The sequence below is a fragment of the Peromyscus maniculatus genome, chromosome X (assembly GCF_049852395.1).
Source record: "Peromyscus maniculatus bairdii isolate BWxNUB_F1_BW_parent chromosome X, HU_Pman_BW_mat_3.1, whole genome shotgun sequence".
Classification (NCBI taxonomy): Eukaryota; Metazoa; Chordata; class Mammalia; order Rodentia; family Cricetidae; genus Peromyscus; species Peromyscus maniculatus.
Genome location: NC_134875.1, coordinates 142139924 through 142205083, shown reverse-complemented (window position 1 = coordinate 142205083; position 65160 = coordinate 142139924). Strand labels below are relative to the sequence as shown.

General features: G+C 40.8%; 3 pseudogenes across 2 annotated transcripts; 1 reads left to right on the top strand and 2 right to left on the bottom strand.

The window, feature by feature from the left end:
* Positions 1 to 12303: 12303 nt before the first annotated feature.
* Positions 12304 to 38243, bottom strand: LOC102913912 (claudin-34 pseudogene; annotated as a pseudogene). Of its 2 annotated transcripts, none has more exons than XR_013047934.1 (2): positions 38093 to 38243; positions 12304 to 13408 (listed from the first exon to the last, which is right to left on the bottom strand). The product of XR_013047934.1 is annotated as a claudin-34 pseudogene, transcript variant X1 (transcript). The 2 variants fall into 2 exon arrangements; XR_013047935.1 differs by lacking the exon at positions 38093 to 38243 and adding an exon at positions 23950 to 23960.
* On the bottom strand, positions 35227 to 35702 carry LOC102914834 (claudin-34-like; annotated as a pseudogene).
* An 8480-nt stretch (positions 38244 to 46723) lies between the features above and the next one.
* On the top strand, positions 46724 to 47068 carry LOC102915153 (transcription elongation factor A protein-like 8; annotated as a pseudogene).
* The last annotated feature ends 18092 nt before the right edge of the window (positions 47069 to 65160 follow it).

Here is a 65160-nt window from a genome sequence, read left to right as displayed (position 1 = left end):
GAGGCATCAGCATTTTGGAGATTTCAGTACCGTGGAATGACTACCAAGGAGAGCAGCAGCAGAGGAGTGAAGCCAGCCTGAGCCTAGGAGACAAGCTGTGTGTGCTTCAGATGGCAGAGCTGGAGAAGTGCCATTGTCAAGGTTCTTTAGAGTTCAGAGGATCATGAGCACAGTCCCAGACTTCAAGTATTGAACACTTTACATTGTTGAAGTTGAGTTTTGCTTTAATCTGATTGTGACAGTGCCCTGGATATTCTTCTTGGAGTAAGAGCATAACTTATTCTTTATTTTACAGGAGTCCACATTTAAGAGACTGGATATTTTAGAGAGACTTTGAATCATTTAAAAAAAAGAAAAATCTTTGAACTTTGAAAGATACTTTGAGTGTTTTAAAGAGACTTTTTAAAGTATTTGATTTTTAAAAAGAATATGGGACTTTTAAGAGTTGAAATGTTTTATATTGTGATAATAATATTAACATGAGAATAAAGTGGTTCTTGTTGAATAGGTAGGTATATGTTTGTGTGTCAAACTGATAAGGGGTAAGTTGTGTTGGTTAGTTTTCTGTCAACTTGACATTTGGGAAGTGGGAACTTCAATTGAGAAAATGTCCCTGTCAGATTTTGGCCAGTAGGCAAGCTTGTGAGGCATGTTCTTGATTGATGATTGATGTAGAAGGGCTCAGCTCACTGTGGACAGTGCCACCCATGGTAGTTCTGGGTACTACAAGAAAGCAAGCTGTTTATAATAGAGATGAGATGAAATATGGCCCATTAATTCTGTTTGGCAATATTTGTTATAAGAATTTTCTTTTCTTGCTCTGACAGTAACCCTTTCTCCTTTTTATAAGCACTCAACACTAACCTATTACTGATATATTTGAAAATGATGTAAGTACAGTGTTTTGTATGTTTTGAAGGTCTAAGCAATATACTTTTTATAATTAAATTAAAAATTAAATAATTACTCTAAATTTGTAAAATTTTCCAAGCAGAAAGTAAAATTGCTCACAATTGGTACTATCAGTTATGTATCATTCACAAATCAATTACTTTTGGTAATTTAATTACATCATATTTATTACAAAACATAAGACCATTCTTTTATACAGTTAGAAATGCTGATGGACTAAAAAATCTGCAAATTTAAACTAAACTCTAAACAAGAATTTAAAATAAACACATTAAAATGGAAAAAAATTAAAGAAAGCAGTTTGAGGAAGCCATGAGGAACAAACCAGTAAGCAGCACTCCTCCATGGCTTCTGCCCTGTTGAGTCCTGCCTCGATTTCCTCAATTATGGACTGTTAACCTGGAATTATTAAGACAAAATAAGCCATCCCCAAGTTGTTTTTTGGTCATGGTGTTTAATCACAGCAATAGAAACCATAACTAAGACAAACTGGTCATTGCTTCAATCACATAATAGCAATTAAGGTTACCTCTTTGGGGGTGAGTATTCCGAACAGTAAGTAGAAATTGGTTAGGCAGTTTAAAGTAAAAGGACTCCAAAGAAAAGTAACCAGTTTCTTTCTTGGCTAAAGCCAAAAATGGTCTTGGGCCTCTTGGTATCATCCTTGCCAGAGACTATATATGCCAAAAAACATGTTAGGAACTCCAATTTCTCATCTGGTTCCTAAATGATTTGGGGGCTACTTTTTCAGAGGGGAGATTAATAAAATAGCAGTAAGGACTGTTAGGACAAAATACCCTCTGATCAATAAAATTTCTGGCCAGGGCAAAAGCCTTACATTCTCAATGGGCCAGGTCAACTACCCAATCAAAAGACCATGCCTAGGAAAGCCATCACTTATCATAACAACAATTTATTGCCACTAGATACTTCAAATGGTCAATATAATATGCTGGCAAAGTTTGAATATATATGTGACTATATATATGAGAGGGGATTGCAAGAATTTTTTTTTCTAAAAAGGCAGTCAGCTTGGAAATAACTCATATTTCCTGAGCCTTCCCCCTTCCTTTTTGTGTCAGTTACCCATTTGTATCAGATTGTGAAGTTGACCTCCCACCAATGGGATAAAACACGGTCACTATCTACATCAGAATAAAAGCAAGCCATCTTGAGTAAGTGATAATTTGAATAAGAATATCCCCATTGACTCATATATTTGAATGCTTACATATCAGGGAGTGGCACTACTTGAGAAGGATTAGGAGGTGTGTTGGAGGAAGTGTGTCACTGGGGGTGGGCTTTGAGCTTTTTTTTTTTTTTTTTTTTTTTTTGGTTTTTCGAGACAGGACTTCTCTGTGTAGCTTTGCACCTTTCCTGGAATTTTTTTTTAATTTTTCTTTATTAAGAAATTTTCTACTCACTCCACATGCTATCCACAGACCCCCCTCCCTCCTCCCACTCCCCAGCCCTCTTTCCCAAGCCACCCCACATCCCCACATCCCCCAAATTGAAGTCTCCCATGGGGAGTCAGCAGAGCCCAGCACACTTAGCCTAGACAGGTCCAAGCCCTTTCCCACTGCACCAAGGCTGTGCAAGGTGTCACACCACAGGCACCGGATTCCAGAAGCCTGCCCATAGACCAGGGACAGACCCCAATCCCCTTGCCTGGGTGCCTCCCAATCAGTTCGAACCAAACAACCATCCAGAGGGCCTAGTCCAGTCCCATGGGTCCTCCACAGCCACCAGTCCACAGTTCATGGGCTTCCACTAGTGTGGCCGGTCATCTCTGCATGTCCTCCCATCATGGAACCTGGAAACAACCTAGATACCCCTTAACTGAAGAATGGATAAAGAAAATATGGTACATATACACAATGGGGTACTACTTAGCAGTTAAAAAAAATGATATGAAATTTGCAGGCAAATGGATGGATCTAGAAAATATCATCTTGAGTGAGGTAACCCAGACTCAGAAGGGCTTTGAGTTTTAAAAAGCCCAGGCCAGACCTGGAGTCAGTTTCTCTCTCTCTCTTGGCCAGTGGATCAGAATGTAGCTCTCAGCTACTTCTCCAGCACCATGCATGCTAGCATACTCCCTACCATGATAATGGACTAAACCTCTGAAACTGTAAAAAAAAAAAGTCCCCAATTAAATGTTTATTTAATAAGAGTTGTCTTGGTCATGATGTCTCTTCACAGAAATAGAACCATGACTAAGATAGTGACATTGAGATCATTTTTTGTTTTTAAACAGACATAATGGTTTTCAACTATTCCTATCTGCATGGGCAGTGCTTAGTCATCTTGATTGATGCAGGTTTATATGAATACAGCATCTGGGCCTTCAGTTGGTTTAGCACATGATATACCAGAAAACTAACCAATCTCATAGCAATTACCCCAGCCTTTGTCTGGTTTCTTTCATGGCCCAATAAACTCTGCTAGATGAGGAATTTTTTAATATATTTTAATGGGTATAATATATATATATACCCATTAATATATAATATATATATTAAAATCTTAATGGGTATATATATATATATATATATATATATATATATATATATATATTTGTGTGTGCCTGCATAAGTTTATGTGCAACACATGCATGATGCAGATTCCCACAGAGGCCAGAAAAGAGCATTGGATCCCCTCAGATCAGAAGTGCAGATGGTTGTGAGCCACCTGATGTGAGCGCTGGGAACTAAACCCAGGCCTTCTGAGTCACTTCTCCAAACCCCTTGACAAGGAGTTCCAACAGCTTCTTTCTCTCTTGAAAACCCCTCCCTACTCTCAGAAGTTTCTTTTACTTTTTCCTAATTTCTCACTTTTCTGTAATTTTTATTAATAGATGTGATTCTACTTTACATGGTAACCTAAAGTCTGTTTTGTTTTGTTTTGTTTTGTTTTTTGGTTTTTTGTTTTGTTTTGTTTTTGTTTTTGTTTTCCGGAATGCAAAAGCAAGGTTTAATTCTGAATATCCAAAAGCAATACAAGCCTAGGCAGGGACTTCGTCCAATACATCCAATGCAGTGGAGGCTGGAGGAAGCGCGCCACCTGTCTGCAAGCTCAGTTTTTAAAGGGAAAAGTCACAAGGTTACATCATTTAGGGGTGCTAGTACGGGTACAATTCTGATTGGCTCACTTCTAGGGATTTCTAGAAATTACTTCTAAGGGTGTGGTTGCCCGCCACCATTTCTCATTGGCTGCCCTCAGATGGGGGCATTTCTGTGGTCAGTTACCCTGGAAACCAGGGAGAGGACATTCCATAGTCTGGCAGGCATTACCTCGTGACTATCTTGTGACTCTGTACTTTTATACTTCCTGGTTTCTGGAATCTGAACTGACTGGTTTCAGTAACTAATGGCCTATTCCCAAAAGGAGAAATCTAAGGCCTTAATTTTAGGGTGAAAGTATTTTGGTCTTATTTCTAAGATGGCTCATTTTGGTCTCACATTTCCCCCTTCTCATGTGCCTAATGGAACCCAATCATGGGTTTTGGACAGGTAGCTCCTAAGTATCCCTCTCTAATAATGGCCATGTATAGTTAGCCATCTTGTCTCTATGCCAGGGAGTTTCATTTTGACCCAGCATTTCAGTCTTTTCTGAACAGGGAACATGGGTGACGTATTATCTTCTGGAACTGCTTCGAGCTGGCATTGGGGTGCCATTGTCAAGGGGCCCCAAAAGGCTGAAAAGCTAGTCAAAGACTGGGCAAGGGGGCATTTGTCAGAAGCATGTAGCTGCATGACCCCATAGGGACAGGGAAGGAAGAACCATATTAGGTGGGCTGGTCCATGTCAGCTTTTAGCAAGTCTGGAGCTCACAGTCGTCTGGAGCAGTGGAGTCAGCAACTGAAACTTGGAGGTGACTGCCAGCCAAGAATCTGTTGAGACAAATTTAAGCTAGGAACAGAAGTTAAAATTTATGAACTTATTTGGAACCCTTAAGTCCATACCCTTAGTAATTGGAAAAGCAGTAGTCCCAAGACCAGGAGAGAGGAAAAATAACATCTTTAGGAATACTTATCTGGGATCCTTTCAACCTCTGTGAAGTGGGTCTAGGTTTTTATGGCTCTTTTGATCCTTTGAGGCCTACTTACAAAATGACATAAAAGTTTTAGATACATTAGTATTACCAATCTGTACTGAAATCCATATTGTAGACAAAGCAGGTAATGGGTATCTTGTAAAACAGCAGAAGTGGACTCATACCTTTGAGTCCCAACAAGTTACATTTAACTGAACAGTAAGTAGTCATTGCTCTACCAGCTCATCAGGACTCCTAAATGTTAAGCTCTGAACCATAGAACAGGAGAGTAATCTGAAACTTATCTCATTTTGGACTCATATCTGAACCTTTATGACTTACTTAAACTTTTATATCTTAGAACATTTTCCTAAAAGTGAGCTAACAAGCTAGCTATAGCCTTGCAGAAGGATCTGGTTGATGCTGCCATGCTGACAAAGTTAGAGCTAGCCTGGCCATCAGTACTGTCAGAGATCTGAGAAAGATAAACTATATCTGAGTGCAGACCAAGAAGCTTCCAATCCTATAAATTACAGGGACCAAACCCTACCCAGGTCTCCATAGCGTTGGAGGCACCAGTCAGAACAGCATCAATCTTCTTCCACCATCAGGTCCATAAGGCAGAGTATTTTTCCTGTGGAATAGGGACATGGAAGACTGACCTTGATCACGCAAAAGGGTGCAATCAATTCCAGTGTCCTACTGCTTGTCCACAGTCTGGGCTGGGTCCTGGTGGCAGGCGTTGCATTGGGGCATCTTGCCCTGTGGTCAGCATTGTCATATTTCAGGCAGAGACGTTGTGGAGCCTCATACGTAATCTTCTTTGGAGACCTTGGGTCACTGCTAGGATCTGGAAGCCTGTCTGATATAGTAAGCTTTTAGATCAACATTTAAATGCCATATTCTGCAGATCTCTGAAGTATGAGGGCTGTCCAGATATATCTGAATAGACAAACTTTGTTTCTAATTACTTGTTTCAAGCTCAACCCTAAAAACATATGCAAGGGACTGAGTAAATGAGTAAACTTACATCAGTACTTACTTACCCTGACTACAATTAAAAAACTTGATTACTTATGACTGACTATTTATGTTCTCTAACAGTCTACAATAAGTAACCTAAAAACAATGCTTTTAAGTTGAAGCTCTTCTAGCATCAAATACAGGTTCAGTAAAGAAACCAAAACAAAATATCATTATACAACATTCTTAAGCCCGAACGTACCTTGGGTAAGAAGAAACATTTTTTTTAAGCCATTGGTTTTTAACTATAAAAACTGTTCTTAGCCGGGCGGTGGTGGCGCACGCCTTTAATCCCAGCACTCGGGAGGCAGAGCCAGGCGGATCTCTGTGAGTTCGAGGCCAGCCTGGGCTACCAAGTGAGCTCCAGGAAAGGCGCAAAGCTACACAGAGAAACCCTGTCTCGAAAAACCAAAAAAAAAAAAAAAACTGTTCTTAAAAGACTGAGATCTCTCAAATGTCTTCCACCACTGCAACTAGACTCTTTTTGGAACTCTAGTCCTGCCATACATTTGCAAACCTCAGCTGTTTCCTATGATTCCTTTATGTTACAAAGTTTAGCTGCCAGAGCAAGGTATATTCCTGTGTATAAAAGCATTGATGCACAGCTTTAATATTAATCAAATACCTTATTTATTAAACATATGTTGCCATCTATTTAAATTCTCTAGAAACTTGCTGTTGAACACTTGGTAAAGACATAAGTATTAAGTGTTAACCCAAGTAGATCTTTATAACCTTAGTAAAAGATGGCTGCCAGCCACATGGCTGCCCATGAGGTCACCAGCCAAGATGGAGGGAGCCACGTGGTTGCTGTTTAAAGCTCGTTTTTCTAAACAATAATTACTTGCACACATACACACAGTTGGATCCAAGTTACACACATACATACATACATACAGTTAAAGCTTGCTTACATTTTCAAGTCACATACCTGTATACATACACACATAAGCAGTTTGCAGAATCATTAGGCATTCTTAAGATGAAAACCAACAAGAATTAACTTTTAAATTCAGTATTTGCAGGTATAAGAAACCATAACAGTTTACATCACACCCCCTCTGACCTTCTACAATCTTCCATATACCCTCAGTCCGTTCCTTTGATCCCTCAGACATTTACTCTAGACAAATTCCACTTTTTCTTTTCCTTTAAAACAGAAACTCTTACCAAAGCCTTTCTTGTGATTTCCCCCAGTACTCTAGAATATATTGTAAAGTTACAATATTTTAAACAAGACCAGAAATACATGCATATACCATAACAAGAATAACTCTCAATTTGTGTCAGCACTGTACCACAGACAAACTGTTGGTGACATTCCATTCTTGGAGCCAGACCTTGATCAGGTTTTAGCCCCAGGGCAGGTCTGGGGAGCCCCACCCAACAGCATGGAAGAGAACGGGGAAGGCATGCACCATGGAGACAAAAGATTGCTGTCAACCTCAGACCCTCAAGTACACTAGAATGGCAGACTGAAAGTGACTCCATGCCCTGGCTGGGCCCACAGACTTGTGGGCCACTCCTCAGCTGTGACCCTGGAGGGGCAGTTAGTTCTCCACCAACCCCCACACTGAGCTCCTTGAGGCTCCTGCTGGCTCCCGCCAGCTCTGCCCCATGTCCACACAGGAGCCCAGCTAGAACCTGCCGACCATATCTGGGCCCCACAGTGCTCACAGCCCGCTCTAGTGCAAAGCCATGCCTAGTTCATGTAGCCAAGCCTCTACTCCACAGCTTTTTGAGCGAGCTGGGGCCCCAACCCGCTGCATCTAGGCCCCGTGATGCTCACAGTCCGCCTAGCCCTCTCAGCTGCGCCCTGGGCCCCCGAAGTAGCAGCTGTGCAGCCGCTGCCTGCCGGACTCATTGCAAGCTTTCTGCTGCCTGCTGCCTGTGCTCTGGTCAGAGAGAGCAAGGAGGCAATGTTAGGTTAGTCTGTGCCAGTTCAACCACCACTGAAGGGGTCTCCATCCCTTCGGCTGGCAATCTGGCCCACAAGTCCCAATGCATACACAAGCTCAGGCATAAAACACTCACACATGTGGCCACAGTTCTCACACATTTATACATTTATGAAGGTATAACAAATAACACTGACAAACAAGATAGGCAGACTAAAAGGAAGAACAAGGGCCTTACAGATGGTCCAGGCAGACGAGAGTCCCGAGAGGGAGCCTCGATAATGCCAAAAACCTACGGATGGGACAGGGACAATTCAACAGAGTCTCCCGATCCCCAGACAGACCCCTCACAGGTGTCCAAACAGACGGACCCCTCTCGGGCATCCTATGACGGGGGGGGACCTGTGAGGACCCCCGCATCCTGATGAGGAGTTGGAATGTCTTCCAACTCCTCCATGGTCACCTTACAGGCGCGTCCGCCAAGGTGAGCCTGTCAGATTCAACCGCCGGCTTCAGATAAGAAAATGAAAGTAAAAGGAAAGCAAAGACAAGAAAATGGAGCACTCTTACCGATCGGTGCAGATGGACCTCCGGAGCTCTTAGGGGTCCTGGCAGGGGGTCTCTGGGGATCCCCGAGAGCCCCCAAATGTTGTGCCCAGATCGTGACCCCCAGAGAGACCACCAAAGACGAGCATGCCGGAATGCAAAAGCAAGGTTTAATTCTGGATAACCAAAAGCAATACAAGCCTAGGCAGGGACTTCGTCCAATACATCCAACCCAGTGGAGGCTGGAGGAAGCCTTTTGTTTTGTTTTAATCTTCCCTGGAGTGATACAAAATAACTTGGGGCTCCTATCTCTTGACCATCGAATTGCAGGCATCTTCGGACACCGGGTCAAACACAACCTAACTAAGAAAAGTCTTACTCAAAAGACTTACAACAATTTTAGTTCATATTGTATTTGTGAATTAGAGTAACTGTAGCTTACAGATTTTCACTAGTATAGAATATTAGATTATGTTATATACTGCAAATATAATTGTAAAATACATGTTTAGTGGACATTTGGATATTTTAATATTTTTCTGACACAAATATGCATACATTCATACATATGACTTTTTATTACATGTATTGTGTGTATTCGTGTGTGTATGTGTGTATAGTTGTGTGTACTTGTATATGTGGCTCATATATGTCACAATGCATGTGTCAATGTCAGAGGATAACTTGTGGAAGTCAGTTCCCTCCTTCCATGATGTGGGTCCCAGAGGTTGAACCCAGGCCACTAAGCTTGGTAGAAAACAGGTTAGATCAGAGTATCTGAATCAGCTTTACCAAGTGATATCAAATTGTTCTCAAATACATTAATGCCTAGTCACTCTTTTTTATTTTTATTTTTAATTGAAAAAATTTTCCAAACAATATATCATAATAACAGTTTCCCCTCCCCAAACTCCTCTCAGATCCTCCCCACCTTCCCACCTATCAAATTCAACAACTTTTCTCTATTTAGAAAAAAAAAACAAAAAACCCAAACAAATCAGAATTTTAAAAAAATAAAATAAAAATACAAGAAACACACACCTACACCCCCAAATGCATGAAAACACGAAATCAGAGACCATAATGTACAAGCAAAAGACCAGCAAGGCCAAAAACAAATGTCTAAACAAAACAATATGAAACAAAAAGTCTACAAAAATATCATTGAGGTAGTTTTGTGTTGACCATCTACTGCTGGGGCCTTCCCTTAAGTGTGGTTAATATACCCAGGAAGACTCCATTGGAGAAAACAAATTTTTCCTTTGCAAGTGGTTGTCAAATGAAGATAGCTTCTTGATTAGGAATGGGAGCCCATGTCCACTTCCCCCTCTCAGTGCTGGAACCCCATCTGGCTTGGACCTGTGCAGGTCTTGTAATGCCTAGTTACTCTTACAATGCAGAATATGAGAGTTTCTACTATTCAGCTTCTATATATCACTGAGTATTGTCGGTTGAAGCATTCCACCCAGGAAGGGAGGCTTTTATCATTAGTTTTTAAATTTGTATTTCTTCAAATGGTTCTAAAGTGTAAATGTTTATATGAAAAATATGTGTCAATCAATAAAATTTGAACATTGGGTTTTTGAGTACATTAAAAGGTTGTTGTCAGCTATGCTGGTACAGGCCTATAAAACCAGCACTTGAGAGCCTGAGGCAGTTGGATCACAAGTCCAGGGGCAATCTGAGTGTCATAATGAAAGCCTGTCTCTAAATGAATTAAATAAAAAAAGAGGGTGAGAAGGAAAATAATGGTCAGCCTTTTTGGTGTTACAGTGGCAACAGGTTGTAGAGGAGGAGTACCTTCAAACTTATAAAATGCATATTGTACCTTCAGCTACAAATCTGGGCTACTCTATGGACACAGATCTTTATAACAAGACCAGCAGGTGACCAAGAACATGAACAAGTTGAGGTATAGTTGCAAGGATAGATGCTTTAACAAGCACACTAACTTTGTGGGCAACATGATCACAGAGCACCATGGAGCTAGTCAAAATCTTCCAGGATGAGTAAGTTTCGAAGGAAAAGGAGGGAAACACGTTCCCACAAAAATAAAATAAGAGGGTCTGAGCTACATCACGGCTGCTAGGAGGAAAGCAGCTGCCAAGGACTGAGCTTGCTCAGATGGTGTGCATTCCAAAAGCATTAGAGAACAAAAGTGTATTGAAGTGCATTCGGACAAAATATGTATTGCTAGGAAATTCAAATTTAGAACTGGGGCAATGAGAAAGAGTACAGATGAATCATGACTGACCACAGATAGACCATTATTGAGGATGAAGTCACGATCTATGTTTGAATTTCCTTTGATTTGTTGATACAAGAATACATGAATGCTTTGGGTGGAACATGTGGCTTCGTACATGCTGGAAAGTATTCTTCCATGCAAATACTCCCCAGTGCTTGATCTTTACCATTGTTAGAAATTCAGAAATATCTCATAAGTTCATATAAGGAACTGAGTCAACTTAAACAAAGGAAAAAGCTAAACCCAAACAAAAATGAGTAAAATATACTTCATGGCTTCAAAGCCGATTTGATATTTCTCTTAACTCTAGGAATCAAAAAACTAGAGGGAAAGAGTGAAGTTTTACCTTGCCTCGTGTGTGTGAATTGAATGGTGGAGTAACCAAGTGGTCATAGAAGATAAGGTCAAACTCTAAAAGCTTCTCAGCTAATTACAAAGATGTTGGAAAGTGACTTTTGGGGATTCCAGTGTGATCACTTGTGGAAACAGGGACCACGGGGAGATCAAACTATCAGTAAGATGTAAAATCTATGGGGCTTAAGTACAAATTTGATTAGAGTTTAAATGGGAATTAAGCTTTCCCTTCATGGAGCAACAGATTCATGTATCAAACCTGGTAGCACTAAAAAGTACCAGGCTCATGTTACACCTGGTATACCAGAGTCAGTTAATAATGCCACCACTCAGGAAATGCTCTTCCTCAAACAGCTCAACTGGAGTTTGTTGAATGACAGGACAATTAACCCACTTTGTTCAGCAAATCGAAATAGTTTAAAACTGCATGGATGAGAGGCACAAGGGAAGTCATGGCCGTATACCTCCGTGCAAAAGTGTTGTCAGTTATGAACTAGGAGGCAGACCTAGGAAATTATGTGTAAATGGATTGAGAAAAAACTTTTGGGGCCTGGGAATTGTTATAAAACAAATTCATCTGAATTAAAGCATTCCACCTTGGAGGGAGGCTCTTAAAATTCAGGAGGTAGCTGGGCATGGCGGCTCACACTTTCCATCCCAGCACTCAGGAGGCAGAGGCAGGTAGATTTCTGTGAATTTGAAGTGAGGCTCATCTACACAGCAAATTCCAGGACAGTCAGGGCTACATAGAGAGACTCTCTAAACAACAATGACCCAGGAAGTTCAAAATTTATACCTAAAGATGCCGCTGAAATGAGGAGAGGAGACTGTGATACCCACTGGGTGGCTTTTGTGAGTAAACACCCATACTGGGGTGGCCTTTTTGGTGATGCAGCTGTCTTGAGTTGTCCCTGCTCCTATAGATAACTCCTCACCCATATTACTGTAAGTAACCCCAATAAACACATTAATTTGCCAACTTGGTCCTAGGTACAACTGTTTATTTGTTCTGTTGCTGATGCCCTATCTTGGGGTAAGTAATTTTTTTCACATTTCCCCAGAAAGTGGCATCCAACAAGGGAAGCAATGAAAAATAGTGAGGATTTCTAACAGGGAATACCTGTTAAGCTTTTAAAGGTTTAGGAAGGTCAAAAATGTCATTTTTACAGAATATTATTGGATTATATGGGCATGAAAGGATGGGGTAGAATGCCTCGGGTTTAAAATACTTAGGGAAAAGGAAAATAGATTTAAAAGACTGAAGGAGAGAGCAAGGAAACACAAAGAAATCTTCAAGAGTATTTATTTTTTATACTGCGTTGGGGAGATTCCTTACAGCAATCTGTCAACTTCAACATAGTTTGGGAAATTTCGTCTGGTGGAGAGATGACATGGGAAACAGACCCACTTTCATTTTATGGATTCACAGGAGGATAATATATTCTGACACTCATTTCCATATATACTATATTCTTGAATTCTTTGCCTTCATCAACAGTAATTAAAACTCAGATCTCATAAGACCAAGTAGGCAAAATTTTACATAATGAAATCCATAAGCTGGCCAATAAAGTATAAAACAATAATAGAAGGTCCACTTGTCCACCTCAGACATGGTGGTGTTGAACTCTGGAAGTTTTAGGTTGACATCTTTAGGTTGATAAATACTTGCTGTAAATTCCTGGAAATTCTGAATTTTCAAGGCTATGTTAGGTGGTAATTTACTTAAAAATCTTAGAATGAATTTCAGTGTCTAGGTGGGTGAAAGGTGAAAGAAATGAAAATTGTGCCACTTAACACAAAAAAGAATGCAGCAAGAGTTGCTACTGCCAGGGCGCTGCCAGCTTTCTGGGTATCTGGGAAGGATGGGATGTGGAAAAATGGTGGGAAGGCAATATCTTCATTTCTCATGATGCATAAGTAATTGTACAAGAGAGCAAAAAGGACAAAGCTGCTAGTGAGGATGTTCAGAATCCCTAGAAAGAAAAATGAATTGTAGGTGGTGTTCTTCCTTACTCTCTCTGTGTACATTTTCCAAAGAGCAACAATGCTAGAAACTGTCCCAGCCATCCCCAAAAAGCTGGAGACCAGTACCAGGTGTTGAGCAACTCGAATACTCAATGGGATGAAGGAGTCATGGTAGTTGTATCGGTGACATACTCGGACATTGCTGGAGTAGTTGTTATTGTGGTAGATGCAGGTTCTCCACAGTCCTACTAAGGCCATGCTGGGCTTGGATTTCATGGGTTCTTGAAAGTACCATACTCGCCACTGAGGAAGGCCCATGGAGACACTACAAAATAGCCATGCTAGGATGGCTGCAGTGAACCCCGTTATCTGGAGATTGGTATCTTTTCTGAGTAGCATCATGGTGACAGTGAACACTGGGCAACTGCAAAGAAATACAGGACAGCATGAGGATGAGCTCTTCAGGCCTGGGACAGTGTTCCCTGAAGAAGCACTACCAGGAAGGAAGGGTTATGTTGAGAAAGTGTGGTCTGAGCAAACTCAGAGAGGGGCATTATTTACTGGCAGGGATATAATCAACACACCCTCTAACACTGGTCACACATGTTTAGAAAACAGTATGTATAGTCAGATGTTTTCCTATGTCCTGCCGTGGTCCAGACAAATCTCTCCTACCTGTGGTTCCATAACTGCTCATAAAATACTCATTCAGGGGCTTATATTAATTACAAACTACATGGCCTATACCACAAGATTCTTACTAGATAGCTCTTCTATCTTAAATTAATCCATTTCTATTAATCTATATTTTGCCACGTGGCTGTGGCATTACTAGTCTGTTGGCATGTGGCTCCTTGGGTGGAAGGCTAGTGTCTCCTCCACCTCTGCCTTTCTTCTTCCTGTCTCTCTCTTAGATTTCCTACCTGGCTATAACCTGACTGACCATAGGCCAGAGCAACTTCTTTATTAACCAATCATAGCAACACATATTCACAGCATACAGAAAGACATCCCACAGCACTTCCCCTTTTCTGTCTAATCAAAAAGAAAGGTTTTAACATTAACATAGTAAAATTGCATATAATAAAACAGTTACCAAGCAAGAATTATAATTACAATATCTAGTCTATTTGTATTTAGTAAAATTAAAGAAAATACTTTATCATCTATCCTATTTTGTGAGTCTAAAGTTTCATATCTAATTTATCTTTTATCATAACCAAGGAAAATTATAGATATCTAGTCTGCAACTACATCAAAGATCCAAGAAGGATATAATATTACCTAAGTAAACAGGAAGTTTATTGTAAGCAACTTCCAAAACTCTAGAATGACAGACACAGCTGGCTACCTGGACAGTCACCCAAAGTTTCTCTGTAATGTTGGGGCATCCATCTTCAGCCTATAGGCCTAGAGTTTTTTAGATGCTTCTCCCTGTGTCCCGTAGAATATCTGGCAGTCTCCTCTGTGAAGCAGGAACCTGAAGGACCATCTCACTTTGTTTTGGCAAAATTTAGTGGTCATTTTTCCATGGGTCCTGTGGCTGGGGAATGTCTTTCTATATGCTGCAAATATGTGTTGCTCTGATTGGTTGATAAGTAAAGCCACTTGGCCTATGGCAAGGCAGATTAGAAACAGGTAGGAAATTCAAAAAGAGAGACAGAAAGAAGGTGGAGGGAGACGCCAGCAAGCTGCCCAAGGAGCAACAGGTAATGGGACACAAGTAAAGCCATGGAACATGTGGCAATACATAGATTAATAGTTATGGGTTAATTTAAGATATAAGAGCTAGCTAGCAAAAGGCTTGAGCCATGGCCATGCAGTTATAATTAATATAAACCTCTGTGTGTTTACTTGGGGGACACGAGTGGGAGAGATTTGTCCTGACCGTGGGCCAAGCAGGACACAGGAAATCTTCTGACTACAGGTTCTGTATGTCCAGTCTATACAACATTTTGTCAAGCAGTCCATGCAAGAGCAGTTTCTTGCCCAAATGGTCAGTTCTGCCAAGAAGAAGATAAACTCCATATGGAGTGTTTTTGATGCCCATCTTCCTCTTTGAAGTAAATCTGTGCTGACAGGAGCAGACGTGTCTCACAGTCCAGGAAAGTTTTTAAAACATTTTAAATGCCATATTCTATAGGTCTTTTAAGTGTTTTAAGATTACCTACCTAATTGAAATATATCTATGTATACCTAGAAAACTTATCTAACAGGACTCTAAGTTTGATTATCATAGATGACTAATTATTAATCTGTATTTCTTAATTATATATTACAATTTCAAATGAGTTGCACAAACATAATACCTTATCAATAAACTAAAATCTATAGCAATGTAAAACATTTCAAACAAGTTGTTTCTCTTTAAAAGTAGATTCAATAATCTGCCTGTTAACACTATCATATCTATAATATCCCCTTTTCTTCTTTAGAAAGAGATTGTACTTATAATCAACCCCCTTTTAAAATAAAATAAACATTTATAAACAATATTTTGGGAATTTGGGTGTAGCTTTTCATACTACTTCCTGCTGATTGGAGATGCTGGCAATATTTTGGGGATCCTTAGAAAATTGAGGATAATGGTCAAGTCATGACTAGAGTAGTCTGTGAGACTGTATTGTCTGAGCCATTTGCTTTGAAGCTGTTTTGGATGTTGAATCCTCTGGAGACCTCTCAGGGGGTCTTTCTTGATGGAACCATATTAGCCTGAAAGGAATCCACAGCTTCTTATCTTCTGTGAAAAAATAAAGCAGAACCTCTTTTCCAAAGTAACATATCCTTAGACATAAATTTTGAAGGCAAGATACCTTTAAAATATATATATTGGTTTAACTTAGTAGTTTTTATAATCAAATGTCTCTCTCCAGTTAAAAATCCCAAAAACAATATAATAATATGCAGTATCCAGATTCTTTGTGTAATTCCCATCTTTACGTGGCTTACAACTTTTATATTATTCTTATTGTCTCTTTAAAGACTTTATTTTTAAAACTATTTTTCTTTATATAACTGTCTATATTCATTTTTCTCTCTTTCTTCCAAGTCTACATATATTTTTACATGCATTGTAAACCATTTAGAGTTTTATTCCATCTGAATCTTATTGTGTATCTATAGTCTTTTCCTGGCCAGGAGAGATTTTAAACTGTTAAGCTGTGTGGCTAGGATGAAAAGCAGCAGCCCTAGCTGCTGACTCCGCCCCACTCAGCTTTACTGCCAGCTCTGGGAGCCATGATCATCACAGACTCTGGGAAGCAGTGAGTCTATGCCTCCATTCAGCAGCATATATCCCAAAAACCTTATTTATTTATTATCATTATTGGTCTGTAATAGCAAAAGCTAAATCTGCCATGCAGTTAGAGACACCTCTGTGTACTATGGTGGGAATCTGCCATGCCGTAGGTCAAGCCACATGCAGTGAGCCCGCCATACTGTAGCTCACAGCTTGTCTGAGAGACATAAGTAGAAAGCTGTTTTTAGCTCCATCTTAAAATCTTTTTTTAAATCTTTCTTAGGTTTTGGGTGGAAATTCTTGCTGCCACAATGAGCGCCAAATGTAGCTGGAAGTTTGTCCGGTCCCACCCAGCCCCGCAGTCCTGCAATCGCTTATAAAATAAGAAAAGGGGATAGTACAGATGCAATAAAATAAAAAAGGTAGATTATTGAACTACTTTTAAAAAGCAACTACTAGTTTTAAATATTTAACATTGGATTGGATTTTTGTATATTGTATACAAATTATGTATATTGATACAAACTTGAGATTGATTTTGTTAGAAAATACTGTACATATATTTCTAATCTTGTTCAAGATATTGTACTTATACAGCTCATTTAACAATGTATTGCAATTTTCTAGTCCTTGAAAGTTATTATTACCAACTAATTAGAATATAAGAAATGTAAGTTAATAGTCTTGACAATCAAACTTGTAGTCATATTAGGTGTGTTTTCAAGGTTAAACAGAAATATATTTTAGATAGACAGATCATCTTGAAACACTTCAGAGATCTACAGAATATGGCATTTAAGATGTTTTAATAACAGTTTTTTTTATGACTATGAGACATGTCTGCTCCTGACAGTACCAATCTACTTCAGAGAAGATAACGGGCATTGAAGAAACTCCTCATGGAGTTTACTTTCTTTGTGGCAAAAGTTAGCCACTAGGCTGTCCTAGAACTATGTCCTCAGGCTGGCCTTTAATTAGAGGCACTCTTGCTGCCTCTCCTTCCCTAGTGCTGGTGTTAAAGGCATGAGACACATCAAATTACAAGTACCACATTTTCAAAGTTCACCCATAGTGTATCACAGGTGAGAAGTTTGTTCTCTTTCACACTATTTTCTCAAGGTATAGAAAAAACATGTTTTATCTTCTCACTCATTAAGTTTGGACGTCTGGATTAGTTCCAAGTTGTTTTGTTTGTTTGTTTGTTTTGGGTTTTTTGTTTTTTTTTTTTTTTGCTCTGTTTTTTTCCTAGACAAGGTTTCTCCAAGTAGTTCTGGCTATCCTGGAACTCACTCTGTAGACCAGGCTGGCCTTGAACTCAGAGATCTGCCTGCCTCTGCCTCCCAAGTGCTGTAATTAAAGGTGTGCACCACCACCACCACCACCACCACCACCACCACCACCACCACCACCCAACTTTAGCTCCAAGTTTTACTTATCATTAATAATGCCACATGCATGAGTATGCATATATAAAACTTTATGTTGATAGACAATTTTGTTTCTCATGAGTATATCCTAAGAGCAGAACTAGGGAGGTAATATGGTGTCTAGTTCATATTTCAGAATGTACTGAACTGTTTCACCAATGATTACACCTCTCATAACAAGATAAAAAGGATCCATCTTGTTTATATCTTCACACATTGGCTATCTCAAAAAAACCAATGTACCAATACCAAAAATTATGAATAATTTAAAATTTGTAAATTAATAGAGAATTAACTTTTTCTGGCCCACACATAGAATTTAATACTTACTATACATTTCCTTGAAGCAGCCTATTCACTGGAATACTTAACTAACACATATCCAACCTAAGATAATTTGGGAGCAGGGCTGGGCATTGGGAAGATAATGTTCACTTGTAGGCAAATGTAAAACACAGAGAATATTGTAAGCACATACTTATTATGATAGTTTGATTGCCCACTTGATCAATTCAGAATCACCCAACTTATTTAGAAATGTAGTTATTCTGGGTCAAGGTCTATCATTCTGGGGAAGTCAAGAAGGAGGATCTTGAAATAATTAATTCATTATGGGTAGCATCATTTCTTGAGAAGGGATTCTGAATTGTATCAAAATGGAGAAAGCTATCTGAATGCTAGAATGAATTCATTAAATCATTGCTTTCTGTTCATGACTATGGATGTAATTGGATTAATTATTTCAAGATCCTCCTTCTTGACTTCCCCAGAATGATAGACCTTGACCCAGAATAACTATATTTCTAAATAAGTTGCTTTTGTTGGTGTATTTTACCATAGCAGCATAAAGAAGCTATGCCATAAAATTGTTAAGTTTTTTTGTATCATGAAATATGTTATATAGATATTAAAAACAAAAGAAGGTGCAGCTGAATCCTGAGATTAAGGGCAATTTTTATTTCCCTTTTGTTTTAGGTTAAAAGTCCACTACAAGGGGTTGGGGATTTAGCTCAGTGGTAGAGCACTTGCCTAGCAAGTACAAGGCCCTGGGTTCAGTCCTCAGCTCTGGAAAATTTTTTTTAAAAAATTTTTAAAAAGGGCTGGAGAGATGCCTCAGCGGTTAAGAGCGCTGGCTGTTCTTCCAGAGGTCCTGAGTTCAATTCCCAGCAACCACATGGTGGTTAACAACCATCCGTAATGAGATCTGGTGCCCTCTTCTGGCCTGCAGGTGTATATGTAGACAGAACACTGTATACGTGATAAATAAATCTTAAAAAAAAAAAAAAAGTCCACTACACTTGTGTTGTTTTATTTTGTTTGCATTGTGCTTTTGTTTTCCTGTGACTGGGCCTCATGGTGTAGACAAGGGTTTTTTCAAAATAAATATGTAGTCCAGATTTATCTCAAACTCAAATAAATTAATGTGCCTCAGACTCCCTCATGTTGGGATTATAGACATGTACAACCATATTAGGTGTTCTGGACAGGTTTATGTCAACTTGACACAAGCTAGAGTCATCTGAGAGGAAGGAACCTCAATTAGGAAAATATCTCCATGGGATCAGGCTATAGGCAAGCCTGTAGCACAGTTTCTTATTTAGTGATTGATGTGAGAAGGCCCAGCCCATTGTGAGTGGTGTCATACTTGGGCTGGTGGTCCTGGGTTCTATCATAAGTCAGGCTGAGCAAGCCATGATGAGCAAGCCAGTAAGCAGCACTCCTCCATGATCTCTGCATCAGCTCCTGCCTCCAGGTTCCTACCCTGTTTGGGTTCCTGTCCTGACCTCCTTCAATGATGGACTACAATGTGGAAATGTAAGCCAAATAAGCCCTTTCCTCCCCAAGTTGCTTTTGGTCATGATGTTTCATCATAGCAATAGTAACCCTAACTAAGACAAGTTGGTACCAGCAGTGCGTATTGATGACCCTGTTGTTTGGGGGAAGATTGTGGAAGGACTTTGGAATATTGGGATAGAAAAGCCACTGAGTGTTGAGAGTTCAATAAGCTGTTCTGTAAGAGCTTGGAAGATGAGAATGTTAATAGCAGTACAGAATATGGAGGCCTGGCTTGTGAAGTTTCAGGGAGAAGTTTAAAGGCTCTATTGTGGCCTTTTTTGTCAAGAATCTGTGGTGTCTGGTCAGCTGGAGTTTAAAAATCAGCTATGATTAAGAAGAGACCAGAAACACTAAAGTAAAACCTTTGTTTTACTGGACAATTGATGCTCATTAGCTAGAGCTGAGAAATTAGCAGTGATTTAAAAACAAACCAATATTATTGAAGTGAAATCTTCTGGGAAGTGTTTCCTAAGAGTCAGCATCCAGAAGCTGTGTCCCAGAGGTGGCCAAAGTTGTACCTTGCTCTGGCAGCTGAACTTGGTAGTGTAAGAGTCACCTAGCTTGGCACTATCAGAGGCCAGGAGAGGCCATTGGTGAAGGTGTAGCCTCAGTGGCAGTTGAAGGCCCAGGATGGAAGGGGTCATACAGAGAAATTGAGGCTTGGTACCATGAAGAGAGCCTATGACAGGCTATTGGTAAAAGTGCAGCCCAGTTGCAGCAGAAGACCCCAGCATTTTGAAGATGCCAGTATCATGGATGACCTTGGAGTGGAGCCAGCCAGAGCTTAGAAGACAAGCTGTGTGTGCTGCAGAGGGCAGATCAGGAGAAGTGACTCAAGAACTCCAGAATATCATGAATGGATCCCAGACTTTGAGCATTGAGTTATTTACATTGTTGGAGTTTGGTTTTGCTTTGATCTGATTGGGACTATGCCCTGGTTCTTCCCTCTTGAAGTAAGAAAGTATTTCATTTAATTTTGATTTTTCCAGGAGCCCACAGTTAAGGAATTTTGAACTTTTAAAAGAGATTCTGGATTTTTTTAGAAAGACTGGATATTTTAAAGAGTTTGAGCTTTTAGTGCATTTGAATTTGTAAAGACTTTTTAAAGATTTTTGAAGTTATTTATATTTTTAATGTGAGGTCTTAGAGATAAATGAGAAAGGAGAGGAAATTTTTCTAATTGAAAAGTGTCAAGTTGACAAGGGGGTCAGTTGTACTGGCTAATTTTATGTCAACTTGACACAAGCTAAAGTCATCCTAGAGAAAGGAACCTTAATTAAGAAAATGCCTCCATGAGATCCAGCTGTAGGCAAGCCTGTAGCATGTTTTCTTAATTAGTGATTGGTGGGAGAGGACCCAGCCTATTGGCTGATGTGAATTTTTGTGGTGTTCTTGGTGTCAGTGGTTCGGATTTTTGTTGGTTGGTTTATTGTTTTTGTTTTTAATTTGTCCTGCAAATAGAATGCAGAGACCTGTGCAAGCTAGTCAAATGCTCTAACACCCACCTAAAACCCTGTCCCCCAAAGTGTGTTTTTGTGAGCTTTAATCTCAAGTACTGTCTACAAGGTGTCCTTCCTGGTACCCGGGGAAGAAAATTCAAGGCTAGACTGAAGGATGGGACACAAGGGAATTCAGTTCCCTGAAGCCAACTATCTACAAAATGAATCATTTGTAACTCCTGGAAACAAATCTCTGAGGCATCCTCACTCTCATTGCTCAAAAGGTAGAGTTTAAAAAAAAGGGAGAGTTTAGATAAAACACAGTTTTATTTTTAATAACTGCTTGTTTGTTCCATAAATTGCCCTTGCTGCACGTCTCTTATAGATGACCTAAAGAAGATCACCTGAGCCAACAACAAAAGGTATATTAAAATATGCTTTAAGTAGAAAATAGAGTGATGAAGCCACATGGGTACAGAAGAAGTTTTTTAAGGACATTTCTCTTAACTCATCTGGAAGAAGAGTCTAAATGGCAGAAGTTGAGATACAAGATACCACCATGTACCTGAGACCTGCTTTGAATTGCTAGTTCAAAATGCAAAATACAGAGCATAACTTCTGTGATGGTGAATGGCAAGTGAGGGTTCAGGTAAATGAGGGGTGAGCAGGAAAAGACCTCTAATTCAATCTGTGGATAGCATGGAGGGATATGAAGGTTTTTTTATTAGAAATACTACATAGAAGGAAATAAGGGGAGAGATTGTTGAAGACAGATACTGGAAGTTCCTACTAATGACCAGAGCAACCCTGGCAGCAAAACTAATAGTAAGCAATGTTCTCTTTAGCTGGATAATTCTGTATCAGCAGCTTTTCTGGTAGTACAGACTGAATCTAGGGCACCATGCATATTAGGCAAGCACTCGACCACTGAACCATATCCCCTGCACTCTTTACATTGACATTTTGAGACTGAGTCTTAAAGGGTGCATGTGCTGGCCCTGATATACTGAGTAGCCTGGAAGAAGGTGTCTGTGCTGTGGTTTGTTTTTTTGATCTGACACCAGCCTCATTATGTAGATCAGGCTGGCCATCAACTGGAGCTCTGACTGCATTTCGAGTCATATTCCCTTTTCCTTTGCTTTCCTGCACCTGGCAACTATGGTGCATTTATGATAACATTGTTTAGAAGGAAATGAACACAAACGCTTGAATTAAATTCACAGGCTGCCTCTGTTATTTGTCATCCAGGGGTAGGTGAGAGGAGGTAGTGCAGACTGTTTCCCAGGGCAAAGCCTCCTATCAGAGAAATCATTTTGTGCTCAGCTGGCATCAGCAGATTCAACAAACCAACACTTTGTCCCAGGCTGAGTCCTACTGCTAAAAACTCTAACATAATCAAAAGTAGCAGGGATCAAATGCCCACTCAAATAGAAAATTGGAGTAATGGAGGTCAGGTAAATCACAATGGAGCAGAAGAGAGGCCTCCACTGCATGTGAAGGGGATAGAAGAACCTATAGGGATCCTCAGAACATGGTTGCATAAAGGGTGATGACATAAAAGAAATAGTGTAATCTTAGGTGAGCTTTTAATTCATTTACATCCATTCTTTCTGGGAAGGGCTCTGAGGTAAGGGCTTTGAAGCCCCCAGTGACAGCCTGGGCAGGCAGTTCAGAGCAGAGCATCACCTATTGGGACCACAGTAGGACAGTTACAAATCTAAATTCAAAATTCTAGTATGATTTCTACTGACCATATTAACTCTTTCACATAATGTTGTTTTTCAACAAAATAACTGTCTTAGTTAGGGTTTTATTGTTGTAAAAAGACATCATGACCATGACAACTCTTATAAAGGAAAACATTTAATTGGGGCTGGCTTACAGTTCAGAGGTTTAGTCCATTGTCATCATGGTGGGACATGGTAGCATGCAGGCAGACATGGTGCAGAGGAGTTGAGAGTTTTACATCTTGATCCACAGGAAGAAGAAAGAGACTACCACACCTGGCCTGGCTTGAGCATCTAAGACCTCAAAGTCCCACCCCCTAGTGGCCCACTTCCTCCAACAAAGCCACACCTACTCCAACAAGGCCACATCTCCTAATAGTGCCACTTCCTATGGGCCTATGGGGGCCATTTTCTTTCAAACCGCAGCAACAAAGTTTAAACTCCACAACTTAAAGCTTCCCTGTTGGCTAGCTTCTGTAGCTGTTGCTAAACTATCCTAGAGAACAACTTAATGGGTTCCAGAATTATTTACTTTAGTTCAGTTCCAGAGATTTGAAACCATAGTCCTTGACTGTTTGGATTCCAGATAGGCAGTAGAGCAGATTATGACTATGGTGGGATCAGATGGCAAAGACAACTCAAGTTGTAGTGGTCAGAATCCAGAGACAGAAAAAGGAACATGGATGAGGAGGGAATATCTTCAAAGGCACATACCCTGGGTTCTACTTCCTCCTTGGAAATGCTATAACATTAGTGTCCAAATCCTCTCAAAGTAGTACCAACAGCTAGGGACCAATGATTTAATACAAGAGTCCTTTGCGGGACAGGCAACATCCAAATTATACACCATCATGAAAAATTAGGGGCTAACTGTAGAGGTGATAGAATATTATTCCTATTTATAGACTTGGTAATAAGAAAAGTTCTCACATGGATGGCACATGGATGAAGCTTGAGAACAAATAAAAATACAAATAAACAAATAAAACAAATACACTGGTCAGAAAAAGTCAAATACCATGTGATTCCACTAAGGAGATTCCTGGGCCAAGTCAACTTTGCCAAGACCAAAAGCAGAATGGTAGGTACTAGAAACCAGGTCATGGAGAAACAGGAGATGGAATTCAATGAGAATAGTATTTCAGCTAGAGAAGGTGGGCAGTGGCAACATTTCCATCTTACTGTGAATACAGTCATAGCCGTGGAACTGTACACTTAGAAAGATCAGTGGTAAATTCTGATATGCGCATTTATTCACGTTAGAGTGTAAAACAATGGTGGATTGAGCCTCTACTAACCAGTGATGCTGTCTTCACATGAACCAGGGGCCAGTGATGTAGCAGAATGTGTCTCTAGCTTGGGCCAGCAGGGCTGACAAAGACACAGCTCTCTTCAAGTGTCCTTCAGGGCCCATTGCTTGCTTCACAGTGACCTGTGAGTTCTTGGCCTAGTTCACAGTTGTGCCATGAAATTCCAACTCTCACCAAGCTTATTTTCCAAGTTTCAGTCATCCGTGCATGAATGCCATGACATCTTTGGGGGATAACAATGCAGGTCCTTATATTTTTGTGTCACATGCTTCCTTGTATAGCCTTTTCAGGGTGAGGGATTTTTTTCTAGCAGGCTGCCCTGCTCATGGTTAAGACCCATTTGACTGGTTCAGACCTGTCTACCATTCCTTTGTTTATTCCTCTTCTTTAAGGCATAGTTTCTAACACCAATCATTGGAGGTTTCAGGTTTGTGTCTTTGATCCGTTTTGTCACAGGCCATGTCATAAATACAACAGATGGCAATTAATAATTCAGGTGTCAACCCACCAGATGAATAACTCTCTGATGGGGGAATCTTGTTAAGCAAGTCTTACGTGACTGCAGACTCTGAAAATGGGTTGCTTCTGTCTAATTTTTATCATGTGCCACTACATTTCTTCCCTAAAAACAGCTATGGGTATTTTCTCCACTGTCTGTGTGTTTATCTCTTGTATATATTCCATCTATTTGGGGCACATATATCTGTGGAATGTCAGGAAGATGATTTCTTCATAAGCTGTATAATTTTGATGAATAGAAATAATACTGGCATATTTTTATAGCTCAGACTGATATAGGAAAAAAGCAATAGTAATGACATTCTCAGTTACAAAGACAGTTATTTACACCATTAGCTGATTTAAGACCTCAGAACAAATTCAAAGCAGACTAGTTGCCCCTATAAATGAATTGCACAGGGACAGATCCCCAGGTGTCTGTTGAACCAGGGTCAGGCATGAAGCAACTTTCGTGGCAGCTTTTCGCTTGCAAAAGCCTGGTTGATAACATTAAAGACACAACTGCCTGTACAGATTCTCTCAGCAATTAATTCTCTGCACGTATCATGCAGGACTCAAGGTTCAGCCAACTATTTATTGCTCAGGTCCTCAATTTCAATGTCACTTTTCATGATGTCTCTCAAGCTACATGCCTCCCACCTGCACGGCCAAGCGTTGCCATGGTTACTCGCTTCCAGCCGGTCAGTGTGACATCCCTAGCCTAAGAGAAACTGTTTGATTTCTCATGGCTCTATTTTTTATTGTTTACTCAAGAAATGCTATGTGACCCTGAAAATGTAATTCATATATTGTCCAGAGTTTGTTCTGTGAGGAGTGAGTGATGTAGAAGAGAGATGTAGCTGTGTGAGAAGAAATATAGCAGAGTAGAGAGAAGTGTGTATAGAAGAGAGATGTATGGAGAGAAGAGATATAGCTGCTGAGAAGAGATGCGTGGATAGAAAAGAGAGCTATGTAGATGAGATGTATAGCTCTGTAGAAGAGGTGTGTGGAAAATGTAGCTGTGCGGAGACTGTAGCTGTATGGAGACAGAGAGAGTTTCAGAAAGGGATTTTTCAAGATGAAGTAAAAAGAGAAAGTTACCATCAGAAAGCATGTGTTTCTTTCCTTCCTTACCCCTCAGATAGAAAAAGTTTAGCCCTAATTGCATTAGTGGATTATTTTTGCATACCCTAGATTCTGCTGGAGGCTGGCCCTCCAAGGCAGCAATACCATTTTGAGTTAGTTTTTGTGTAGGGTGATAGACACAGGTCTAATTTCATTATTCTGCATGTGGACATCCAATTTCCCCAGAACCATTTGTTAAAGATGCATTCTTTTCTGTGAGCTCAAGACCAGTCTGGTCTACAGAGTGAGTTCCTGAACAGCCAGGACTGCTTCACAGAGAAAACCTGTCTCAAAAAACAAAACAAACAAACAAAAAACCAACAACAAAAAAAAAAAACACATTTGAAATCTTCAAGAGTATTGAGTCTCACAATGTACTGGAAAGATTCCTTATATATATTTTAACATTTCACAGGGTTGAGTGATGCTACTATCATGACATGGTCTATAGGACTACATTAGTTTTTAGTTTTGGATTCAGAATGTGATGTAACAGTTTAATGTGCCCAGACACTCATTTCAGTATACACTGGGTTTATGATTGTTTACAAACAGTAATTAAAGCCCAGGTCCTATTATACATACTGGCAAACAGAAAAGATTTTAAAAAATGAAAGCCCATACTCCAAACAATGAATTAAAGTACCAAGTAAACTAGAAAAGATGTTGGATGGAGTCATGGAGCTATTTTCAGTTACAGACCACATTGGTCAGTTTTAAATCCTGGGAAAATTTATGTAGACATGTCAATAACACTGTCCACTTCTCTGGGAATTTTGTATTTGTGAAGCCATGCAAGCTATAAATTCATTTTTAAATCTCTACATATACTTGGATATCCAGAGAAATATTATAAAAGTGAAATTCATATTATTTAACAAAAACAGGATATTAGCTATACTTCCCACTACCATGGCACCTCCAACTTTCTAAGTATCTGGCTGGAAGGGTATATGGAAAGATAATGGAAAGAGAATCCTCATCATACTCATAACTGGATGGTAATTGCATAGAACAGTAACACACAAGGACTAATGATCATGTGCAGAGTCCGTAAAAGGATGGGTAGATTCTATATCGCATTCTTCCAGTCTCCCCTTATAAATGTTCCTAAGTCTCAGACACTGGAGACTGTTCTGAGAATGTGGGTGTTCCAACTGTAGGTGTTGAGCAACACAATTATCTAAGGGAGCAGAGTGTCATGGTAGGTGTGTCTGTGACACACTATGATATTGATGGAGTTGCTGTTATGGTGGTAAATGCAGGTTCTCCATAACCCCACAGAGGCCATGCTAGGGCAGAAGACTGGATTCTTGAAAGTACCACCCACATTTGCTACTGTTGGGAGGCTCATGGAGGTACTGCAAAGGATCCATACTGTGGATGCTTTAGGAAATGTTAAAAAAAATGCACTGTCTTTCCTATCAAGGATTAAGACAAAATTCCATTATATATATAAAATAAAGAAGCCACTTGGCAGAAACTCAAAGTCCTCCAGACTCACCACTTCTTGCAATCAAGATATGTGCCCCACACCCAGGCAGGGGGACTGGGATCTGTCCCTGGTGCATGGGCAGGCTTCTGGAATCCGGTGCCTGTGGTGTGACACCTTGCACAGCCTTGGTGCAGTGGGAAGGAGCTTGGACCTGCCTAGGCTCTGTGTGCTGGGCTATGCTGACTCCCCATGGGAGACCTCGATTTGGGGGATGTGGGGATGTGGGGTGGCTTGGGAAAGAGGGGTGGGGTGGAAGGAGGGAGAAGGGGGGAATCTGAGGAGAGTATGTGGAGTGAGTAGAAATTTTCTTAATAAAGAAAAATGAAAGAAAAAAAGATATGTGCCCCAAATTACACCCTCTTCTAAAAAGTTCTACTTTCCCTATCAGCTGTGCTGTTTTGAGTTAGCTGTGTAAGAGTATGACTGTATCTAGGGCTGGCCTGGAACAATGTTCTCAGGCTGGCCTTGAAATTGTGACAATCCTCCTGCCTCTTCCTGCCAAATGCTGGCATGGGAAGTATGAGCCACTACATCCCACTACTAAAATAATGTTTTCACAGTCTAACCATATTGCACCATGAGAAATTTGTCCTCTTTTATTCTAACTCGTGTTTCAGGGCACAGACCTCAGCAGTTTGCCCATTCACTGATAAAATTCAGACATTTGGACTAGTTCTAAGCTTTACATAACATGAAAAAGCATACATAAAATTTTGTGTTAATATATGCTCTCATTTCTCTTGGGTGGACCCTGAGGAGTTGAATTGGGGTAAGGTTGTGCCATGTCTGGTCCATTATTTTAGAAATAACTAAACTGTTTCACAAAAGTGGTTGAACAATTTTTCACTGTTGGCTGCAAGACATGAAGGTCCCAGTTTCTTTGTGACTTTTTTTTTTACAGTGACTGCTTTAAACATTTTTTTAAGAGATAGATCCTCACCAAGTTGCCCAGGCTGGCCTAGAAATCACTGTATAACTCAGACTGGCCTCAAATGTGCACTTCTGCTTTGGCCTCTTGAGTAGCTAGAAATACAGCCTTGTACCACTCTGTCAGAGAATTTTCGTACATAGTCTTATTGTGTAGCCTCCCCACCCTGGGTCTGGACTTCCTTCTTTAATCTAGTCTGGTCAAGAATTCACAATCTTCCTGCCCTACTATTCTGAGTACTAAAATCACAGGCGTGAAGCATCATGCCTAGTTGTTTTTAGTCTTTCTGATTATAGCCATTGTCACTATGATTATAGGTAACCCAAAGGAAGGTATTGGCAATAAAGTGAATATAAACAGCATGATATAAAATAGTTTGTATAATAAAATCATGGTTGCAAACTAAATAGCAACTCTATATGTCATTAAGATAAAATTTAACAGGGATGGAGAAATTCCTGGTATTTTTTAAAAGTTATTAGTGCTGTGGTGTATCTCATACACTGGATGAACATAAAATCTAAGAATAAAGCTAAAGAAATGACCATGGAGCAAACATCCACACTGCCACCCCTCTTAAAAATATATACATCATCATTTTATTGCTTTGTTTTATAGCTGAATCAACTAAGCATTGCCAAATGTCATAGCATAATTTTGGCTGTCATGGAAAATGGGAACCATGCAGGACACAGTCTTGTGGGGATAGCTTAGATCAGGAGTATTTTATTTTGTTATGTTGGGTTTAGTTTTGATGGTGGTAGGGATGAAATCAGCACTTTGAAGATGTTAGATACATGCTTTATTTTTTGCCTACCCCAGCACCAGCTTATGGTATTTAAATAGTGCCTGGGTGGTCAATGACTTTAAGTATTTCTGACATGAGCATACTTTAAGAAAATAATAAAAAAACGCATCATTGAAAACTTATCAATCTATATAACTCATAAGTATAATCTCAGCACTTAGGAGACAAGAGGAAGAATGACAAAGTTCAAGGCAAGCAATCTACATACTGAATTGCAGGCTATGCAGGACTATATAATGAAACTGTCTCGAAAAACCAATATACAAATATCAATCAATAAATAAATAGTTGGAATGCACAAGGTTTAACTAATTCTGGTACATACATACAGTTTAATACTTAGAATACACTAATTTGAAGCAAATTCATTCACGGCAATGTTGTCTCATGTCAAAGCAGACAATTTCTTAACCAAGCAAAATATCTAACAGGAGGTGAATCTAAAATACAGAGAAAAGAATAAGTGCATACTCTAGTGTGGTATTTGTTTATCTATTTATTTATTCCTATCACAAAATAAGTAGGGGAGATTCAAAGCAAGACATTTGAATGCTGGGATTACTCATGATTTCTCTTTTTGTGTTTTAGTCTAAAATTCTATCAATGTTTTGTGGTATTTATTTATTTATCTATCTATCTATTTTGGGGGAAAGGCTCTCTCTGTGTACAAAAGACTTTCCTTGAAATTCCTGTTTAGCCCTGGGTAATGTGACACTCAAGGAAAATTACCTGCTTCAGTTCCCTAAGTGGTGGGGTTATAGGTCTGTACCACCATGCATGGCTTTGGGAAGGTTTTATATTACTCATTTGTTGTTATTTTATGCATGGATAGAACCCTAAGACTTGTGTGTGCTAGAAAATTTCTCTGACACTGATCTGCCCCAAAGTATGTTTTCATAGACTTTATTTTCAGGTACTTTCTAAGTATGTGTCCTTCCTGGTGCCCCAGAAGAAATTCCAAGAATAGACTGCAAGATGGGACACAAGGGAATTCAGTTCCTTGAAGCCAACTATCTACAAAATAAATAGAATGTAATAGCTTGAAACAGAGGTCTGAGGGCATCTCCAATTTCATTGCTCAAAGAAACAGCATTTATGCACAATATGAGTTTTCCTTCTAATAGTCTTTGTTTGTTCCATAGATTGCACTTCTTGCATAACTCCTACGTATCAGCTACTAAAGACCATCTCTTTAGGAGCCAGTGTGGGAACATGACCACACATGTTAAAAGAGCAGAAAAGATGGATAGAAGAAGCCACATGATGGGTAAGAGTGAAGGTGTAAAAAGTTCCTTAAGGACATTTCCTCTAGCTCAACTAAAAGGATAAGTCAAAGTGTTAAAAATGGAGAGAGGGAATACTACTATGAGCCTGAGCAGAAAGGTAAAAAGGAACAGTGAAAGGACCTTGTTATTAGCTCAGGACACCCCAAGACCAAGTTCTCAGCACAAAGGAGATTTATTTGCCCCAGAGGGACAAAGGACAGAGAATTTTAGACAAAGACAGGAGATAGAGGACAAAGAAGAAGGGGAAAGGAACAAGGGATGGAGGGGGTGATATTTGCCCTGGAGAGACAAAAGTCTGCCTCTGGATACAGACATGGCCCATAGGCAAATGGCAGTTCATAAAGGTACACAGGGGAAACCCTTGTGTTAGGATGAAGTGTTTGATTTTAATTGGGCTTGTTACTTGGGCAATCCAAAGGGGCTTTTGATTGCTGGATGTCAATACTTTGATAGCTGAATCTTGGTAGTCAGCCTCAGGAGAAGGAAGTGGCCAAATAGGGGAATAGACCTTGGTGGCTAGCTTTAGGAATGAAATCTAATGGGTTTGGGCAAGGAAGAGGGAATGGGGGAAGGGCAAGGCCTGCCAGAGCTGCATACGGGGATTGGGACCAGTCCAAGAGAGAAATGTATGTATGCTATAGGCCGCAAAGGTGGAGGGGTAGAGCCATCTGTTAACACTGGACATGGAGCTAGGATTTGATGTTTGCCCTGCTGGGTTCTGGTCTAGCTTTGGTTCAATATTTCCTCACTAGGCCTCCATTCCTCTCTTTTGGAATGGTAATATGTTGTTATATGTTGGAAGTATGCAATTTACATTTTGAATTTATAAGGGATTACAGTTAAGAAATTGTAAGAGACTTTAGACTTTTAAATAGTGTTGATACTGTTGAAGACTATGGGGGGCGGGGGTTGAACTGAATGTATTTTGCATGACATAGCTATGAGTCTACTGGAGCCAGAAAGTGGAATATGGTAGCTTGAATGATAAATGTCCCATGGCCTCAGGCATTTGCATACTTTGTCCTTAGTTACTGGTGTTATTTGGGGAGATTTAAGAGGTTCAGCTTGCTGGAAGACATACATCACCAGAAGTGGGCTTTGAAAGTTAGCCTCATACCACTTACAGTTTGCTCTTTCAGGTTCCTACTGTGGTCCACCATGCCTGTCTGCTGCCATACTACCCCACCATGATGAACTCTTACCCCTATGGAACCATCAGTCCAAACAAACTTTTTCTTCTATAAGTTTCCTTGGTCATGGTGTTTTTATCATACCAACAAAAGAGTAACTAACACAGGCTGTAACCTGTGAGGTGGCATAAAACGTTTCTTCGCCAAGTTGATTTTGGTCATGGAATTTATCACAGCAAGAGAAAGCAAGCTATAACAGAAACTGGCACCGAGAGTTGGTTTTGGAACAGGATAAGATTTTTCAACAGGTCCAGGACTGCTATGCAGTCTGCTTTCCTGGTTGGGCCATATGATCCAGGAGACACTAAAACAAACACCCCTGGGTAGAGACTCAGGATGATAATGAGACAAGAGATGTGTGAAGTTGTGTTCAGAGCTGTATGTAGTAAATAGAGCATGTGTGAGAAAGCCCACATTGTGTAAATGTGCCAGAAAGTCTGCCCCATGCTTATGAGCCAAAAAAAAAAAACCCAGGCAATATGTCAAAAAATTCCCCTGATCATGTGAATTCTACTGACACTGAGCTACAGAATCTCCCCTCTCTGCTCCAGCCTGCTTCCTCCCTCTAAAATTTTCTGTTTTAAAAATATGGTTAATCTTTTTTTAATTTCATGCATGTATGTCATGTATTTTCATCACATCCACTCCCCATATTCCCTCACATCTGGAACCTTTCTGCCTAACACATCTCTCTCCTATTTGTGTCTTCTTTTTCTTTTTCTTTTTCTTTTTTTAATTAACTGAATTAAGTTAGGGTTGCTTGCATGGGGTTATTTACTAGAGCATGATCAACTTAACAGTGGCTTCACTCCTGAAGAAAAATGACTTCTCTTCCCCAACAGCCATTAACCACCAAGAGTAATCTCAACAAGGGACAGCACCTCATGAGATCCTCTGCACCTATGCTGGGAAGTTGACAGCCTGGATGTTAGGAAGAAAACTTCAAATATCACTGGTACAGTCCAAATGTCCCGCTAAGAAAATATATGTTTTTCCAAGGGTATCTTCTCAAAGTCAATAAATAAAATGTATTCACTGAGGTCCAGTATACATTCCCAGAGGCACTTCAGTCAAGAACCTCAAGGACAGTAATTAGGCTGTCTTACTTAGTGCTAAAATTATGTATAATCTTATGTTCTCAACACTCCTTTTTTCTCAGATACACCTTATGATTATGTACAGTGAAAAGAATTCTTATTCTTAGACATTATTGCAAATTACACTCCTTGGGCAATGTTAGAAAGGGTGGTAGTTTCTTAGCAACTGTATTCACTAATTTTTTGTCAATTTGACACAGTCAAGAGTCACCTGAGAGGAGGGAACCTCAATTGAGAAAATGCCTCCAATAAGATTGGACTGTGGGAAAGTCTGTAGAGCATTTTTCCTAACTATTGATTGATGGGAGAAGGCCCAGCCCATTGTGGGTAGAACTATCCCTGGGCTGGTCCTGGGTTCTATAAGAAAGCAGGCTGAGCAAACAATGGGGAGCAAGCCAGTAAGCAGCACCCTCCATGCCCTCTGCATCAGCTCCTGCCTCCAGGTTCCTGCCCTGTTTGAGTTCCTGTCCTGACTTCCTTCAGTAATGGACTATGGTAGTAAAATCATAAGCCAAATAAACCCTTTCCTCCCCACCTTGCTTGTTTCATCATAAGAATAGTAACCAAAACTAAGAAAGCAGCCTTTAGAGTTATAAGCTGAGTCACTGAAATCCTCTATAAACTCATTGTGAAAAAGAAAAAGTAAAAAGAAAAAGGTAATTTACACTCTTCTTTGAAAACCCTGCATAGTTCTATTGGGTGCGCTTTAATCTCTCTTGTGCAGCACTTTTCTTTCTGCTTTTTGTAGATGTAACCAACCGTCTTATTAAATAAGAAACACAGAAACAATGTAAAAGAGAAAGCCGAGAAGTCAGAGCTCAGAGCTAAAATCTCACCCTTTGATTGTATGTTAATAAATAAAGTTGTCTGGGAGTCAGAGCTATTAGAGCCATAGCAAGAGTGTGGCGGTGGTGGCACACGCCTTTAATCCCATAGATATCTGTGTGTTCAGGGTCAGAGCTATTAGAGCCATAGCAAGAGTGTGGCGGTGGTGGCACACGCCTTTAATCCCATAAGATCTCTGTGTGTTCAGGGATACAGCCAGCATTGGAGACATATGCCTTTAAGACCTAGGGGGCTGTACATTCAGACAGTGACGAGGCAGTCATGTGTTTGGGTTTACAACCAATGAGAAGGCAGAACAACATACTTTAAAAAAAACGAACCGACAGGAAGTAGGTCTTTTTTCGCGAAGCTGGGACAGCAGGAGGAAGGGTGAGATTTTAGCTCTGAGCTCTGACTTCTCGGCTCTCTCTTTTACATTGTTTCTGTGTTTCTTATTTAATAAGACGGTTGGTTACATCTACAGCTTTTAGTTAATTTGAATTTCCTTCACATTTACCCTGCCCTAAGACTTATATTTCAAAGACAAGTCTGATTGACACAATGAGATTCCTGTCTCCAAACAAAGAAAATCAAAATGAAGGAAGGAAGAGTGTAAGGGAGGAAGGAAAGGAATGGATAGCTTGTTTGGTGTGGTAGCAGCAATGTGATTGTAGAAGAGCAATCACTTTATCCTTTCAAAATGGATGTTGCACCTTTTGTTGTAGCATCCAGGGCTCTGAACTCCCTCTGACCATAGTCCTTGCAACAAGCAAGGCCCATGGGTGACCAAGAACATCTTTAAGATGGGGCATAATCGCAAGCTCAACAATCTCACTCATAGTGTGGGAAGCATGAACACAAAACTACGCATTACAGTATTGTGCAGGTTATGTACCAAGGAGCTGGTGGAAGTCTTCAAGAACCAATGGGCCCTGTAGTGGTTTGAAAAAGAATGGTCCCCATAGATTGATATTTTTGAATGCTTAGGGAGTGGCATTAGGAGGTATGGCCTTGGTGGAGTAGGTATGGACTTATTGGAGTAGATGTGGCCTTGTTTGAGGAAGTATATCACTGGGGTGGGCTTTGGGGTTGCAAAATACTCAAGCCAGGCCCAGTGTCTCTCCCTTGCTGCTGCCTACAGATTCAGAGTAACTCTCAGTTACTCTCCAGCACCATGTCTGCCTGTGTGCCACCACGCTCCCCACCACAACAATAATGAACTAAGTCTCTGAAACTGTAAGCCAGCCTCAATTAAATGCTTTCTTTTATAGGAGTTGTCATGGTCATGGTGTCTCTTTACAGTGATAGACGACTGACTAAAACAGGCCCTAAATGGAACAATAGAGAAATATGTCCCTCCCCTTTATAAAGCAAGAACAACTGAGCAACATTGTGGCTGCCAAAAGCAAAACAGCCATCAAGGACTGAGCCTGCTCTAATGCCCTGAATTCTAAAAGCATTACAGAATAAAAGCATATTGAAGTACACATGGATAAAATATATATTGCCATGGATTTGTTATCAAATAATCCAAAACCAACTTTAATGATTTGCTAACAGGGAAACATCATTAAGGATTTAAAAGTATGGTGTGTTCAGGCAAAGAACTGTCCAGTTTTAGAGAATTAAATTGTGGTATATTGGGATGAAAGGATATAATGGGAAGAATAAACTCTAAAATACTTTGGGGAAAAGAATGTCTATTAAAAGGTTCAAAGAAAGGAGGAGATACAGAAGAAATACGGAAATGTTCAGTACTTGTAATATATAGGGAAGATTCTGACCAACAATCTTGTCAACCCTAAGAAATTTTGGAAGATATCATGGAGATTCTCTTATCGTGATATTGTAAATAGGCCTGTTTTTGTTTTACCTTGGTTTCAGAGGATGACGTGACAGGCTAATCGTTGCCACTACATTGTCGCTCATTGCCATTACATTGGCAATTCCAACTTTCTGAGTAGATGGGTATAAAAGCTTATGGAAAGATGGTGGAAAGGCTATGCCCTCCTTTTATAAGCCAGAGAAACAATTGCATAAGACAACAAGGAAGACAAAGCTGCTGACAATGATGTTCAGAACTGCTGAAATGACAAATGGATTGTAAGTGACATTCTTTTGTAATCTCCCTGTGTACAAATTTGGAAAAGCAAAAATGAGGGAGACTGTCCCATTCATCACAAGAATGGTGGAGGCCAGTAGCTGATGTTGAGCTACACAAATATACAAAGGGATGAAGGTATTCTGGTAGGTGTATCAGTGACAAACTCTGGCATTGCTGCAGTTGTCGCCATGGTGGTAACTGCAGGCTCTCTGCATTCCCACAAAGGCCATGCAAGGGTAAAAGATAATGGCATTATCTAAGTACCACACTCACCATGGTGGAAGGTCCATGGAGGTATTGCAAAAGAGCCATGCTATGGTAGCCAAATCAAAATCCTCTACTTGGATATTGACAGATTTGTTGAGTAAGACCATGATGACAGTGAACACTGGGCAACTCAAAAGAAATACAAGACAGAATAGGGTAACCTCTTTGGATATAGAGAGTATACTCTGCAAGATCAATACCTGGAAGAAAGAACTGATTGTGTTTGAGGATCCAGGCTTTTTCCCTGGAGATCTACTCCTGGAAGTATGATCTATACAAACTCATAGAAGAGTCCTATAGCAATATTTACTGACAACTGGATGGATGCATGCACCCTCTAACAGTTGCAATTCTGAATGTTGGTGCAGACACATGATAAAGTTTAGACACAAACATTTAACCATAAAGACGATGAACATAGCACCATCTTTAATATTGGTGACCTTCAAGACCAATATTACCTATGTAGTGAATTTCATGCCTTTCAGGGAAGCATAATGAGACCCAGTCTGAAAAAAAATATTCCAATATTAATAAATGAGTAATAAACAAATGAATATGGTGGTATAAAGTATCATGACATAAAAAAATAGTGAAATCAAGGAGTGAGGCAAAGACACCAGCCATGACGTTGATCCAATCATCAAATTGAAACCTGAGGATATACACACACCGAGAGAGAGAGAGAGAGAGAGAGAGAGAGAGAGAGAGAGAGAGAGAGAGAGAGAGCTGCACACATAAACATATATACAGTTATAGGCACACGTGGGCTGACAATGAGGAGGGCAGATCCACTATAGGGTGTCAATCCTACAAACCAGGGAGTATTTTATGCCCTACCTAACATAGATTGCATACATACGCACCTTTCTATGCCTGTTAATATGCCCAGATAAATCAAGAGCATGGTAACCTGGAGCTCTTTATGAAGGCAGAAAGTGTCAGTAGAAGAAAACTTGCAATCAGACAGCCAGATTTTGGATGGCATTTCCTTACTGTCCTGGTTGATTTTATGTTATGTTTATGTCAACTTAACACATTCTAGAGTCATTTTGGAAGAGGAATTCTTGGTTGAGAAAATACCCTCATAAGATCTGTGCTAAAAGTCTGTACTTCATTTTCTTGATTAGTTATTGATGTCAGAAGGCCTGGCCCACTGACAGCAGTACCATGCCTGGTCAGATGTTTTTGGATGGTATAATAAAGTGGTTTGAACAGGCCATGGGAAGCAAACCAGTAAGCAGCATTCTTCTATGGCCTCTGCATCAGCTCCTGTAGCCATCAGGGAGTTCCAGCCCTGATGTTTTTGAATGATAGACTATAAGCTGTAATATGAAACAAATCTTTTCATTCCCAAGTTGCTTTTGGTCATGATGTCTTATTACAGCAACAGATAACCTAAGATACTTACCATTCATTAAAGAATTAGAGGGGGGCCGGGCGTTGGTGGCGCACGCCTTTAATCCCAGCACTCGGGAGGCAGAGCCAGGCGGATCTCTGTGAGTTCGAGGCCAGCCTGGGCTACCAAGTGAGCTCCAGGAAAGGCGCAAAGCTACACAGAGAAACCCTGTCTCGAAAAACCAAAAAAAAAAAAAAAAAAAAAAAAAGAATTAGAGGGAAAAGACACAGACATAGTGAGGCAGAAATGACTCAGAAAGACCCAGAGACAAAGAGTGGTACCACTGCCAAGCATCGTGAAAGAGAGAGAGGGGAGAGAAAGAGGAGGGAGGGATTCACCTACATATTGTTAGCCTTGGGAAAGTATGGTTTCTGTTAACCTTGGTCTATCTTTCAAATCATTGTAATGTCAAGAAATAAAACATTAAGTTACGAGTGCCCATAACTCTAAAGCCTCTGTGTTGCTTAGCTTCCCATATCTGTGACCCAAATGATTATGAGAACAGATTAAAGGAATGAATTATTTAGTTTTGCTCAGTATCAGAGATTTGAGTTTATAGTCCTTGGCTGTATTGATTTGGGGTGTTTGGATTGAAAACAGGAGGCAGAGGCTACTGATTTTATAATGGATAGGAAGTAGAGAAGGGACCAAGGATGTGGTAAAATTTTTGAAAGCACACCTCCTGGTATCTATTTCCTACTGCTACATATCATCTCCTTAAGAGTTCAAATCATACCATAATAGCACTATTATCTTGGAACCAATAATTTAACACATGAGCTGTTTTCATGGACAGGTCACACCCAAACTATAACACCATTATACAAGGTCATTCACCATGCCATTCCACTAAGGAGGTTCCTGGGGTCATCAACTCAAAAAACAGAAAGTAGAAAGGTGGTTGCCAGGAGCTGGAACAGAGAAAAAGGAGATAGCATTCAATGAGGACAGCGTTTCAGTGGTGAAAATGGACAGTGGTGGCAGTTTCATATCACTGTGAATGTATTTATAGCTACAGACACTTAGAAATGTCAGTAGTAAATATTGATATGTATACTTAACCATATTACTCAGAGTATACAATAAAGATAGATGGATCTTTTACTAACCAGTGATGCTGTCTTCAACTCAATCAATGATAGGTGACATGGCAGGGCAGTCAGCTATCTGGACCATCAAAGCTAATGAGGACACAGCTTTCCTTACGTGTCTTCCACAGCTTGTTGCTGGCTTATCAGTCAACTGTGAGCTCTTGGAACACTACTGATCTATTTCACAAGTCTGAGAATCTCATTGTGTCATCAAATTCTAAACCATTATTGACCTCACCTACCAAGTTCTCAGCCATTAATATGTGAGGAGCATGGCATCATTTGAGACCTGACCATGTAGCTGTCTTTGCTTTCTTTTGTCATATACTTTCTTTTTCAGGATTTGTGGGGTAGGATGTGTTTGCTAGTGGACCTCTAAAGCCCATGGCTAAGACCCACTTGACAGATTCAGATCTGTCTGTCATCCATTTCTTTCATAGTTTCTAATCCTTCTAACACCTTATCAGAGAGAAATGTGGAGAAAGATCCATGTGTGTTGGACAGCCAATGTCATTATACAGCTGGGATGAAAAGGAAAAACTCCTACATATTTAGGAAACACATTCAGTAACCATTTGTAGATATTGACAGTGAAGTATTACTGTACACTAACTCTATATTATATTGAAATATGTTGAAAGAAAGTCCCCAATGATACTTACTTTAAAAAAAAAAGTTTTCAAAAATAAGTCATTAGCTCTAGTTAGGCATGCCAATACTACTCAGGAACCTCGCTATAAGCACTATGCCACTAGGGCCTCCTGCTCAAACCCCATCCACAGCTATGGGTAATTTTACTCCAGTAACTCCACCCTTGAAGCTTCCTGTACCAGGTAGGGGAGCACAACTTCCCCCATAGGGAACTCTGCCGCAGGCTTGGCATACCAAGTTCTCCTGCACCAAGCCTACCCACAACTTCGGAGAATTTTGCCCCAGTAGCCAAGCTCACATGGCCTTCTCAAAGCAAGAGGTCCAGTAGAGATTTGGGGGGGGGGGAGAGTAATATCTGTCACTCATGCTACCTAATATGGCAGTGATTTCCTTGTGTTTGGTTTTTATTAGCCTACATTTAAACAGTACAAGTGAATACTGTACTGTGTAGCAGGAATCTTAAAAGTTCTTATTAATAAAATCAAACCTGAGGCCAGTTATTGGGGTGAACACTGGAAGGTCAGAGAGACAGAACAAGCCACAGCTATCTCACCTCACCAGTTCCTCAGCTGGTCCTGTTTCCTCAGACTGGAAGCCTCTGAGTCCTCATCCAGAATGAATCCCAGCTGAACTGTGCTGCTTCAAAGCCTGAAAGCTTAACCAGCCGAATGCTTAACCCGTCACATGCTTAACCAGCCAAATGCTGAAGCAGCCAAAATGCTTCTAGTTTCTGGTCCTCACGCCTTATATACCTTTCTGCTTTCTACCATCACTCCCTAGGATTAAAGGCTGGCTTTCTGGGATTAAAGGTGTGTGTCACCATGCCTGGCTGTTTCCAATGTGGCCTTGAACTCACAGAGATCCAGAGGGATTTCTATCTCTGGAATGCTAGGATTAAGGCGTGTGCTATCACTGCCTAACTAGTGGCTTTTCTGTTCTCTCACCCCAGATAAGTTTATTAAGGTACACAATATTTTGGGGAACACAATACCACCACATTACTGCATGTGCAGGTATAGACCAAGCTCCCCAACTTCAGCAACACTGACATTTGAGGTCTATACTTCTTTGCTGTGTGGACTCCAAAAACACGTGTTTTGAGTTCTTTGCTTTAGGCTTATCTTTGACAACATTTACATTTGTACTTAGTGCGGCTACAAACATAATTCTGAGCACATTAAAAATGTTTGATCACTATAAGGTGACTGACAATTTGTATGTCTTAATTACCCTTTTTTTAAGAATTCACAATAAGTAACTCTTATAAGATTAGCATTTATAAATTAGTTTATCCCTGTTATGGTTTTGATCCTTAAATTTTTCAGTTTTTTAACTGAAGCTCTTTTAATACCAAAATAAACTTTAAACCAGAAATATAGTCTATGGAGAAACTGAGAGCCACATTTAAAAATCAATTTTATAGTATACTTTTATAAGATCTAAATTAATTTAATAGAACTTTTAATTTAAGTACATATTTTTTACTGTAGTTTTTGTTATGACTTAACTTCTTCAAATGGTTAAAGCTTAAGAAAGTTAGCAAAGACATAGGTGATTATCTCAGTTAGGTATATATTTTTAAGTCAATTTTTGTTACCATGAACAGATCATTACACCATCAGGAATTTGTAACTCTTAATCACCAAACATATATCATCCTTAAGTCATGGCCTCCATTAACTTATAGAACTTAGTCATACCTTCTGCAGCTTGGTTTTTGTCCTCATCTGTTCATTTTTATTTCTAGGACAAAAATCTTAGTTTATTATACAAAATTCATCCTTATTCAAAATATTCTCCTTTCTTTTTAACCCTTTTTACCAAAAATATAACCTCATTCTTTTAAACATTTTTCTCTCATATCTATTGTTTCTTAGAATCCAAACTATAAATATGACTTTTGTAGCAAATTATGACTGCCTGTACACGTACTTTTAAATATTAATCTTTTGTGGGGAGTTTTAGACAACTTTTTCTGTTTAGGCTTTTATCCCTTTTTAATATCTCCCTTGCCCTGTCCTATGGCTTTAAAGATACAGAAACAGAGAACTTTGACATTTCAGCAAGAGCTTCAGAAATATAGATAATCTTGAATGAGGAAACATTTATTTTTTTAAATAAGAACCAAGTAGTATGGTAGAGCTAAACATCTGTAATTGCATTTAGCCATCTTAACCTGTATATACAAATTTTTCTTGACTAAAAAAAATTAATACCATGAGCATAATAACATTAACAAACAAATCTACTATTTGTTGTAAGAAATTTTCCACAAAGTGGGGGGGGGAGGTGTTTGGTAATATCTGGGGCCTTTTCTCAGTATATATCATAGCATTCCCATAGCTACATAGGTTGACTCCCTCTCCATTCTTAGTTTTCAGGGTGTACACACTAGCTTCTCCACAAAACCTTGAGGCCTCATATAATTGAAACCTAATTACATCATGAGCTGGCTTTTTGGAACCTAGGGCCTATACTGAGATACTTTGCTCAGCCTTGATCCAGGGAGGAGGGGACTGGATCTGCCTCAACTGAATCACCAGGCTGGGCTGAATCCCCAGGGGAGACCTTGCCTTGGAGGAGGTGGGAATGGGGTTGGATTATGGGGGGGAGGAGAGTGGGGGTGGAAGGAGAGAGGACAGGGGAATCCGTGGCTGATATGTAAAATTAAATTAATTATAAAATAAAATATTTTTTAAAAAAACTAATTCCATTACAAGCCAGGAGGGACTGGATACTAAGGTGAAGGTCCACTGGCCTTGTCGATTTCATCTGTTTCTGAAGGAATATTAACATTTAACAAGCCCACCTGTGATTATTTGAACAGTCACAGCTGGAGTTATTATTGAGCCATTTTAAACAGAGGGTCTTTTTTTAAATCCCTTTTATGTATAAGCATCTCATTAGCTGTTTTCAAGGGCACAGTGTCTATCTTTTTTTTCTACCTGTCACAGAGTCAAGAAGCCAGTCTGACCCAGGACAGGAGCTTTGAAAGGAAAGCTGAGGAAAACATGCTTGGTTCTGAAGTGAGTGGACCAAGTCTCATCTCCAGAGCCTGCTTTTCAGTGAGCTAAAACAGCATATGACAGTATTTTTTAAATATTATTTTCCTACCCCAAAGGCATTTGCTCTCTGTAACTGAGAAAGAAACAAAAGCAACAGTATCCAGGCTTGGGGAAGGGGCAGAAACAATGGAAGACCACAGGCATAAGGCAAGGGAATCCCAAACCAGAAAGACTATCATGTGAGTTAGAGGAAGCATGTTTGGAGACCCAATAGAAAGGATCCAGCATAGCTTTTATCTCAGTCTCCTGCCCAAGAAATGCAGCTGGAGGAACCCTTCCCACACAGAAAAACTGGCCATACACCTCTTGGCCACAATGAGATAGGGTCCTGAGCTGCCAGCTGGCAAGGCTGCCTGGATGCCTGGGCTCTCTGTGAAGATAAAGAGGAGGCTGCTACGCTCCTGCGCACTTCACAGATCCTGCTCCAGTGTCTCCACAACCACCATGTGCCTTACATCACAGATATCTTGCCCTGGCTGGGACCTTATCATGCAGGGCCAGGCTGGTGAGACTATATAACTCCCTCCAACCAGACAGGGGAGTCCTTTGGGAGAAGGGGGACTGGAGGTGACTATGTTCTGGGTCTTGGTGACACCATAATTAGAAGCTGAGTGGCGGCAATGAAAGGGGTTGAGAGGAAACTCTGAGGGGTGGAGAACCTGGGAGAAGCAGATAAAGAAATGGTTGGGAGGAAGGACCAAATAAGGAGAGAGCCTGGGAAGGAAAGGGGACAGGTAGCTGGGGAGTCTGTGGAGGACAAACAAACAAAATCAGAGGACAGAGTTTACTGGATCTGTCAATATAATCCCACAAAGGGATTAGCACCACTCATGTAACATAGGTGACAAAGGCAGTGCATGGATCTCTTCTTAAGAGTGAGGTTTATACCCCAGGTTGACTTCTGGCCACCAGTAAGTCAAAGTGAGCTGGGAGGACAGATCATCTTTCCTGTCCTCAAGACAGACAACCAAAGGCGACAAGATGAAACTGAGACACCAATAACAAGGATGACATCCTCTGAGCATAACCTGCCCAGAATATATCCACAGTCACTCACACAATAATCTATCTGGCCATCCACCCAAACCCCATGTCTCCCATAAACTAATGGGAGATAGAATCAGAAAACCAGGTCCTCAGTTATTGGCATCCCAATATAGCATGAGAAGACCAGGGAAGGCTCCTTGTCAGGCATTTCCTTCCCAAACCTTAGGAAGAACCCTCAGCAGGCTGGTTCTCCTTAACTTGAAGAGGGCTCCTCAAGAAGCATATCCACCTTAGCTAGAACCGAATTGGTTTACAGCCTTATCTCCTAGAAGAATCAGGAAGAATCAATCCATTTTGGTGTCTGGGAACACAGAAGTCATCCCTGGAAAATCTTCAGGTGGCACCTCTCCTGCATCCTCCCCACTGGCTGAGGAGCTCCAGTATGAAGTTGAGTTCCATAGGCATGGGGTAACCTCACTGGGGCTCCAAGTCCAGGTGAGAAAGTTCCAGACCACCATACATAGAAGGCCCAAACAGAGTATTGTATTAGCCAGCAACAGGGAGCAGGCTCTTGCTCTCATAGCACTGAAGCTGAGAGGCATGAAGCTTTTAAGGACAAAAAACAGAATGACATTATGTCAGGTATAGGTCTGGGGAACTTTCTGGTATTCATTTTGGAGGACTGGTTTTTTTGGGTGTTATACATTTGGACCATGGTCAGGGGCACAGGAAGACTGAAATATGTTGCCAAGGTGGATGAGGTTGCCAATGATTAGAGATTTGCAAAAAGTTCCTGAGCAGACACAAAGTGGAGTTAGAACAAGATCATGACAAGGCAGTGCTACTTCAGTCCCTTCAATCTGGCTGTCTCCATCCATGTCAGCATCTAGGATCAATTCATTCACTGATCTGTCAAGTTCTCCTCCTAGTTCATCATAATGTGATGTAGCTTAGCAACACTGCTATAGCTATTTCCATCCTTGTACAGAAGGCCTCTCAGATCTCCTTACCCCCACTGCTTCTTTCATAATTTTGACCATCACAGTCAAAAAGTCTGGGAAGTCAATGGTCCCATTCCCATAGACATCCACCTCACTGATCATGTCCTACAGTTCAGCCCCAGTTGGGTTCTGCCCCAGAGATCACACCATGACCCCCAACTCCCTGGTAGTAACGATGCCATCTCCATCCTCATCAAAGAAAGATAAGGCATTCTTTAACTGATCTTTGGTTACCTTGTCAGCCATGGCAAGGCACAGGATGCACAGAGCACCAGGATCAAGGTTCATCTAGCAGTTGCAGTCTGTTCTTTATGGAAGACACTGTTTTCTTGAAGTCATCCACCACCTCTGGCTCTTACAATCTTTCCTCTTCCTCTTCCTCATAGAACCCTGATCCTTAGGGGGGTGGAGTTTGATGAAGATATTCCATATAGGATTAAGTGCTCCAAAGTCTCTCACTTTCTGCACATTGTTCACCTATCGGTCTCTGTGTTAATTCTCATGTACTTTAAGAAGCTTCTCTTATGAGGATTAAGTGAAGCACTGATCTATGGATATAAAAATATGTTATCAGGAGACATTTTTGTTGCTATTTTCTTTTAGCAAAATAATAGTAGTAGGTTTTTCCCTAGGGCCCATGACCTGTCTAGTCACAGGTTCTTGGCCACTTTAGCAGTGTCAGGTATTGGTTCCCTCTCATGAAATGGGCCTTAAATCCCATCAAAAAGTGGTTAGTTATTCACATAAAATTTGTGACACTATTGAACCAGTGTATCTTGCAGGCAGGTCAGTCTGTTAAGTAGAAGGGTTTATAGAGGGTGATATTGGAGATTACTTTTATCCTCCGGTGCTGTGCAATGTACTTTATAGCACCATGAGTGCTAGTCAGTAGAAGTGAAGCTTCTCTTTGTGTACCAGCTCAATTCTTCCACATTCAATGGCGTAAGTAAGTGGTATCTTCAGCAATAGGGCCTTATTTTCAGGTTGTGGGGGGTAGCCAATATCCTTAGCAGTACTCTGAGGTGCTTTTGGGTTTCCTTGGTATCCCTTTGTCCAATGGCTCAACAAGATGTAACTCATTCATATGTCTAGTTGTGGTATTGTCTCCCCACATCAAATGGTGACTCCATATAAATTCCTTTTACACATGTATATATTTTAGAAAGCTTCTACTGTAGTAGGTTTCGATTTTCAAAATGTCTTTAGTGTTAGTTGTCCCTACCCATATTCCTTCCTCTACCCTGTCCTTCCATTTCCTTCACCATTTAATCTTTATAGTCTAATTTCTCCTTTATCCATTTATAACACTATATTCTATTTCCGTTCATTGGAAGACCCCCTCTTCTATCCCTGTCTGTTACTACTTAACTAACCTCTGTGGCTATTCTGATTGAAATACACATATCTAAGGCTTAAAAGCTAACATCCACTGTTGTGGAATATTTGCACACTATGTGAAGATGTGTCGCTGTGATTGATTTAATAAAGAGTTGAATGGCTAACAGCTAGGCAGGAGAGACAGGTGGGATGTCCAGGGACAGAGAGGAAGAGGAGGAGGTGCGCTAATTACAACAGGGAGATGCCTGGAGATGTAGAACTAGTCAGGTGTACAGAAAGAGAGAAGTGGTTTTTTAAAAAGCCACATGGAAGAACATAGATTAAAATATGAATTACTACTGAATGTACCAGGCTCTGCTGATTCCCCATGGGAGGCCTTACCTTCTTGTAGGAGGGAATGGGAGGTGGGTTGTGGGGGGTAGGCTGGAGAGGCGGGAGGAGGGAAGAGGGGGATCTGTGACTGGTATGTAAAATGAATAAAAAATTTAATAAAAAAGCAATAGAAAAATAAATAAATAAATGAGTTAATTAAGTTATAAGCTAGTTGGGGAAAAGCCTAAGGTAAGGCCAAGCTTTCATAATTAGTAATAAATCTCTGTGTCATTATTTTTGGGCTGGCAGTCCAGACGAGAAAGCTTACTATAATCCACATATAAGAGAAAACATAATATTTGCCTTTCTGGGTCTGGATTACCTCACTCAGGATGACTTTTTCTAGCTCTATCTACTTACCTACAAATTTCATTATTGTTAATAGCTGAATAGCAGTCCATTGTGTAAATGTATGACATTTTAAGTTTCCATCCATTAGTTGGTGATATCTAAACCATTTCCACCTTCTGGCTATTATGATTAGGGCATCAGTGAACATGAATAAGCAAATATCTCTATAGTGAGATGTAGAGTCATTTGGGTATGTGCCCAATAGTTGTAGAGCTGGATCTTGAGGTAGATCTAGTGCCAGCTTCCTAAGGAACCTACACTGATTTTCACAGTGACTGTTCAAGTTTACACTCTTACCAGTGGGTGAGTGTTCGCCTTAAACCACATCTTCACCAGCACGAGCTGTCTTTTCTTTTACTGATCTTGGCCATTCTGACTTGGGTAAGATGCAACCACAAACTGCTTTTAATTTGTAATAATTTGGTCTAAGATGATGACCATTGAAAGTATTTCTCAGTCATTTGTGTTTCATATTTTGAAAACTCTATCTGGTTCTGTAGCCCTTTTTTAATTTTTTTTCTAGTTTTTTGAGACAGGGTTTCTCTGTGTAGTCCTGACTTTCCTGGAACTAGCTCTGTAGACCTGGCTGGCCTCAAACTCACAGAGATCACCTGCCTCTGCCTCCCAAGTGCTGGGATTAAAGGTGTGCCCCACCACCACCCAGCCCTTCTCTGACTTTTTAATTGAAAAAATTTTCATACAAATTATTTGATCACCTTATAGTCCAGGACCAGTTCCTCAGTAACAACTCAGTCCTGCTAGAGAAGAGTGAGTGGCCCAGCTCCTTCCAGGACTCTTTATCTTTTGGGTGTGACATAAATCGAGGTGCTAAAACAGAAAAAAGTCTCCAGATATCTACAGGGTTAATTTATTCAAAGAAGAGAATGAAGTCTTATGAAGAGAACGAAGGAACAGCCCAGAACACACCAAAGGCTGATGAAGGCCATCCTTCAGAAGATCCACCACAACAGGCAAGAGGAAATCTTCAGGCTTCTGGTGAAAGTAGGGGGAGGGGCGGCAAGAAGCAGCTGGAAGCTTTAGAGAAGAGCCTACTCAGCCAGTCCCAGAAACTAAAGAGGACACTCCCACAAGGCATCTGGACCCTGAAGAAGTGATAAGAGGAGTAGATGAGGGAAGAAATACAAAGAGCAAGAAACAAGTTTGTGGTGATGCATTAGAAGCAAAGACATTCCCGAAGCCGTCCTTACCCTGTGAGCTTCAGGTCTTGAAATCTTTTCTTCTCTGAGATTGAAGTCTTGCAGCTGCTTTTTGCTCTTAGCATTTCCTAATGTACCTTTGAACTTCATCTTACTTCTAACTACCTGGAGGTATTTTCTTTAGGTAGTTTTGTTGTTATCAGCATCTTGTTGGATTTTGGATTTTGACCCATTTTCTACATTTGTTTTTCAGTGGGAAAGTTTTACACTTATGCGCGGAAGTGTTAAAAGTCAAATTAAAAAGCAGCATATTTAGTATCAGCTCACATATATAGAAAAATTCCTAATTATGTGTGTACATGTAAAATTATACATATCTCAAAAAACTTAACAGTGATTATCTTTATATGGTGTGTTTTAATTTTGTTTTTGCTTATGTGTATTTTTAATGCGTATGTGTCTCACAAAGAACTTCAGATTTTTTAATAAGTGGGAGTTCATTAAAATTAATTTGTAAACCAGCTTGTAGAGGCAATAAAGGCACTAACCTCTTGATGATGAACTATTAAAAAGGAATGTAAACCTGGAATTGCCTCTGGATGTCTTAGCCAGAGGAATAAAACTGGCATTATTATAGATTAAAAAATATATATTTGATCATGTTTCCCCTCCCCCCAGTTTCTCCTAGAAACTTCCTTCCCCTCTCCCCACCCACCAAACTTCATAATCTTTTTTCAAGGCAAAAGAGAGAGAGAGAGAGAGAGAGAGAGAGAGAGAGAGAGAGAGAGAGAGAGAGAGAGAGAGAAACAAAACCCACAAAAATCCTCAAAGACAAAATGAAAATCAAAACAAACAAGCAAAGTAACAATAAGACAAAAAAGCCAAAACAAAGCAAAATTAAACAAAAAGTTCACAAAAATACCATTGAGTTCATTTTGGTTTTGCCAACTACTTTTGGGTACTCAGCCTATCCTGGAGTATGGTTGCTATACACAGTGACATTCTATTGGAAAAATAAGAATTTCCCTTTGCCAGGTATCAAATTGCATATAGCTTCTTGGTTAGGGGTAGGACCCCATGTCCACTTCCCCCTCTTAGTGCTGGGATCCCTTCTGACTTGAACCTGTACAGGTCTTGCGCATGCTGCCACAGTCTCTGTGAGGTCATTTGTGCATCAGTCCTGTTGTATCTGACAGACACTGTTTTCCTGGAGACATTCGCTACCTCTGGTTCTTAAAATCTTTCCACATCATCTTCCTCATGATCCTTGAGATGATGGCTTTGATAAAGACACCCCATTTAGTATTGAGTGCTTCAAAGTCTCTTACTCTCTGCATATTGTTCAGTTGCAGGTCTCTGTGTTAATTCCAATATACTGCAAGATGTTTCGCTGATGAGGGCTGAGTGAGGCACTATCTATAGGTATAACAGTACGCTATCAGGAGTTATTTTATGTCTATGTACCTTTAACACAGTGGTTCTCAACCTGTGGGTTGCAACCCCTTTGGGGATCAAACGACCCTTTCACCTGGTTTGCATATCAGATATTTACATTATGATTCATAACAGTAGCAAAACTACAGTTATGAAGTAGCAATGAAAATAATTTTATGGTTGGGGGTCACCACAACACAAGGAACTATATTAAAGGGTCGCAGCATTAGGAAGGTTGAGAATCATTGCTTTAGCAAAATAATAGTATTAGGTTTTCCACCAGGTCCATGAGCTATCTAGTCTCTGGTTCTTGGCCACTTTATCATTGTCAGGTACAAGTTCCCTCTCATGGAGTAGGCCATAAATCCAATGGAAAAAGTGTTTGTTGCTCCCATAATATTGGTGCCACTAACTGGGCAGTGGTGGCACATGCCTTAAATCCTAGCATTTGGGAGGCAGTCAGATCTCTGAGTTCGAGGTGTGCAGAGTGAGTTCCAGGACAACCAGGATGACACAGAGAAACCCTGTCTTGAAAAACCAAAAGAAAAAAATTTGTGCCACTGTTGCATGTAGTGGGTAGCCATTCCAGCTTTGATCTGGAAGTTCCAACCCCCATTGAGGCTTCGGTAACTGTCATGCCTACAAGGCAGGGCCAAGAGAGGGCCCTGAAGACCCGAGATCCAGATGTGCCCCCTTCTCTTAGTTCCTGGACCCTGGATGCTAGAGATAGACTGAGAAGAGTTCTCCAGACAACACTGCCGGACTGCGCTAAGTCTTTCCCAGACCCTGCAACCTACCTATCCCTTCATTTGTAAGTTACACCACTAAATAAACCTCCCTTTTAACTATGTGGAGTGGCCTTAATAATTTCACCAATATCGAGCCTGCTGGCGACCTTGGCTGGCCGCAGCTGAAGGCAGGAGTCAAGATGGCAGGGAGCCGCAGCCGGCACTCAGGGAGGAGGGGAATGCCTCACTCACAGCAGTTTTTTGTTGGTCTGGGGCCTAAGCTAGGGAACTGAGACCGGATTAGCTGTTCCCTTTTTTCGGGAATGGAACTGTGTAGGCATTCCCTGGTTATATGGAACTTTGCAGGCAGGTTTAGGTACCCACCAGTCAGAGAGGAGGCTGAGGGTGGGAACCATCCAGGCCTTTGGAATTTGCCCCACGTGAGCACCAGATATTGGTGAAATTATTAAGGCCACTCCATGTAGTTAAAAGGGAGGTTTATTTAGTGGTGTAACTTACAAATGAAGGGATAGGTAGGTCGCAGGGTATGAGGAAGACGTAGCACAGTACAGCAGTGTTCTCTGGAGAACTCTACTCGGTCTACCTCTAGCGTCCAGGGTCCAGGAAACAAGAGAGTATGGTGCATCTGGATCTTGGGTCTTTAGGGCCCTCTCTTGGCCCTGCCTTGTAGGCGTGACAGTTACCGAAGCCTCAAAGGGGGTTGGAACTTCCAGATCCAAGCTGGAATAGCTACCCACTACAGTTGCACCAGTAGGATATCTTACAGGCAGGTCACTGTTGTGGGTCACAGAGTTTTTAAGCTGGGAAATATTAATGATCCCTTTCTCTTCCAGTAGCATCAGAGTACCTTCCAGTAGCATGAAAACTAGTCAGCAGGAGTTTGGACAGCCATGGGGTTGCTCAAAGTTGCCTGATAAAGTCTCTTCAGCAGAGAACACAACTGTTCTATCACCCCTACTTTCCAGGTTTTAGGGAGGACCCAGGACACAAGGCCTGTGATCTTTGTTAGTATAACCTTGTTGCTATATTACTATATGCCATATTGGATTTTCCCTACATTTGTGATGTATTGGGTCATCTGTTTGGCCTCGGGATCTTAGGTTAGATCTAGCACAAGGGATGTCATTCTATATAATAACTCATAAGAGTTATGCTTAGTATTAGAATTTGGAGCTGTTCTAATTGTTATGAGTTACAATTTTCTCCATTTTTAAGAGATTTCCTGGCAACCTTTTGTTAGGATATGTTTAATGGATTGGTCAGTCCTTTCACCTTTGCCTGAGGATTATGTCCTCCAAGCTGACTGCAGATAATATTTGGCCCTTGGGACCTCTATCTAGAGTCTGTTACCTGTGATGTAAAGGATGGTTTGTTGTCTCTGTGTAATGGACTGGGGAGACCAAACCTTAGGATAATTTTCTTCAGCTGGTTCTTTGCCACTTTAGTGGCCTTTTCCATTTCTAAATAGGAAAGAAATCTTCTTTCCAGACAATGAAAGTGTAAACACCAAAAGATTTTTGAAGCTGGCACAGGTAGCATGTGAATAGGGGGTATTTGTCAGTTTTTCCCTGGATAAGTACATCTCCTCTGGGTCTATAGAAGTAGTAGTGGAGGACAAAGATGGCCAGAATTTTTATGTATGCAGAGACTCCAGGCCTGACATACAATTTCACTCCAGCAACTAGTCTTTGTCCTGCTAGGGTGGCATTTTCCTCAAATGGAGTGAGTCATGTATTGCCTTAATTACTTTCCACTATAGGACTTTGGATAATAATACTTTATTCCCACATGAACCTATGAAACCATTTAACTGCTCTAAACCTTCTTGCTTCCTGGTCATATACTTTGCTGTACCACATCTGTGATGGCTAATGTCAGTTAACAACTTGATACACACAGGAAGAGGGAACCTCAATTGAAGAAATGCCTCCATCAGATCGACCTGTGAGTATGTCTGTGGGACATTTTCTAGGTTGTTAATTGATAGGAGGGTCCATTCTACTATGGGTAGTACATCTCCAAACAGGGGAACCTGGTATGTATAAGGAAGGTAGCTGAACAAGCCAGAGGAAACAAGCCAGTAAGCAGTGTTTCTCTGAGGACTCTGCTTCAATGCCTGCCTCCAGGTCCAGACCTTGAGTTCCTGCCTTGGCCTCCCTTGATGGTGGACTGTAACCTGTAAGCCAATAAATCCTTTCTCTCTTAGTGCTTTGGTCCTGGTGGTTTTCACAGCAACAGAAAACTTAACTAGGACACTATATCTTTAGTTGTTGGATAGAACTGCAAGTTTATATAAAGTAAATGACACAAAAATTACACTCAGATGAGCCTTATTAGGAGAAAGAGCCTGGTGATCATGGGCAACCAAATTCAGGCCTTCAAGTGGAAGAGATAGCATCCTACTATAGGCATCATGATAAGGCCTTGAAATGAGGGCCTTTAATTCCAGAAACAAAGGAGACCTACTGATTCTTAGACATCTGGGGGGTTGAGTGGTTAGTTACACACCACATGATATAGCCTGATCTAATCTATCTTTCAAGAGTCACAAGGCAGGACTGGAGCCATAGTTCGAAGTTGTCTTGGTGCTGGTCAGCTTGGGCCAGTGGAGGCTAAACTTGAATTTCTTTTCATCAAAGTCTGAATGTTCTAACAGACACAGTAGACACCTACCAATTCCTTGTCCTAAGGGTTCAACTGCAGAGGGTATGTGTGGCCCAGTTTCTGGGAGGGGAAAAGTGATAGTCTATGATATAAAACTAATAGCTTTGTTGTGTCCGTGTTGCGAGACCCATGAGCAAGACCACCACAGAGCCAATATCTGATGCAAACTACATAGGGGTTTATTGATAACATGCAAGCCCAAGCTTGGTCCATATCCAACACTCGACATAGCGGGTGGAGGAGGACGGCCCTGAGCTCTCAGAGTAAGAGGTTTTTAAAGAGGAAAAACCGCAAGCAGGGTGGTACAAGCCTTTGAATCATACTATTGGGTGAGGGTGTGTAACCTTTGAATTTACTGGTTAGGGGTTACAGTTATCATTTTTGGGCAGGCCTGGACAAGTCCCAGGCTCTGTCCTTGAGATGCCATGAGGGCTGGCTGGCCTAGCACTTCACTTTGACCCATGCACATAGCTCTAAGTTGGTGAGGGGTCCCAGACAGTAAACAACTGGCTGAACCTTGAGCAGTCAGAGTACATGCAGAAAGGGAGCTACTGCAAGGACTATGTCTTTTGTTCTTGGCCCTCGCAGAAACTGCTTGCTCAAGTCTCAGGAAACTGAAATTGAGGCCTGATCTCTGAGAGAAGACTGACAGCCTGTTAAGGCGTCTGCTTGGTCCTTTCAGTGTGTTTGTTTATATTTCATTCCCTTCCTATTAAGGATTTTTTCTGATGATGGGATTAAACTCATGGGACTTACACATGGGAAGAAAGTTCTCTCTGACTGTGTGATACCCTTGACTCTATAAAATACATTTTTACATGGTGTGTGCCTTCCTGTGTGTGCGTGTGTGTGTGTGTGTGTGTGTGTGTGTGTGTGTGTGTGTGTGTGTGTATTCAATACTAAGGTTAGACCCCAAAGGTGTCCCTGAACTTGCTACTGGCTGAAAATTCTTGGAAGATGAAGTCAATGAGAGTTGGAATTTGATGACACAAATTCTTAGACCTACGAAGCAGGCCAAGAGTTCACAGCTGAGTGGTGCCTCTGTCAGCCCCACTGGCACAGCCAACGCAAGTTCTGCCACACTGCTGGCAACCATTTTACTTAAAAATAGCATCACTGGTTAGTACAGGTTCTATCCTTCTTTTCTGTATACTCTAATTAATATGGCTATATTCACATATACATATATATTTATTTATATCAAAATTCACTGCTTACTATTTTAACTGTACAGTTACATGTCAGGAGGAACATTCAAAGTGTGGGTTTGTTACTACTGTCCATCTTCCCTAACTGACATACTGTCCTCATAGAATGTCATCTCCCCTTTCTCACAGTCCTGGACCCCCAGAAATCGCCATTCTGCTTTCTCTGTCTCTGGAGTTGGCTGTCCCATGGACCTACTTTGACCCATGCACTCTCTCTTGCTCTCTGTGACTTGCTTATTCACTTATTGTAATGTCATCAAACTTCATCCGTTTTGCCTCCTGTGAGAGTTTCTCTCCTTCAAACGACTGGGAATAGTATCTCACCATCTGTACATTTCACCCCTAATTTATCAGTTAGAGTTTGGATGTGACCTGTTTGTGCAAAGGAACCTTTGTGGGGTATCCACCAGAGAAGACTGCTCAGACATGGGTTTAAGCCAATAGAAAGTCTTTATCAGCTGACCAGCAACTACAGTGAGTGTAATGGATCCCAGTGTAGCCCTGAGCCTTCCTCTAGGTGAGCTCTTGAGCACAAAAACAATATCATGAGTTGACATACTTCAGTTAACAAGAACAGTTAGCCAGAAGCAGTACCACAGAAGTCAAAAAGAAAAGGTAGTACATTTAGAGACTTTCCCAGAACTGTGGACTCTGGTGGATTAAGTCTTTGTTTTAGTTTTGTCAGATGGTGCTGTCTACATACTAAGTTTTATGCCTGAATGATACTTCCATCATGAAGTCAGTTTGGTTAAAGTCTGGGAGCCTGTTACAGAACCAAATATTAAATCATTGTTCCCTAAATGGTGATGATATTTTGGAAGGTTCTGGACACTTAAAGAGATGGTATGTATTTGGAGGAAGTAGATACCAGTGTGTATGTCTTTAAAGATGTTTACCTTGTGTGAGTCCTTTTCTTTCCTTCCTGTCCATCATGAAGTGAGGAGCCTCTGCCTCCTACATACACAGCAGTATGTATATACACAGGCATGTCTCACCACATGCCTGAATCAACAAAGCCAATAACTACAAACTCAGATCTCTGAAGCTGAACCATATTGAATCATTCAGGCTCCTCTTAAGATGTTCTCTCAATCAGGTATTTTAGTCAGGAATGTTGAATATGAAAAAAAAAACCAGAAACACTTTTAGTTATGACCGTTTAACTTCTGTTTTTCAACATGCAGGGCGTGTCCCTTCTATTGTTTATCTATGATCTGCTTTCACTCTCTTGTCTTTCTTGCCTACCTGAGTGTGAACATAGTTGCTGCCACTTTTAATTCTTTGGAATGTTTGGCGGGAAAGTGGCTTGGAATGCATAGCTGGTTGGTTGACTCTGATGATATTAGTTGAGCACAGAATGATTTCCATGATGGGAGCTTTTACTCCAGGGACAGTCTCCATTAGCTCACCTGACAAATTCCAGGGACCTCTGTGTCAGCCCAAGAATTTAATGCAAGTGTTTAAGTTTTTCTAAGCACTGTTTTTATGAATACATGATACTAGCCAGCTGTAGGCAGGCATAGGCAGGAGGAATACCATTTCAAGTCTGTCCATTCTAGGCTACACAGTGAATTTGAGGCCAGTGTGGTCTATATGAAAAGAGTTTGTGAGAGAAGAGAGGAGAGGAGAGGAGAGGAGAGGAGAGGAGAGGAGAGGAGAGGAGAGGAGAGGAGAGGAGAGGAGAGGAGAGGAGAGGAGAGGAGAGAAGAAGAGAAGAGAGGAGAGGAGAGGAGAGGAGAGGAGAGGAGAGGAGAGGAGAGGAGAGGAGAGGAGAGGAGAGGAGAGGAGAGGAGAGGAGAGGAGAGAAGAAGAGAGGAGAGGAGAGGAAAGGAGAGGAGAGGAGAGGAGAGGAGAGGAGAGGAGAGGAGAGGAGAGGAGAGGAGAGGAGAGGAGAGGAGAGGAGAGGAGAGGAGAGAAGAAGAGAGGAGAGGAGAGGAGAGGAGAGGAGAGGAGAGGAGAGGAGAGGAGAGGAGAGGAGAGGAGAGGAGAGGAGAGGAGAGGAGAGGAGAGGAGAGGAGAGGAGAGGAGAGGAGAGGAGAGGAGAGGGGGAAGGAGGGCAGGGCAGGGCAGGGAGGAGAGAAGAGATAACAACAAACTAGAATGCCTTCTGGACTACCTAGGGAATTCAGTGCAAACTTTGGTACATTATGTATTAGTTAGGGCTCTCTGGAGGAACAAAACTGATAGACTAATTATATGTATACATATTGATTTATCAGACTGACTTACACAATGTGTTCTGGTAGTCCAACCATGGTTGTCTAATACTGGAGAGGTTGAGAATCCCATAGTTGTTCCATCTATGAGGCTGGACATCTCAGTGATCCTAATCTTGTACTGGAGGCCTGGAAGATTCCTGGAGAGCTGCTGGTCTTTGGTCTACATTGGAAGCCCAATGAAGCTGGTAGCAGCAAAGGAATGCTGTAGCAACTAGACAGATGAACTTGCCAGCAAGAGTGAAGGTAAGCAGGCCTAAAGCAAAAGTTTCCTTCTTCCATATCCTTTTGCCTAAGTTGCCACCAGAATGTGCCATCCACATTTAGCATGGTTCCTTTTTCATATAATTGAAATTCAACAAAATCCCTCAGGATTGCACAGAAATTTTTGTTTTAATAGATTCCAGATTCAATCAAGTTGATAAGCAAGATTAACCATCCCACCCTGTCTCAAAACAAATTTGTATTTTTAAAAATCTATGGCTATAGTTCGGCAGTACATAGCTTACCCAACATATCCATTGCCCTAGTTTCAGTCTCCAGTAGCAGAAAAATTAATTCGTTGAGGATTATTTATCCAAATGATGTTTAATAATATGGTCCCTTCAAGGATTGCTCTGGTCATTAGAAGGCATTTCAGGTATCAGCCTGCAACATTCCCTCAACCTCATTGCCCTGTCCAGAGTACTCCTACTGGGAACTCCAGACCTCTCAATGTTCTCCAGACTGACTTTGAGGTCTTCTCCTGCCTCCACCTTCACTTACCTGAACCCACACCTACCAATTACCGGCCTTCAACAGAATGTTCATTTTGACCTTGCTGTTCAGGGAAGATGTTAGGCATGTAGTAGCATTCTTCCTCTCCATTTTTAACTATTGAATTCTTCCTTTTTGATGGGTTAAAGAAAGTCTTCCACTATCACCCTAAACCACCATATGGGGTCATCTCTCCATCTTGCACTTCTGTTTAATGTGCACTGACACAACTTCCCATGCTAGTTCCTGGGAGACCACCATTTGTAACTGACAAATGTACAACCATGTGGCATCTAAATTATGTTTCTTTGAGGAACAAAAATAGAGATACCTTCAGACCTTTGTTTACAGGAGTAACATTCTGCTCATTTTGTTGATAATTGGCTTCAAGGAACTGAATTCCTAGGATACCATCCAGCAGTCTGTTTCTAGAATTTTCTTCCTTGGGCATATGGAAGGACGCAAGCATAGAGAGTTGTAAAAATAAAGCTCCTGAAGACACACTTTGGGTATAGGAGTGTAAATCAGTGGTAGGTCATTTTCCTGGCAGTAACAAGTCCTTGGGTTCTATCCAACAACATTTCAAACAACAATAAAAACAACAAGCAACAACCAAAAATAGTATAAAACCTCACACAAGCCATGCATGGTGGTGTATGACCGTAATCCCAGCACTTTGTAGGCTGAGACAGGTGAATTTCTTCAAAGGTGAGATCAGTTGCGGCTATATAGGGATTTAAGGAAAGAGTTTCATACATACTGAGAGCCTGTATCAAAAACAAAACAAAAAAGTTAAAACCAAAAATTACTGCATGACTTTTAGCCTAAAGCCAAAAAGGAAGAAAACTCATTGGCAATAACAGCATTCAGATGCATCTTGTTTTGTATCTTTCCAATTTATTTCATGATAGGAATAAATAACTAAACAAGTAAATAAGTAACACACTAGGATATATACTTTTTCTTTTCTCTGTATGTTAGAGCCACCTCCTTTTGAATATTTTGTCTGTTATGACATGTGGAGACTATCCCGTGAATAGATCTCCTTCAATTTAGTGTATTCTAAATATTAGACTGCATGCATGTACCGAAAACTGTAAATCCTCTATTACAGTGTGTTCTCAACCTTCCTAATGCTGCGACCCTTTAATACAGTTCCTCATGGTGTGGTGACCCCCAAACATAAAATTATTTTCATTGCTGCTTCATAACTGTAATTTTGCCACTGTTATGAATTATAATGTAAATATCTGTGGTTTCTGATGGTCTTAGGCAACCCCTGTGAAAGGGTCGTGCCTTGAGAACCACTGTTCTATTATTTTATCACTATTTATTTATTTATTTGATACTGGTATATTGCTTTGTTTTGTTTTGTTTTGTTTTGTTTTGAAGCAAAGTTTTTTTGAGACATAGTCCACTGGAACTTGCTATATAGACTATGCTGACCTTGAACTTTGCAACCATGCCTCTCCCTGCAGGTTTCTGGCATTATAGATATGAAGCAACACATCTAGAGTGACAGCTTTTTAATGATGCATATTATTGATTTCCTATTGTAAAATATGCTCATAGCAGAAATATCTAAAAATAATGAGCAACCAGGTACTTTCAAAGACCATAAAGGGGCTGGGATGTAGGTCAGGAATAAAGAATTCACCTAACACACTCAAAACCCTGAGTCTCATTGTTACCACTCATAAAAGAAATCCAAATACAAAACAAATACTCATAATCTAATTGTCCCACATAAAAATGCTGAATAAAAGAAGCTATCCCTATAAGACTGTCTCCTGAAAACTGTTTCTCATTTTGCAAAACAGTCAAAATTATAGTAAGATACTTGGTAATGCTTAGTTGATTCAGCTATAAAACAAAGCAAGAAAATGATGATATATATTTTTAAGAGTGGTGGCAGTGTGGATGTTTGCTCCATGATCATTTATTTAGCTTTATTCTTAGATTTTATGTTCCTCCTGTGTATGAGATACATCACAACACTAATAACTTTTAAAAAATAAATTCAAAAACCCTTCATTCCTGTTAAAAATGTATCTTAATTACTAAGTATATAGCTTTGCAATGTAATTCACATCCATGATTATGTATACAAACTTTCATACCATGCTATTTATTTTCTATATATTGCAATCATCTTCCTTTGGGTTACTTATATCCATAACTGTCATGGTTGCAATCAGAAAGACAGAAAGATCAAAACAAAACAACAACAACAATAAAAATCACCAGACATAGTGTCTGATACCAGTGATTCTAGCACTTGTGGTACTAAGGCAGGAAGATTGCAAATTCCAAGCCAGAATGAGATCATAAAGAGATCCATACCCTGCATCAAAAAGGGAGCCTGACAATGTGATAAATGCCTATAATTCTAGCTACTCAAGAAGCCAGAGCAGGAGGATTCCAAGTTTGAAGCCAGCTGGGACAACTTAGTGAGACTCTGTCTCAAAAAAAAAAAAGTGAAAAATGGCCAACACAGAGGGCACTTCTGCATTTTCACAGAACATACTCCCATACTCCCAGCAGTGGATCTCCAGGTCAAAGGTCCACTTTCTCAAACATAACCAGTTCTCTCTTGGAATGCTCCCCTTGGAGACACTGTCTTGAGCCTAAGGAGTCCATCCTTACACTGCCCTGTATTTCTTTGCAGTTGCCCAGCATTGTTATCACTATGATCCTGCTTTAAAAAAAAAACTGCCAGGCACAATATAGTAGGCTTCACTCTGGCCACTTTACACAGATCCTTTGCAACAGCTGCATGTGCCTCCTGCAGTGGCAAATGTGGTATTTGGATGGACCCATGGAATCCTACTCCAGCATGGCTTTTGTAGGGACGTAGAAAGCCTACATTTACCACCAAGACAGCAAGATAAGCAATATCGGAATGTGTCAACAATAGAGCAACCATGACTTCATCCCTTTAGATATTCATGTTGCTCAACAACTGCTAGTGACTGACCACATTCTTGGGCTGGTTGGAAAAGTCTCCAGCATTTTAGCACTTGGGAACATGTATAACAGGAGACTATAGAAGAATGTCACCCACAATTCAGTCTTCTTTACAGGGACTCTGTACATGATCGCCAGTATCTTTGTTTTCCTTATTCTCTGTCATGAGTAAAGAGGAAACTGTCTTCCCACGAGCCTTTCTATACGTATACTCTGTAATTGTAGTGACAAGTGTAGTGTCCATCCTGTTTTTATTAAGTGGCATAACTAGCATTTTTACAATATTTTTCCAGATATACAAGTGCATGTTGAGAGTTAAAATTAGTTTAAAGTTCGCATAGCTTTGCAAATTTAAAATTCCCAGGTATGGTGGGCAGTATTACTGAATGTCTACATAAGGTTTCCAAAGACTTAAAACAGACCAGGGTGGTTTGGGACAGAAAATAGATATATGACTCCGTCCAACATCTTTTCTATTTTATTTGGTACATTAATTAACTGACTGGATTACAGGCTTTCGTTAAATGAAATATTGGCTTCTTGCCAGTTTATATAATAGAATCTGGGTTTTAATTACTATTGAGGGTGACAGATTGTCCATAAGCCTAGTATATATGAAAAATGAGTGTCAGAGTACAGTAACCTCTTACATGTAACTCTAAATCCAAGGTTTAAGACAAATGTTTGTCTGTTTTCTATGTCATGATGTCTAGCCGATGAAGATTCCACAAATGTGTTAGAAATTGTTGTGAGGAATCTCCCACTCCATTATGAGACCCAGTCAACAGCTTTGAAGATTTGCCCTATGTTTCCTTTCTTTCTCCTTCCTTCAATCCTTTAAATCCATTTTTCTTTTACTTAATTTTTTCCCTTTTGTTGAAAATAGATTTTTTTCTCATACAGTATATCCTGATTAGGGTCTCCCCTCCCTCTACTCCTCCCAGTTCCTCCTCATCTCCTCTCCCATCTGGATCCACTCCCTTTCTGTCTCTCATTAGAAAAGAACAGGATTCTTAGAAATAACGACAAAACATAACAAAATAAAATGTAATAAGATAAAATAACAACCATCACATTAAAGTAGGACAAGACAAACCAACAGAAGAAAAAGGGCCCCAAGAAAAAGTACATGAATCAGAGACCCACTCATTCATACACTCAGGAGTTCCAAAAAATACTAAACCAAAAGCTACAATATACATGCAGAGGACCTGGTGCAGACCCATGTAGACCCTGTGCGTGCTGTTTCAATCTCTGTGAGTTCACATGAACTTTGTTCAGTTGCTTAGAGGGTCTTGTTCTCCTAATGTTCTCCATCCCCTCTGGCTCTTAAACTCTTTCAGCCTCCTCTTCCATGGGGTTCCATTAGTAATGAGGGGAGGGATTTGATGGGGGCATCCCATTTAGAGCTGTGTGTTATAAAGTGTCTCTCTCTATCTCCTGCACCCCACCCCCCACATAATGTCTGGCTGTAGATCTCTGTATTTGTTCCAATCTGCTGCAGGAGGTATCTTCTCTAATTATGGCTGAATAAGATACTGATCTATTTTATCACTACATTTTTTTAAACTAAAATTTTTCATTTATTTTACAACCCAATCACAGTTTCCTCTCCCTCCTCTCCTCTCACCTACCCACCCCCATCCACTCCTCCTCCATCTCCTTTCAGAAAGGGGCAGGCCTCCCATGGACATCAACAAAGCACGGCACATCAAGTTAAGACAGGACCAAGCTACTCCCCCTGCATCAAGGCTGGGCTAGACAACCCAGCATGGGGAATAGGTTCCCAAAAGTCAGCTTAAATACTAGGGACAAGTCCTGATCCCACTGAAAGGAGCCCCACAAACAGACCAAGCTACACAACTGTCACACACATGCAGAGGCCCTAGGTCTGTCCCATGCAGGCTTCATAGCCTTCAGTCTAGAGTCCATGAGTTCCCACAAGCTCCGGTCAGCTGTCTCTGTGGCAGGTCAGCTCAGCTGTTCCTCCATCATGACCTTGACCACCCTTGCTCATATAATCCCTTCTCCCTCTCTTCAACAGGATTCCCAGAGCTCGGCCCAGTGCTTGACTATGGATCTCTGCATCTGCTTCCGTCAGTTACTGGATGAAGGCTCTCTGATGACAATTAGGATAATCACCAATCTGATTACAGGAGATGGTCAGTTCAGGCGCCCTCTCCACTATTGCTATGAGTCTTAGCTAAGGTCATCCTTGAGAATTCCTGGAAGTTTTCTTGGCACCAGGTTTCTCCCTAAACCCGAAATGCCCTCCTACCAAGACATCTCTTTTAGTACTCCTCTCTGTCCAGCCACCAACCTGCCCAACTCATCCTTAATGCTCCCATTCCCACATCAAGCCCCCCCTCCAGTTACCCAGGATATCTCATCTATTTCCCCTGCCCAAGGAAATCCATGTGTCCCTCTTTGGGCTTTCCTTGTTACCTAGCCTCTCTGGGACTGTAGATTATAGCCTGGCTATCCTTTACACCTAATATCCACTTATGCGTGAGTGCATACCATGTTTGTCTTTCTGAGTCTGGGTTACCTCACTCTGGGTGATTTTTTTCTAGTTCCATCCATTTGCCTGAAAATTTCATGATATCATTGTTTTTTATAGATAAGTAATACTCCATTGTGCAAATGTACCACATTTTCTTTATCCATGTTTCAGTTGAGGGGCATCTAAGTTGTTTCCAGGTTCTGGCTGTTATGAATAATGCTTGCTATGAGCAAGAATCCTCGTAGTATTATTGAGCATTCTTTAGGTATATGCCCAAGATTGGTATAGATGGCTCTTGGATAGATCGATTCCCAATTTTCTGAGAAACTGACATATTGATTTCCAAAGTGGCTGTACAAGTTTTAACTCCCACCAGCAGTGAAGGAATATTCATACCCTTACTCCACATCCTCTCCAGAATAAGCTGTCATTAGTATTTTTGATCTTAGCCATTCTAACAAGTGTAAGATGGTATCTCAGAGTCATTTTGATTTGTACTTTCTTATAATGGCTAAGGATGTTGAACAGTTATTTAAGTGTATCTCAGCCATTTGAGATTCTTCTGTTGAGAATTCTCTGTTTAGATCTGTACCACATTTTTCAATTGGATTGAGTTTTTGATGTCTAGTTCATTGAGTTCTTTATATATTTTGGAGATCAGCCCTCTATCAGATGTGGGGTTAGTGAAGATCTTTTCCCATTCTGTAGGCTGTCGTTTTGTCCTTGACAGTGTCCTTCTATCATCTTCATGAAGTTGTTTTTAAGGTGGTTTTCTTATGCCTCAGCTGCTTTGGGATGTTCAGGTCTTGCTGCTGTAGGATTACTGGGTTCTGGCAGTGCAAGATTGCCTTTTCTGTTGTACGTATTCTTACACTGGCATTTATGCATCTGGGTTTGGGATGATTATTGGAATGGGTGTTGATTCTTATGTTGTCTTTGTTGGATGGGTGTTTTGTTTCCTTTATTATCTGTTTCCTTTATTGTCTTCTGGCCTGAATGGCCAAGGGTTCTGGTGATTGGCAGATTTTCAGGTCCAGCAGGCTTGTCTCAGCTGAGGTTTGTGGGGGTTTGGGTGTCTGGATCTAGTGAATCTTCCTGTTCTTCTGACTGATGTGGACTGTACCTGTGTCTATGGTATCTGTTTTCCCAACTGGTGTGGGTTGTGCCTGTGCCTATGGAATCTACTGGTGTTGTGGGGAAGGGCTAGCCTTGGGGAGGATGATAAGGTAGGTGGGGTTGGGTGGCAGAGTGGGTTTTGGGACAACAGAATCCAGTGGGTGGTGGTGGTACAGTCTACAGGCAGGACTCTTACCTGCTGGCCTGCTGCTGGGGACTGCACCAGAGCAGTAGAGTTCCACCAGAGTTCCACTACATTTTTTTAATATATTACATAATTCTTTATTGATTCTTGGGAATTTCACAGCATGCACCCCAATCCTGCTCACCTCCCAATCCCTTCATATCTGCCCTTCACCCCTACATCATCCTCCAAAAAGAAAACCCAAAAAAATTAATTAAAAACAAAACTAAACAAACAAAAAAAATCCACCTCAATTCTCTTGTCTTTTCTGCCTCTCCAACACCTTTTCATTCATCCTAGTGGCATTGGGAACTTCAGTGTGTCACACAATATACCCTTTTGTCCAGTCAGCCCCGCCCTCAAATGTTTATTGCAATGGATCATTTGTCTGGTTCGAGACCTCTGGCCTCTGGTGCACCATCATCATTGGACCCTCACTGAAACTCTTCTCAGATACCCTGCTGTTGCCCCAAATCATGGAGATCTTTCTGGTATTGTCTGCAGGACCAGTCCCTTCACACACTCCATCAGGTCATCGATGGAGTAAAGGCTAGGGTGGAACAACCCAAGGCCCAGAATGTGGGCCTAGATGGTAGCTGAGCTGGTCAGTCCAGGCCACTGAGACCACGCTCCCCCCACAGGTGAGGGGCAGAGCCAGCTCTCCCATGCCTGTGGTGAGTAGGACCATCTCTTCCAAATGTGGGGGCCAGATCTCCCATGAGAGGTAGGACCAGCTCTCCTGCTGCAGTGTCCAGCGAGGGGTAAGGCCAGCTATCCCAGGGCCAGTAAAGGTGGAGCTGTCTCAGCATGGCCTTCAGACTTCAACAAGCTTGGTTCTTATGGCCCCCTGTGGTAACATGGGCCATGGGCATGAACACAGACCCCAGCTGCAGCATGACCCTCAGAAACCAACATGGTCTCAGGTGGTGATCTGACCCTATATATTTTCTTGGCCTTTGCCGGTAACAGGAGCTACAGACCCTGGTTTCAGTAAGACCATGGACCCAGGCATGGCCCTACACTTCAGCTTAGGCCCAGACATCATCATGGCCCCAGGCAGCAGCACAGACCACTCAGATTAGCATGGCCTCAGCAACAACATGGCTCTCTGACACCAACATGGACTCAGGTGACTGACCAAACCCCAAGCAGCCACGACACCCTAGGTGGTAACAGGAGCCACAGATATCAACTCAGACCCTGACTGCTTTAGGGCCATGGACCCAGACATGGCCCTCAGCAGCATCCTAAATCTGGATGTCACCCACACTGGCCTGTTCCTCACCACTGCATTCACATCTTCTGTTCTGCCTCTTTCCACAGCACAGGAACAGTTCTGTTTCTCTTTCTCTCCCATTTCTCCACCATATATTTGCTCATCATAATGGCACCTAACTACACAGGCACCACAAGGCACCGACAGGTCTGCGGATGCCTTCAACAAGCCTGGACTTGAGGACCCAGGCTGGCCTCCATTGCTTTTTTTAAAGGCCATAGCACTTGGTTTTACCCTAGGTCTCTTAGCTATCCAGCCTCCTGGTCATCTAAGCAGTGTCAGGCATGGGCTTCCTCTCATGGCACAGGCCATAAGTCAAATCAGAAATTGGCCACTACTTACAAATTCTGTGCCACCATTGTCCCAGCACATCTTGCAGGCAGAACGGATTATAGGTCGAAAGTTTTGTGGCTGGGTTGGTATCCCAGTCTCACCACTGAAAGCCTTGCTTGGTTACAGAAAATGGACGGTTCAGGCTCAGTATCCTCCATTACTAGGAGTCTTGGCTAAGGTAACCCTCATAGATTCCAGGGAGTTTCCACTGCACTAGGTTTCCACATAATCTATTTGGATCTATAGATCCAAAAAAATCTATTCTATTTCCCCTTCCCAGGGAGATCCATGCATTCCCCTTAGAGCCTCCTTGTTACTTAGCCTTTCTGCATCTGTGGATTGTAGCATTAGTATCATTTACTTAACAGCTAATATTCACTTTTAAGTGAGTACATACCATGTTTGTCTCCACATCTGATAGAGGACCTAATATCCAAAATATATAAAGAACTCAAGAAACTAGATACAAAAAAATTAAAATAGTGTGCAGATCTAAACAGAGAATTATCAATAGAGGAAATTCAAATGGCTGATAAACAAAGAAGTGTTCAACGTCCTTAGCTATCAGGGAAATGCAAATCAAAACTACTTTGAGATTCCATCTTAGACCTGTCAGAATGGCTAAGATCAATAACACAGTGACAGCTCATGTTGGCACTAGATGTCCCCAAACAGAAGAATGGATAAGGAAAATGTGGTATATTCACACAATGGAGTAATACGCTGTCATTTTAAAAGTATGACATCTTGAAATTTGT